The 72,089-nt window shown below is 42.8% G+C and overlaps 1 protein-coding gene across 2 annotated transcripts; it reads left to right on the top strand.

Moving 5' to 3' along the window:
* Positions 1-2,981: 2,981 nt before the first annotated feature.
* On the top strand, positions 2,982-32,852 carry isoc1 (isochorismatase domain containing 1). 2 transcript variants are annotated; one of them, XM_078215386.1, is made up of 5 exons: positions 2,983-3,287; positions 8,989-9,108; positions 21,105-21,308; positions 24,715-24,831; positions 32,310-32,852. In XM_078215386.1, the coding sequence occupies exons 1-5, from the start codon at positions 3,039-3,041 to the stop codon at positions 32,454-32,456; spliced, it is 837 nt and encodes a 278-aa protein (XP_078071512.1). In that variant the 5' UTR covers positions 2,983-3,038; the 3' UTR covers positions 32,457-32,852. The 2 variants fall into 2 exon arrangements, with proteins under 2 accessions (XP_078071513.1, XP_078071512.1); XM_078215387.1 differs by lacking the exon at positions 8,989-9,108 and having other exon boundaries at positions 2,982-3,287.
* Positions 32,853-72,089: the final 39,237 nt, after the last annotated feature.

Raw genomic sequence — 72,089 nt, forward strand, 5'->3', positions numbered from 1 at the left:
CGACCTTTGAGGAATTACTTCCCTGCTGTTTCCAGCTTCTCTATTCGGAGGCTGTCTTCTCACTCGACCAACGCAGGGAGAAACCAGCCTCTGATTAAACAAGCAGCTTCACAGCATTTTCCAAATTTTATACACCAGCCTGACCTACCACAGAACCCCTGAATGTATCCAACGAGAGGTCAGGAACCCAGTTTGGGAAATCCTGTCCTAATTGCATCCCCTTTAATCTTCTCTAATTGTTACCTGTATGGTATCTTGTCAGTTTTCTGAAGTCTATGCACGAAAATCATATGCAATGCATTCTCCCATTTAACCTATAGTATATCTCCTCAAATCACTCTATCAGGTTTGTCAAACATGATCTTCCCTTTTGAAATCTGCGTTGGCTGCTTCTAATTATTTTCTCTTCAACTAGATATTTAGTACTTTCACCTTTAATTAAATATTGCCCAGATTTTCCTCAGACAGATGTTAAGCTACCTGATTTGTAATTATCCATGTTAGCTCTGCTTCCTTATCCCTCTATAGTCTGTGTACCAAGTCATGTTTAATCTCATAGGAATCCTATGCAAGTCTGTGGAAGGTGACTTTTGCATTAAATATGACTAAATTTTTTTAGAGAGAATTCAAAGTAAGTTGAAGAGAATAATTGTAAAGCAGCTGTGCATGTGTGTTGGTGGCCTGTATAACGAGCTTGCTGCAGGTCACAGGGAACCTCATATGGAGGTCCGAAGAACACAGTTGATTACAGATTTTTTTTTAAACTCCATCACTTCACTTCATTAAAAAGACAGAAATCCCTGTGTGCATCAGTGGTATCCCTTCTTTATTATGATAAAGTTTTGTTAAAATAGCTGGAATAGAATATTTTAATAAGGAAGATATATTAATCATAAAGTAAAATTCTGTTGTCTGAAATTCTGACTACTTTTGGCTGTGATTTTCCAGTGTAGGGTATAGCCTTTCTCATGCCTTTTACACTAGGGAATCCTGCCATATACTGACACATTGGAAAGGTACATTGTCAAAAATAGCAGACCAGAAATCTATTCTGTTCTAACCACCTGCCATGGTCATATTGGAAGAAGTAGCAGGGTGATTATCAATCTGCATGAATACATCGTCAATGCTCCTTCCGTGACCAATAAGCCATGGAGTGGAATTTGAACCCAGAGTTTCTGTTTCAGAGTCAGTGGTGTTATTCACTGAGCCACAAGACCTATAGTGATTATTACAGCATGGTGGCATAGTGGTTAGCACTGCTGCCTCACAGCGCCAGGGGCCTGGGTTCAGTTCCCGGCTTGGGTCACTGTCTGTGCAGAATCTGCATGTTCTCCCTGTGTCTGCGAGGATTTCCTCTGGGTGCTCCGGAATCCGCTCGCAGTCTAAAAGATGTGCTGGTTAGGTGCTTTGGCCATGCTAAATTCTCCCTCATGTACCCGAACAGGCACCAGGGTGTGGCGACTAGGAGATTTTCACAGTAATTTCATCACAATGTTAATGTAAGCCTACTTGTGACAATAATAAATAAACATGAAAAAAATATCAAATTTTGAATTCCTAAGAGCATCTGTGATACTGGAGACACCACCATTTAATTGTGCACATTAGCCATATTGCCTCAAGGATCAGATATTCCATCACTACATGCAAGACTTGAGAATTGACTATCGAGACTATAACGAACCATTGCAATCACTATCCTTTTTTTTATTCATTCATGGGACATGGGGCATCACAGGCTGGCCAGAATTCAATTTCCACCATCTGCCGTGGCAGAATTTGAACCCAGATCCCCAGAACATTAGCTGAGTTTGCCTCTTCCTACTGGAATGATATTATTGCCAAGCTCTGAGTCTGTTTAACATTGCTGTGAAGTGCGAAGGTTAATACAATGAGATGTGGGCAAATAAAACGAAGAAATGCAATTCAAATTTGCTGAAAAGTTCAAGCAGCATACATTAAGTGTACTGAACTGTAAGGGTTGGTATTGGTGCTGGGATCACTAGTATTCATGGTTTACGTGGTTTGATCAGTCACCTGCAGATTGCCAAATAATTTTCAATATCTTTATTTTAAAAATTCAGTCTACTTCCAATTGCAAACTTGATATTCCAGCTGTCCTAACCAAGGGCTCAGAGTAATCAGTGTATTGCTAAAGGACCTGCATATTGATCATTCTACTCGGGTTGCCAACTGTGATTGTGTATTCCTGGAGGTTTATTCACAGGACTTGCTCCCACACTTAAGCCACGAGTCCAGTGAACACATCATCCTTGTGACCTACTGCCTTCCTGCGCCAATTGGAAGCAAAATGATCCAATACCCAACTGGATGAAGCCTGACTGCCAATCTAAATGACTTTTCCCCCCATTTTCAATATTGCTATAGCTGCTATAGAGAATTGTTTAAAATATTATTATCCCTAAGATTTATCTCCAGTTTTGCCCACACCAGTGTCCTGGACAGTGATTGCCAATTCCTGTAGACTCCAGGCCAGACCGGGAGCAGCCGCAACCTGTAGCAAAGGTAATGTAAAAAACCCAAGTTCACCGAGGAGGGGCGTGGCCAACAGAGGGCGGGACCAGCAAGGGGCATGGCCGAATAAGGGGCGGGGATTTGCGTGGGGACGGGGTCGTTGAGTGGAGGGAAGGGGCGGGGCGCTGAGTGTCGGGGACGAGGCTCCTGGAGGGCGCAGGGGACGTGGTGGGAGGGGCTGGGGCGGGGCGCTGAGTGAAGGGGCGGGGCGCTGAGTGAAGGGGCGGGGCGCTGAGTGAAGGGGCGGGGCGCTGGGGGAAGGCGGTGAGGGGCGGGGTCGCGGGCGGGCGTCGCCTGGTTCCTCCTCCCCCGCCACCAGGCGCCGCCCCCCGATAGGCTCCGCCCCCTCCAGGCTCCTCCCCTTCCCTTGGCTCCTCCCCTTCCCATGGCTCCTCCCCCCCACCAGGCTCCTCCCATCTCCCTGCGCTCGCTCTCAGTGTGGGGCTCCTCTCCCAGACCGGGGTTAAAGTTGAAGGGGCGGTTATTTACGGTCCAGTAACATGGCGGAGGCTCAAGTGCCGGTGCTGTTCTGTTTCTCCACCTTTTCTAGAGCCTCCACCGTGCCGCTGGGCTCGGGCCATGAGGTGCTGATCCAGAAATTCCTGGCTCTTTACGGCGGCCTGATCGGCGTCCACCGCAAGTTCCTGATCCAGCTGCACTCAGCCGAGTGGGGCGAATACATCGACCTGCCCAAGGGATTTGTGGTCAATGAGCGGTGCAAACTGCGGCTGGTGTCCCTGCAAGTGCCGGTGAGTCCCGGCTCGGGACCAGTCCCTGTGTGTGTGTCAGTGAAAGGTGTTTGCAATGTTCCAGTCAGATATCCATTGTGTAAATGAGGATTAATATTACCACATTCACAGGTTTATTACATGTTGCAACCATCAGTATTTCAGATACAGCAAAAAAACTGCCCAAAGCCGCATACTGTCTATTGATGTCCCTGTGAGAGACAGGCGTTGGGTCGCATATTTAATAATAAGACACGGAGCTTATGTCAGTGCGCCTTAACATATATAGCAATTTAGCACTGTCACGTAACCTGTTCATTTGTATATTTTTAAAAGTCTAAATGGATGTGCTGACTGTCCATTCGATTTTACTTTTTTTTTTAAAGTCAGTAGTTGTCAGCAGCGCTGATTCTAATTGTTCAAATTGAACACGATTGCATTAGTAATAGACTCTACCATATTCCTTCTTACACTGGCCCTTATGTGACTGGTTTCAAACTTGGATTTGATGCTACTTCTGCACAAAATAACACGTCAGAATTTGGTGTTATTCATCGCAAACAAATTGTTTAAAAGGAGGCAAGTCTCAATTTATTGACTATGAAAGAATTGCTGGAATTAAGATTTTTGATTACTATGAAAACAAATCAGAATTTGTCAAAAATGTATATTTTATGAATGCGCTTAAATAAGTTGTTTTCATTAGTCAATTTGGTTCGTTGTGGTTTTGCTAATATTGTAGCCCTATTGCCAACAATACACCAATTAAAATATAATACATTTTATTTCGGACAGCATCCATCCTGCTGAGGTTTCTGTTTATAGTATTAGGAACTGCAGCTGCCTGCCCCCAAATCCAGCTCAGTTTCACTGGCTATCCATGATGCTGTGAAAGATACACTGTCCCATCTCCCACTCCAGCCACAAAGTTAGCAGATGGACTACAGATGCCCAGGAGTGTTACCTAAATTGGATGCTTCTATTTAAAATTCATTTAGATGAAATAACTATTCTGTTTTCTAATATACCTTAGATATAAAATTAGCGGCCTTGATTAGCTATTTTCAGCTTTATACTGAATTTACTGATATATATGTTTACAAATGCTTTTGTTCCTTTTTATTGGTCTGGCCCTTGTACCCACTCTAAGACTTGCAAAATGGGGACAGGACTTCAGTGTTGAAAGTTGTTACAAGGTGACAACCTCGTAATACATCTTGATTGTAATTAGGTGTTTCATTTCAATTTTGGCTTGTATGGAAAATCAGAGAAAATAAATAATTTAATTTATTCTATGGGTGGTGTACAAGATTAAGAGGGACATGGACAGAGTGGATAAGGAGTAGCTGTTCTCCTTAGTTGAAGGGTCAGTCACGAAGGGACATGGGTTCAAGGTGAAGAGCAAGAGGTTTAGTGGCGATGTGAGGAAAAACTTTTTTACCCAGAAGATGGTGACAGTCTGGAGAGCGCTGCCTGGGAGGGTGGTAGAGGTGGGTTACCTCGCATCCTTTAAAAAGTACCTGCATGAGTACTTGGCACGTCATAGCATTCAGGCTCTGGGCCAAGGCAGATGGGATGAGGTGGGAGTTCAGGTGTTTCTAATGTGTTGGTGCAGATTCGATGGGCCGAAGGGTCTCTTCTACACACTATGACTCTATGATTTTTATTGGTAATGATTGTGCTAATGGGAAGATGCATTGCAGAATGTAAGAGGACCTTTACAATTGTGCTGTTAGCATGTTGTAGAATTCAAAATGAGGATAACCTGCGTTAGTCAACAGAAAACTTCAATAATTTAGCCAAATATTATGGACTAGATTGAAATGGTTCATACTGCCAATGTTATAAGATGCAGTTGGATTAGAATTCATTACCATTCCAAGCTTAAATCAACATGTTAATACTTTACAGAATATATATAAAATCAATATTTTTATCTTATTGTACTGTAATGTAATATGAAGCAATTTTTATGTGCAATTAAATCGTTTGCATTACATTGATTTCGGTAATCTGGATGTATACGTGGCAGAATTTTGCATTTGCTGTTTTGTGGTGAAAATAAGTTTTTATATCTTTCAATTAGAACACAGTAAATTATCTTCTATGTCAGTATGTTAAATGATGACAGGACTGAGGATATAGAAGGTTCTGGAAAGTGTAACAGCTGCATTGGAGACAGTAAAGAGGAAACCTGCTGCAGGCTTTCAAATGGTATGTGATACATGAACAGAGAAATAGATGAAGGAACAAGGAGGGCACTGGACAGCGGTGATTTTAAAAATATAGCTGTTTAGCCAAACAGCTGTATGAAATTTCATGGGTAAATATGCATCTTTCTTATATTTCAATACTAAATACCTTATTTTGTAAGATAAATTTTAAAAAAACAATGTGTGCATGCAAGAAATACATTATGTTTATTTAACATTTTAAGTTTTTTTTCTAAAACTGTGTTTTCTATTAACAGTTTGCAATTGTTTAGCTGCAAGGCTGTAGGAAGACCCATTACTCAAATGATCATCGAGAGGTGTTGAATATTATCCAACAATGATCCAATTACTGGCTTCAAAACCGTTGCAAACTGACTTCCGGATAGATCAAAGAAACACCACAGCAACATTTTGAAGCTGCAAGGAGTATTGCTGGTCTGTGACTTGTGAAATCGTGATGTGGAGATGCTGGTGTTGGACTGGGGTGGGCAAAGTAAGAAGTCTAATAACACGATGTTAAGGTCCCAATGGGTTATACTGCTCCTTCATCAGGTGAGTGCCTCACTTCATCACTCACCTAATGAAGGAGCAGCACTCAAAGCTCGTGATACCAAATAAACCTGTTGGACTTTAACCTGGTGTTCATAGAATCATGGAATCCCTACAGTACAGAAGGAGGCCGTTCAGCGCATCGAGTCTGCACTGACCACAATCCCACTCAGGCCCTATTCCCGTAACCCCACATATTTAACCTGCTATTCCCCTGACACTAGGATCAATTTAGCATGCCCAATCAACCTAACCTGCACATCTTTGGACTTTGGGAGGAAACCGGAGCACCCAGAGGAAACCCACGCAGACACAAGGAGAATGTGCAAACTCCACAGACAGTGACCCGAGGCTGAAATTGAACCTAGGTCCCTGGCGCTGTGAGGCAGCAGTGCTAACCGCTGTGCCACCGTGCCGCCGTGTTGTGAGATTTCTTACTAGTGAAATCAGCAGACAAGTAATGGACCCAAAAGCAGCAAGATCTGTACTACACTCAGACCTGGTCTAAGTGGCAAGTAACATTCACACCACACAAGTGCCAAACAATGGCTGTTTCCAACAAGAGAGTAACCATTTCCCCTGACATTCAAAGGCAATGCCAGCACCACCATCGCAATCCCTTATTACCAACATCCTGGTGGTTACCGTTGACCAGAAACCGAACCTAATGAGCCAAATGAATAACCCAGCTACAAGAGCATGTTAGAGGCTGGGAGCTCTGTGGCAGGTAACTCATCTTCTGACTCCCCAAAACCTGTTCACAAGGCACAAGTCAGGAATGTGATGGAATACTGTGCAGTTGCTTGGATGAGTGCGACTCACACTCGAAGCTCAACACCATTCGGCGCAAAGCAGCCTGCTTGATTGACATCCCTTCACCAACTGAAACATTCGCTGCCTTCACCACTGATGCACAATGGCAGCAGTGTGTACAATCTACAAGATACACTATAGCAACTGGCCAAGCCTCCATCGGCAACACATTCCAGACCCTTGACCTCTACTTCCTAGAAGAACAAGGGCAGCAGATGCATGGGAACACCACTACCTGCAAGTTCCCCTCCAAGCCGCACATCATCCTGACTTGGAGCTATGTCACTGTTCCTTTATTGCCGCTTGGTTGAAAACCTGGAACCGTCTCTACAACAGCACTGTGGGTGTATCTACACCAGATAGATTGCTGTGGTTCAAGAAAGTGGCTCATCACCACCTTCTCAATGGCAATTAGAAATGGGCAACAAAGGCTGACCTTGTTAGCAATGCTCACATCCTGGGAAAGGATATAACTTTTAAAATTCTCCAGTTGTGCCTAGGCAAATTGTATAGATACAAATGTGCCGCACTGTTCTGTATGATATCAAGTAGCACCATGCCACTGCCATGACTTGATGTATCTCCCCAGTGTCCTCCTCTTGTGCTGTAATGATGATGCAGTGGCTGAACAGCAGGTCCATTGTTCTTGATGTTCCCTTATGTCTTTTTTTGCACAGCACAATTTGGCCTGGCTTTCATGGAAAATCCTATCCTCCCACTGATGTCAAGACCTGTCGTTTAAGATTGCAGCATGAGATCTGCAATCATGCATAATTGTCTTTGAAGCTGGTGATTGGCTGTCCTTAACAGGTTTCTATTTCATTATCATAATCAGAGAATAGGATATGGAAACTTGAAATAATGACTGTATTAATTAACTTTGGACTCTTCAAAGACTGCAGCGTTTACCTAGAAGAAAGACCCTGCTTCCTAGAAGAAAGATAACCCATACATAATTAATTTACTTCAAGCGGATCAATTGATTATGGACATGGGCACTAGATAATGAGGATTTTGTTTATAACTAAATATGTTGGTAAGCTAATATTGTTCTCTTGTAAACTTAAAAATAGTACATAGCAATCAGCAGATTCTAAGAATATGCTGGTTTTTCTCACCCAGAAAATTGGCAGTAATTTTCTATGTTTTTTTATTTTGATTGAAGGAAATTATGTAATTATCTTTCTACATTGATAACAGTCTAAAATGTTTATGTTGCCTTAAATTATATGATTTAAATTATTATTGAGGCTTCTCATTCTTAGGAACTACAGCTGGAGAAAAAATGAAATGACAATGTCCAGCTTTTGCAGACACATTGCACAATAGTTGATGTGAATAATTATAACTTTCCAAATGGATTGCTTAATGTTCGCACAGTTGTTAAGTGAAGAAACAATGAATCAGAATATCTGATTTCTTGGTATTAGATGTGTGTTGTGTGTCATCCAAATGTGATCCAAATACAATTTCTTTTTCAAATTCCAATCATTTTTATTCCCTAAATAGTATTCATATGAAATCTATCTTTTGTAATTTTATAAAATCAACACAGTAAGTATAAAAAGGGAGTATTTAATTTTCATGCAAAGGACATACAATACTCGTGATTATTATGCTACTTCAGTAATAATCTAAGGAATATTTCAGATGTTATCTCTGCATTGAGCTAAATCTCACAAAACAAGTTTGTTAGCTTTTATTGAACACAGAAGATTTCAAATCTAGTATTGTGTCGGGGAAAGCTCTTATTAAACTCATCAATGATGTATTGATGCTGCAGCCAGGAAGGTTTTTGGTAATTAGCAATTGTTATTACAATTTATTTGCATATCCATGAAGCATAAAGCTGTTGAGTGCTGATCCAGAAAAGTATTGTCTGCTGATCCAGTGAATTGCAAGTTTCTGATTATTAACAATGAACCCTTTAAAAAAACTTTGGGCCTGAGCAATCTACCACATTGTCCTAGTCTTCAATGCCCTGAGCTGACAGTGTTAGAAATTCTATACATTATTGATCGATTATGATTATTATAACTACCATTTCCATCACCTGCCCTATTGCATATCAAGTGTATGTTATCTTGAATAGACCAAAAAAATGGAATAGCTAATTCTGACATACTTTTTAAAATTTGTTTTACCAGATAACTTCACTTGGAAACCTGGTGGCTTCCAGCACTGTGTTTTTCTGTTGTGATATGCAGGAAAGGTTCAGGCCTGCAATCAAGTATTTTGGAGATATCATAAGTGTAGGACAAAGGCTGGTGAGTTTTCAGAAGTTTATTATTGTTCATTCCAAATTTGTTTGAGCACAACGTTGCCACAAAGTGAGAAAAATGATTTGCCCCTTGTCATGGTGATTGTGAATAAAATTCTGAACAAAGTAATATCCTTACCTTTTAGAATTTTAAAAGTTGTTCCATAGGTTGAAATGAAACGCAATTTCTATTTTCTTGAAATTGGTTATTGGGAACAGATTTTCATTCAATGTTCTCTGATTACATATCTAATTGTTTGTGAGATCTTGTGAGCAAATTGGCTGGTGCGTATCCTAAACTATAATAGTGATTACAATTCAAAATGTACCTTATCTGTGAAGAGCTTTGAGAGCATAGAACAAGAGTGTGTCATTTAGCCCTTTGTTCTAAATGAGATCATAGCCAATCTGCAATCTAATTCCATGTAGACCTTTGCCCCAGGAATACAGGACTACAGCCTTGACTACAGGAATAGTGCCAGAAGACTGGAGGATAGCAAATGTTGTCCCCTTGTTCAAGAAGGGGAGTAGAGACAACCCTGGTAATTATAGACCAGTGAGCCTTACTTCTGTTGTGGGCAAAGTTTTGGAAAGGATTATAAGAGATAGGATTTATAAGCATCTAGAAAGGAATAATTTGATTAGGGATAGTCGACCCGTTTTTGTGAAGGGTAGGTCGTGCCTCACAAACCTTATTGACTTCTTTGAGAAGGTGACCAAAGAGGTGGATGAGGGTAAAGCAGTTCTTGTGGTGTATATGGATTTCAGTAAAGCGTTTGATAAGGTTCCCCGCGGTAAGCTATTGCAGAATATACGGAGGCATGGGATTGAGGGTGATTTAGCGGTTTGGATCAGAAATTGGCTAGCTGTAAGAAGACAGGGTGGTGGTTGATGGGAAATGTTCATCCTGGAGTTCAGTTACTAGTGGTGTACCACAAGGATCTGTTTTGGGGCCACTGCTGTTTGTCATTTTTATAAATGACCTGGATGAGGGCATAGAAGGATGGGTTAGTACATTTGCAGATGACACTAAAGTCGGTGGAGTTGTGGACAGTGCAGAAGGAAGTTGCAGGTTACAGAGGGACATAGATAAGCTGCAGAGCTGGTCTGAGAGGTGGCAAATGGAGTTTAATGCGGGAAAGTGTGAGGTGATTCACTTTGGAAGGAGTAACAGGAATACAGAGTACTGGGCTAATGGTATGATACTTGATCGTGTGGATGAGCAGAGAGATCTCGGTGTCCATGTGCAGAGATTCCTGAAAGTTGGCACCCAGGTTGATAGGGTTGTTAAGAAGGCGTACGGTGTGTTAGCTTTTATTGGTAGAGGGATTGCGTTTCGGAGCCATGAGGCCATGTTGCAACTGTACAAAACTCTGGTGTGGCCGCACTTGGAGTATTGCGTACAGTTCTGGTCGCCGCATTATAGGAAGGATGTGGAAGCATTGGAAAGGGTGCAGAGGAGATTTACCAGGATGTTGCCTGGTATGGTGGGAAGGTCTTATGAGGAAAAGCTGAGGGACTTGAGGCTGTGTTCGTTAGAGAGAAGAAGGTTAAGAGGTGACTTAATAGAGGCATACAAGATGATCAGAGGATTAGACAGGATGGACAGTGAGAGCCTTTTTCCTTGGATGGTGATGGCTAACACTAGGGGACATAGCTTTAAATTGAGGGGTGATAGATATAGGGCAGATGTCAGAGGTAGGTTCTTTACGCAGAGAGTAGTAAGGGCGTGGAATGCCCTGCCTGCAACAGTAGTGGACTCACCAACATTAAGGGCATTTAAATGGTCATTGGATAAACATATGGATGATATTGGAATAGTGTAGGTTAGATGGGCTTTAGATTGGTTTCACAGGTCGGTGCAACATCGAGGGCCGAAGGGCCTGTACTGCGCTGTAATGTTCTATGTTCATATCCCTTAAGCTTTTTATTAACTGAAGGCACTATCAATCTGAGATTTCAAAGTTTATTGAATGGTTACAGGAAAAAGATGGCATTCAGCCTGTTATCTCTGTGCTGGCTCCCTGCAAATACAGCTCAACTAGACCCACTCCTCTGACCCTTTTCCCTATTTTCTACAATTTTATTTGTCTTCAGACATTTATCCAATTCACTTTCTGAAAGTCATAATTAAATCTTTCTAAACCACACTCTCGGGCATTGCAAACCAGATCCTAATGATTTGCTGCATAAAAGTATTTTGCCAATCACCTTAAATCAGTGCCCTCTTGTTCTCGAACAACTTCTCCCTATCTTCTCCCGAGACCCCTTATGATCTTGAACACCTCTATCATACCTCCTCTTAACCTTCTCCATAAGGAAAACAGCCCAATCTATCCAGGTAACTGAAGTCCCTCATCCCTGAAACACTTCTTGTAAATCAGCATTAAGTCAAACATGGGCAAGGAAACCTCCTGCCAATTACAATCTCCCACTCACCCAGCTTCAGCGGGTGATTCAGTATTCTTCCATGTTTAACACTACTTGGAAAAAGCAAGGAGGGTGGCAAGGGCCTAGAATAATCTGGGTAGGGGATTTCAATATCCATCACACTTACTGAAGGCTGACTGAAACCTAAAGGACGCAACTGTTAGATTGCGTCTCCAGCAGCTGGTGAGGGAACCAATAATAGGGAAAATCCTACTTTACCTTTGCTCACCGATTCACTGACAATGTTGTTAGGAATGACTACAGCACAGTCCTTGTGGAGATGAAGTCCGGTCTTCACATTGAGCAATACTCTCTGTAGCGTGTAGTATTACGACCATGATAAATAGATTCAAACAAATCTAGCTGTGGGCCATCAGCAGCAGAATTGTATTCAACCACAATATGCAAATTCATGGCCCGCCATATCCACCACTCTACCATCACCATCAAATTGGGGATCAACCCTGTTTCAATGAAGAGTGCAGGTGGGCGTGCCAGGAGCAGCACCAGGCACACCTAAAAATGAGGTGTCAAACTGATTAAGCTACATGCGTACCAAACAATGGAAGCAGCATGCAATAGATAGAACTAACTGATGCCACAACCAAAGGATCAGACCTAAGCTCTGCAGTCCTGCCACATTCAGTCACGAAAGATGGTAGACAGTTAACTGGAGGAGGAGGCTTCTCAAATATTCCCAGCCTCAAAGATGGGAGAGGCCAGGCCATTCGTGCAAAAGACAAAGCTGAAGCATTCGCAACCGTCTTCAGCCAGAAATGCCAAGTGGATGATCTATCAATGCCTCCACCAGAGGTCTCTAGCATCACTGATGCCAATCTTCAGTCAATTTGTTTCTCTCTCTACATGATATAAAGAGATTGCTGAATGTATTGGATACTGCTAGGTCCCTGGGCCCTGACAACGTTCTGGCAATGGTAGTGAAGACGTGTACTCCAGAACTAGCCGCACCCTTCGCCAAGCTGTATTAATACAGACGCAACACTGGCATCTACCTGATAATTTGGAAAATTGCAGAGGTATGTCCTGTCCACAAAAAACAGGGCAAATCTAACCCGATCAATTAGCACCCCATCAGTGTACTATTGACCATCAGCAAAGTGATGGAAGGTGTCATCAACAGTGCTATCAAATGGCACTTTTTCAGCAATAAGGTGGTCACTGATGCTCAGTTTGGGTTCCGCCAGTGCCATTCGGCTCTTACAACCTTGACCCAGACATGGAAGAAAGAGCTGAATTCAAGGTTGTGAGACGAGGGTAACTACTCTTCACATCAAGGCCGCTTTTGACTGAGTGTGGCATTAAGGTGCCCCAGCAAAACTGGAATCCATGGGAAACGGGAAAAATTCTAGACTGGTTGGAATCCTACCTAGCACAGAGGAAGATGACTATGGTTGTTGGTCAATCATCTCAGCCCCTGGACATCACTGAAGGGAGTTTCTCAGAGTAATGCCCCAAACACACCATCTTCAGCTGCTTCACCAATCAGTTATGGCTATGCAATCATGAGCAAACCATATTCAACACCATTGGCGACTTTTCAGATACTGGTTTGGATCAGGAATTGGCTAGCTGTAAGAAGACAGAGGGTGGTGGTTGATGGGAAATGTTCATCCTGGAGTTCAGTTACTAGTGGTGTACCGCAAGGATCTGTTTTGGGGCCACTGCTGTTTGTCATTTTTATAGATGACCTGGATGAGGGCGTAGAAGGATGGGTTAGTAAATTTGCGGATGACACTAAAGTCGGTGGAGTTGTGGACAGTGTGGAAGGTTGTTGCAGGTTACATACGGACATAGATAAGCTGCAGAGCTGGGCTGAGAGGTGGCAAATGGAGTTCAATGCGCAAAAGTGTGAGGTGATTCACTTTGGAAGGAGTAACAGGATTACAGAGTACTGAGCTAATAGTAAGATACTTGGTAGTGTGGATGAACAGAGAGCTCTCGGTGTGGATGTGCATAGATCCCTGAAAGTTGACACCCAGGTTGATAGGGTTGTTAAGAAGGCGTATGGAGTGTTAGCTTTTATTGGTAGAGGGATTGAGTTTCGGAGCCAGGAGGTCATGTTGCAGCTGTACAAAACTCTGGTGCGGCCGCACTTGGAGTATTGCGTACAGTTCTGGTCGCTGCATTATAGGAAGGATGTGGAAGCATTGAAATCATAGAAACCCTACAGTGCAGAAGGAGGCCATTCGGCCCATCGAGTCTGCACCGACCACAATCCCACCCAGGCCCTACCCCCACATATTTACCCGCTAATCCCTCTAACCTACGCATCTCAGGGGCAATTTTAACCTGGCCAATCAACCTAACCCGCACATCTTTGGACTGTGGGAGGAAACCGGAGCACCCGGAGGAAACCCATGCAAACACGAAGAGAATGTGCAAACTCCACACAGACAGTGACCCGAGCCGGGAATCGAACCCGGGACCCTGGAGCTGTGAAGCAGCAGTGCTAACCACTGTGCTACCGTGCCGGCCTTGAAGCCCATCTCTATCCTCTTCACATTTCACAATGCTTCCGAATTTTTATATCATCTGAAAATTTTAAAGTTGTGCCTGGCACACCTGAAGTCTCAGTCATTAATATAGACTCAAGAAATGCAGTGGTCTTCATCCTGACGCATGGGAGTCTCATTATGTATGTTCCTTGATTCTGAAAAACGACCATTCACCACTACTCTCTGATTCCTGTCACTTTATTGGAAAGGGTGCAGAGGAGATTTACCAGGATGTTGCCTGGTATGGTGGGAAGGTCTTATGAGGAAAGGCTGAGGGACTTGAGGTTGTTTTCGCTAGAGAGAAGAAGGTTAAGAGGTGACTTAGTAGAGGCATACAAGATGATCAGAGGATTAGACAGGATGGACAGTGAGAGCCTTTTTCCTTGGATGGTGATAGCTAGTACGAGGGGACGTAGCTTTAAATTGAGGGGTGATAGATATAGGACAGATGTCAGAGGTAGGTTCTTCACTCAGAGAGTAGTAAAGGCGTGGAATGCCCTGCCTGCAGCAGTAGTGGACTCACCAACTAGATTGGTTTCACAGGTCGGCGCAACATCGAGGGCCGAAGGGCCTGTACTGCGCTGTTATGTTCTATGAAGTAGTTCGTGTCCAACTGCAGCAAGACCTGGACAACATTCCGGCTTGAAAAGTGGCAGGTAACGTTCATGCCATACAAGTGCCAGGCAATGTCCAAGAGAGGATCTAACCACCACCTCTTGACATTCAAAGGCACTATCATTGTTGAATTCCCCACTGTCACCATCCTGCGGGTCACCATTGACCAGAAGTTGACCTGAATGAGACATCTAAATACTGTGGCTACAACAACAGAAGCTGGGAATTCTGTGTTGCGTAACTCACTTCCTGACTCCCCAGAGCCTGTTCACCATCCATAAGTCAGGAATGTGGTGTAATGCTCTGCACTTGGCTGCATGAGTGCAGTTCCAACAACACTCCAAAAGCTCAACACTAGCTTTGGTTGGCACTCTGTACACCATCTTAAACATTCAGTCCCTCCACCATTGATGCACACTGGCAGCAATGTGTAACATCTACAAGTTGCACTGCAGCAACTCACCCACGCACCTTCCAAACGGGATCGTGACCATCACCTAGAAGGACAAGAGTTGCGGATGCGCCACCACCTGTAATTCCCCACCAAGCCATGCACCATCCTGACTTGGGAATATATCACTGTTCCTTCACTGTCACTGGATCAAAAACCTCAAATTCCTATCTTAACAGCACTGTGCAACACCTACACCAGATGGTCTGCTGTGATTCAAGAAGGTGGCTTACCACCACCTTCAGGGCAGTGAGGAATGAGTAATTCATGCTGGCCTAGTTTAGCAATGCCCACATTTTGTGAAGGAATATATATTTTTTTAAATCTCTCGTACAATCTCGTAATACCATCACATCCTTCCTGAAGTGCAATGTTCAGAATTGGACACACTACTCCAGTTGAGGCTGAACCAGTGTTTCACATAGGTAAATCATAACTCCCTTTCCTTTGTACTCTTATACCTTTTTTATAAAGCTCAGAATCCCATATGGCTTATTAACTACTGCTTTCTTGCCACCTTCAATGTGTGTTTGTTCTTCCTAAAAAATTACACTACTTGTCTTTGTTAAGTTTCATCTGCCATGTCACTGCCTGTCTGTCCTCTTGAAGCCCATCTCTATCCTCCTCACGTTTCACAATGCTTCCGAATTTTTATATCATCTGAAAATTTTAAAGTTGTGCCTGGCACACCTGAAGTCTCAGTCATTAATATAGACTCAAGAAATGCAGTGGTCTTCATCCTGACGCATGGGAGTCTCATTATGTATGTTCCTTGATTCTGAAAAACGACCACTCACCACTACTCTCTGATTCCTGTCGCTAAATTAACTTTGTGTTCATTCTGTCTGCCACTGTCCTTTCTCATTCCCTGGGCTTCAATCTTGTTGTTATGTGGCACTTTATCAAATGCCTTTCAGAAGCTCATTAAAGCCATCTCAACTGCACTACCCTCATCAACTGCCTCTGTTAACTCAAACATTAATTGCTATTTACAAAAGAGAGTTCCAAACTTCTACCACTATGTGCCTAGAATTGTTTCTTCTTTCCACTCCTGAAAGGTCCAGGCTCTAATTTTTAGATTAATTCTCCAACGAGCAGAAAAAGATTTTTCCTATCTACACTGTTATCTCTAGTTGTTCCCCTTTGATATGTTGAAAACTTCAATCAAATTGCCCATTAACCATCTAAATTCCCTAAATCCAACTCTAGTTTGTGTAATCTCTCTTTGTAATTTAACCTATCATTCTGTTAAATCCATACTGCAACCTCTCCATGGGCAATACATCTTTGCTAAGGTGTAGCACCCAGAACTATTCATTGTACTACAGCTGTGGTCTGACAAGGGCTTTGTACAGCTGAACTTCTAAACCCTTGTAATCTAGAGCTCTAGATATAAAGACTAGTTTTTCATTAACCTTTCTGATTTATTTCCTGTACCTTCTCATGACATTTTAATGATCTTTGTACCTAGACTCTCAAGTCCTGATGTTGGTGCGGGTTTCCTTTTTTTAACTGTTACTCAAACATATAAAGAATGTTTTCTTTCTGGATCCTTCTAGCAATATATCAATATTTTACCTGAATTATAACTTCTGCATTCAATTTTTTTCAGCCTTTGTTGTGCAGTGAATGTATGTTATTGAAGTATCCTGACATACTCATTTTTGGACAACTTACAACCATATAATTGTTTGCATGAATACACCAGAAATATAATCTTGTGATGCAATTACCTTGAGAAAATATATTTAATGTATTAGCAGACACTGCTGTCTCCAAGTCTATAGTGACAGCGGGAATGGAAAAAACCTTTTTTTGTTGAGTCAAACTGGATGTTAGTTTAGGGATTATAGTTTAAAACTGGTGCAATTCTGCTGAACTAACTAGATTTTCTGAGCAGTTGGGTTTAACCAGCAGGATCAAGCGATGGCAATAGAACCCCTCTAGTGTAGAAAGAGCCATCCGGCCCATTGAGTCTGCACTGATTCTCTGAAAGAGCATCCCACCCAGGCCCTCCCCTCCAGCCTATCCCCATAACCCCGTGCATTTACTATGCTCAATCCATCTAACCTGCACATCTTTCGAGTGTGGGAGGAAACTGGAGTACCCGGAGGAAACCCATGCAGACACGGGGAGAAGGTGCAGATTCCACACAGGCAGTCACCAAGGCCAGAATGGAATCCGGGTCCCTGGTGCTGTGAGACAGCAGTGCTAACTACTGTGCTGCCCCTATTAATGTTGCATCACTGCTGGTTTGGTACAATGCGCAAAATTTTGATGGATTTTTTGTGTCTCAGATTTCTCATTTATACATATATGGGGATAATGTCCCAATTATGTCAGTCTGTGATTTTTCACCAGCATACTGCTGATTTGTCTAACTGTTCACCAGCATGGAAATCCAAAGATGTTGGCGAATCGATTTATCAGCCCAATATGACAATTTGTAGGAAGCTAGTTCTATCGATTTGGAAAACTTCCCGCAGATAGAGATGCATGAGGAAGACCAACACACGCTAACCTCTGGTTTCCGTAGCTCACTTTTCCTGGAGCAGGTTACTCGCCTGAAGCCAGATTCCATCGTTTGAAGGGTGCCTGCATCAAGCATGGTTAACCAGGGATCCCTCCCCCTCTTGCTGCCTGCCATAGGCACATTGGAAGGATTCGCAAGTTGGCAATCAACTTGTTCAGCTGGGTTATGAATCTATCTTTGTGACCATCATGTCCTGGAGTGGGACTCAAACCTGAAGCATCTAGCTCAGACAGCGTGCAACCTATTGTGCCATAAGACTTCCCTATTTCTATACATTTTCCTTGTCTCCACTTGGGTGTTCACACTGAACTCCCACATCTCCTATTTTTGCCACCTGTTCAAACATTCAGCTTCAGTGTAAGAAACGTTTTAATAACTGCTTGTGTTGTATGAGAGTGTCTGCTGTTTGCTTCTGCATTTTTTTCCCCCTTGGTGACAGAAGGTGATGTTTGTCAGTGAAAATTTGATCCTTTGCTTTATCTAGGCGTTACCTTAATAAGAGCGGTATTTGTCATGGTTGGCTTGAATTTGAGGTGATTATTCCTTCCCACTATCCCTCAGCCCCAGTCAGCTGTTATGTCTTAACTTGTATCAGCTGCAGGATCTTCCACAGCTGCAGCCATGGTCTGTTGTATGTCTTTTTGGCATTGCCAAAGCCTGGAGAAAAAGTTAGCACAAGGGCTTGGATGTATCCCATCTGAAGTAACATCATTCCTGTCCTTGCTACTAAGTCTTACTATGACCAAAGTAACATGACAACAGACCCAATTGCTTATTGAAATCATTGAATACCTGCTTCATGGCTCTGTGTTTTGTCAGTTTCAATGAGAGAAGTTTGTTTTGATTGGTGTCCTTGTTTCTTAGTGCTTGTAGAAAGATTCCTGTGAACCACCAAAGAATCTTGCTGAATTTAGAATGCTTTTTTCAGTTGTTACTGGCCTTCATATCCTGTCATGATGTGGAGATGCCGGCGTTGGACTGGGGTAAACAAGTAAGAAGTCTCACAACACCAGGTTAAAGTCCAACAGGTTTATTTGGTAGCAAAAGCCACTAGCTTTCGGAGCGCTGTTCCTTCGTCAGGTAAGTGGGAGTTCTGTTCACAAACAGGGCATATAAAGACACAAACTCAATTTACAAAATAATGGTTGAAATGTGAGTCTTTACAGGTAATCAAGTCTTAAAGGTACAGACAATGTGAGTGGAGAGAGGGTTAAGCACCGGTTAAAGAGATGTGTATTGTCTCCAACCGGGACAGTTAGTGGGATTTTGCAAGCCCAGGCAAGTTACAGATAGTGTGACATGAACCCAAGATCCCGGTTGAGGCCATCCTCGTGTGTGGAACTTGGCTACCAGTCTCTGCTCAGCGACTCTGCGTTGTCGTGAAGGCCACCCTGGAGAACGCTTACCCGAAGATCAGACACCGAATAACATCTCGCCAAGGCCATTCCCACACCCCCACGTCTTGCCTTCAAACAACCGCACAATCTCAAACAAACCATTGTCCGCAGCAAACTACCCAGCCTTCAGGAGAACAGTGACCACAACACCACACAACCCTGCCACAGCAACTTCTGCAAGACGTGCTGGATCATCGACATGGATGCCATTATCTCACATGAGACCACCATCCACCAGGTACATGGTACATACTCTTGCAACTCGGCCAACGTTGTCTACTTGATATGCTGCAGGAAAGGATGTCCCGAGGCATGGTATATTGGGGAGACCATGCAGACACTACAACGGATGAATGAACACTGCTCGACAATCACCAGGCAAGAGTGTTCTCTTCCTGTTGGGGAACACTTCAGCGGTCACGGGCATTCGGCCCTGATCTTCAGGTAAGCGTTCTCCAAGGCGGCCTTCACGACACACGACAACACAGTCACTGAGCAGAGACTGATAGCCAAGTTCCGCACACATGAGGACGGCCTCAACCGGGATTTTGGGTTCATGTCACACTATCTGTACTTGCCTGGGCTTGCAAAATCTCACTAACTGTCCCGGCTGGAGACAATACACATCTTTTTAACCTGTGCTTAACCCTCTCTCCTCTCACATTGTCTGTACCTTTAAGACTTGATTACCTGTAAAGACTCACATTCCAACCATTATTTTGTAAATTGAGTTTGTGTCTTTATATGCCCTGTTTGTGAACCGAACTCCCGCTCACCTGATGAAGGAACAACGCTCCGAAAGCTAATGGCTTTTGCTACCAAATAAACCTGTTGGACTTTAACCTGGTGTTGTGAGACTTCTTACTGTCTTCATATCCTGTAGCAGCACTCGACAAAAGCTCATGCACTGGATATTTCCTTGGGAATTTCCCCTTATAACCTTGGCAGAGGATTGGCAGAAACCAAGTTTTATGCATTTGTTATGGCGGTGGAGTGGGAAACGTTCAGAGCAAATTCCCACTGGTAATAATGCAGCTGGAATACCAGTTATTCCTGTCGGTAGTGATACAAATCTTTTCAGAGACTGTGTGCTCCATAGTGGCATTATTTCCATAATGGATTCTTTATAAGAATCACATTTGGAGTTGCTAGATTCTTCTTTGAAATTTCATTTGCACCGTATTTATTCAAAGTGCAAGAATTCTTAAATCATTATGCAGTAGACTTTAGTAGCCACAATATGGTGAGAACACAATGCAGTGAGAACCACATAATCCAAGAATATTATGTGCCGTGCCCTATGATAGACGGGACTAAGTAGCTAAAGATATTTAGAGGACAAGAAGACCCACAAGATATACAGAAACCTTTGGAGGTGGCTGGGATTTAATGGAGTACAAAAGCAAGAAAGTTATGTGAAGCCTTTATAAATTACTGCATAGGTCTCATAAGCAATGTTCCAAAAAGGTTTATCAGCAGTCATTATAAAATTAGTACACCTTTAAAAACGCAGTTTCTCCTTGTACAACAAATTATAATTTTTAAAGGTTTTTCCAGCAAGATTTAATACTGTTAAAGGGCAAGTTCTCGTCAATTCAGTGAATTTTAGTTGATTGCTGCTTAGGATTACTTCAACAGTGCATCCTATGGAGAAGCATGGAATCATTGACAGCAATTTCTGAATTGTTCTGTTGGTATCAAATGATGGTGAGCAACGCCAGTTTCACTGACGTTACTACCCCAAAATCCAGGTTAATGTTAGAACTCAAATGACCAAGAATCAAAACTAATGTGATTAATGACACATTCCTCATGCTGTGGACTTGGGCATTAATAGATCTTTAACATTGATGCTTAATTGTTCTGTTTCGCATATAGAAGTCTGCATAGAGTTTCTATATTTTTGATGATGCCAACAGTGCTCCTTCACATTTTTAAGATCTGTTTAGGTGTCTCCAGCAATGTGTCATGTATGGCATTGTTATTAAATTGTATTGAAAGATTTTTGTGCTATCTACTTGTGTGTATGTATATTTAATATTATTTTGAACACCCTTTCAGCTTCAGGGTGCCCACATTTTGGGAATTCCTGTTATTGTCACCGAACAATATCCAAAAGGACTCGGGAGTACTGTAGCAGAAATAGACGTGACAACAGCAAAAATGGTTGTACCGAAAACTAAATTTTCAATGGTTGTGCCAGAGGTGGAAAATGCTCTTAATGAGATGCCGGGGGTGCAAAGTGTTGTGTTGTTTGGAGTGGAGGTATGTAGCCATCTGGTTTTATGTGTATTTATTTTACCCTTTTATTTGCCACATATTTTCTTTGTGCCAAGATCCTTTTCTAATTTCTTTTTTGAAATAAGCATCTTAGCCTCTGTTATGTTTAGTTTGGTCTAGATGAGATTAAAACCATGGGGTCTATTGAATTACAAAAAAACAGCCCGTGGTTCAGAGTATGTTTGTGTTTTCATCCTTTTTTAAATTTAAAACCATCCCTTGCCTTTTAATGTTTCTTTGTGTCATATATAACATTTTCTTATCAAGAGCAGCAAATAACCTGTTTCCCAGACTCCAGTCAATATTATGTTTCTGGGGTTGGGGGGGGGGCGTTCAAGTCAAAAATTAATCCATCTGCTTCCCTCAACATACAGAATAAGATTGTTTGCTCTCCCTCACCAACAGTCAAAAAAAAAAACAAATTGTAGCGCTGCCCCAGCTGAATTCAGCTTGCCAAAGGAGGATTAAAAATCAAATCTGGGGCTCCCCTGCATTCAGTCCTACACTACATAGCCACCCGGGCCATTCGACCATGGAGAAATTGATCATGTTGAAACCTAAACAGTTGAGGGACATGCATCAGATGGTCTTTATTTGCTGATGTGCTTATTAGCAAAATTATCTGATCATTAAGTTGGGTGAGCCAACTTTCCAGAGGTTGGCCATATTTCCTGTGTTTGTTCCGTTTTGTTTTCTTTGCCCACTCCTGGTATTAAGCCTAATTCTGACATCCTGTGATATGATTTCAGTTTACCTTTTGTTTGTTGGGTTTCCGCGTTCATTGGCCAAAGGCCAAATTTGTCTTTATATCATGAAACTCCTGGATTTTACTTGTATTTTGAGAATGGGATTCCATGATTTTTATCCATTTTTCTGAAAAAACTGGTTTGGTGCAGCATCAGTTCATTTTGTTGTATAATTTAGTGTCAGTTATGTATCACTGCAGACGAAAAGAAAGCTAGGCCCAGCTCACAAACATTTACATTTCCTTTCTCATCTCTCGAACCTTCTCCATGCTGCAACTCCCCAATAGCACTGTTGATGTATCTACATTACATGGACTGCAGCAAATCAAGAAGACAGTTCATTTCCACCTTCTCATGGGCAATAAATGCTGGTCTGGCAGAGATGCCCACATACTGTGATTGAATATATTTTTTAAAAAGACTCAGCTTGTCCATGAGATTCAGCTGTAGCCTCCTTGACATACATTTTAGCTAGACTGCTGACCAGTCAACTTCATTGCTGACCCCCATGCTAGCTGACATTGTAACTGGGTCCCTATTATTATTACTGTCCCTGTGGCTTTCAAATAATTGTCATCACTCCTCCTGCTTTTACAAAAAAAACTTAAAACCTCTGTTTTGGCAAACTACTGCCACAATTTGAACTTTCCACTCCTCTCACATTCACGTTCAAATGAATAAATCCATGTTGCTCTCCTTTGCAATTCAATTTTTCCATGTCACAGCAATCCCAGTTAAAGTTACAAATGACATTTTCTGGGACTCCATCCATCCTTCCTTGACACCTACCTGACCTTTGATAAAGTTTGCCGTCCTATCCTCTTCCAACAACTTATTTCCATTATCTAGCTCAGTAACCCTTTTTACTCATGAAAAATTGAATCCAGCCATTGCCGTTGCTTGCGTCCACTCGAATCTATCTTTCCAGTCATATCCAGAGCATCTTCATTAATGGTGTCACTTTCTGCCCCCGGACCATTACTTCTGGAATTCACAACAGATCTGCTCTTGGCCTTCAGCTCCTCTTCACCTACATGCAGCAGCTCCTTGATGATATCCATCAGCAGACATGGGGTCAACTTGCATAGGTACACTAATTTCACCCAACTCCCTCACTCCCATCAGGAAAATAGTGATGACATGAAAATATCAGGGAAATTCAAGAAATTTGAATATTTTCTCTTAGTTTTATATTTTAAAAACTGTGGGAAAATGTAAGTGGCTTAAGGCAGGAATAGCTTGGCTATGTTAATAGAACTAGTGCCTTTGAGATGTAGACGAATTTATCAACACTGCAAACAGATGCTTACCTCGGGCAAGTTGATAATACTGGGGAACAGAAAATGAAGGAATTTGAATAAGGGGTTAAAGATTCAAAGGAAGGGACAAGGTGTGAAGAAAGGGTCATAAAGTGAATGCACTATGCATTACAGTCAAAACTAGACTCAATAAATGAAGGTAATTAAATATGACTTTGAAGAAGTTAGCTCATATAGGGGAAGTTCAAAGGGAAGACTGTATATATGGAGATGAATAAACCTATGCAGGGAAGCTGGTTATTCGATTTCAGCGAACAGCAGGAATAACTGTTTAAGACCCAGGAAGCAGTGCCTGTGAAGAAAGCCTGTCTTGAAAAGCCAATTGTTTGTTCTACCTCAGAAGCAAGTCCAGAGAGAGGTGACTGCCTGGTGTGGTAACTGTTACTGGATTTTTATAGATTTTAAAATCTATAAATTGTTGTGAAACATTTGGGGGAGTATTAGTTCTGAAGGTAGTGAAGTAAAAATTGTTTGGAACTGTGTAAACTTAGTGATGCTGTGTATAGCCATTGTATTAGTTAAGTGTATTTGTGGTATACTTTATTGTTTATTTTAATGTGTAATAAACATTTATTTAAAATCATCACAAAATGTCTGGGACTTAATCCTCTGGATTTCAAAGTCATATTATGCCAAATTTCAAAAGTAAGTTGAGAGCAATTGTTTCAAGTTTCCCTTCTGGGATTTGGGCGAATTTGACGTTTGCTATCAACTGTGTCCTTAATGTTCCACCCAGTCTCTCAGGTGCTCCATTGCCTCAGTGTTATCAAATGACTTGTGATATCCAACATTGGATCGTTAACCATTGAGAAGAAGAAAGGCTGTGTTTGGAGCCCATGCTATAGATTCAGCACACTCCCCACTAATTGCACCCCCTCCCTGGTTAAACACCTTGGGTTGTACTAGGCTGTTTACAGACTTAGTGCCTTATGGACTTCAAGCTGAATCTTTGAATTCACTTGCCCATCCCTAATGTCTGCCTTGGTAACATCTATCTCCACCCTGTCTCAGCTCACTTGTCACTGAAACCTCATCCATGCCTTTGTTTGCTCCTGACTCGACCATTTCAGTGCTTTTCTGGCCAGCTTCCCATCTTTCATCCTCTGTTAACTTTATCCCTTTATTCTGCCCTATATCCATCATCCCAAACTTTGCTGATTTACATTGGCTTCTGGAACCCCACAACCTCAAATTTAACATTCTCATTCTTTTGTTTAAATCCTTCCATTGGTCCTCCATCCCTTTTTTATAATCTGCAATTTCTCTATAAAATTTTAGATTTACTGATGCGTAAATTGTTACTAATTCCCTTTTTTTCCATCATAGACTCACGTCTGCATACAACAGACTGCCCTGGATCTGATTGGAAGAGGCCTTGAAGTCCATATTATAGCTGATGCAACTTCTTCAAGAAGTATGATGGACCGAATGTTTGCTTTGGAGGTAAGATTTTTTTTTTTAAATGTTTAAAACATCGAGTTTAGAGGGATCTTTATTCTCAGAACCACTTTCAGACTTGAGCAATAGTAGCTGCCAGTTGCGAGACGATGCATTCCCTACTCCTCCTCGCTAGAACCTCCATGTCACTGTGCACCTGCAGATCATAGGTCATGAAGAGATGGCAACAATCCAATCTTGAAAGTTAGTTCTTACCTTGTGTCTCATTTAGGCAAATTCATCAGAAATTCTGCCCACTGATGTTCCATGCATACAGCCAATCCTAAAAGGCAGAAGTTGCAGTTTTTCTTACTGGACTCTGCTGTAGATCGTAGATGAAAATGGCTGTTAGTTGCTGTGTGTAGATTCTGCATGCCAGCCCTTGGTACATCGCTCCTGCATTTGCTGCGTCCCTCCTTACTTGCCGCTCGTTGAAAGTTTCAAGATGGATCACCTAATGTGTCCATCAGCGTCTTGTGCTCAGATAATATTCTACTCTTGAAAGCTAAACCACAGAGATCTGGGGCTAAAATTCAATAAGGTTCGTTAGCAAGCGTGGAGATTATATACCCTATGTCTGGTTGAGGTGATGCAGGTAGTATTGAAACTTTATGGTATGTTGGGCTGTGCAGCCCAGAGCTGTATGTGCTCCTGAATGGCTGTGTGATCAACAGGTGGCTCAGATACATGTATGGCTACCATCAGTCAAAGCTAGCCTGTACTTCATAAAGGTTTGACAGAAACTGTCTCCAAAAGTGTTTCAAAGAAGAAATAAAACCAGAGTGCTTCTACATTCTCTATTTTTAAAAATTATTTTATGCGATCTGGACATCACTGGCAAGGCCAGCATTTGTTGCCCATTTTTGTAATTGTTCCTGAAATGAGTGACTCACTTTCAGAGAGCATTTTAAGATTCAACCACATTGCTGTGGGGCTAGATCCACATGTAGGCCTAGATCCACATGTAGGCCAGACCAGGTAAGAATGGCAGATTTTCTTCCCTAAAGGACATGAGTGAACCAGATGGGTTTGCAAAACAATCGACAGTGATTTCACAGTTTCTAGCAGTAGAGGCCAGGAGGTGGCAAGGAGGAGAGAGGTCATGTTTCTGCAAGGGGCTTTGAGGTCCCAAGGCGCTCACTCTGAAGGGAATGGGAGAAGAGTCATGGAGGTCAGTGGACCGCACTGCAACTGGCCTGAAGTCAGCCTCCGTTTTCATCATTCAAGTCTTGGGTGGCACTGACATCCGTGGTGTAGAGAGCTGCGTTTTGTGATACTGGTTTTCCTGACCTTGTTAGATGGAAAGGGTTGCAACTTTAACCTTCTCACAATGGGTTTCCTGCTTCTTTTCCATCATGTGATTCTACCTCTATCCACCCATACTCTTCAGCTCACTATTCATGCTACCCCTCTGTTCAGTGCCTAAACCTTCTAGGGTGGATGAGTTTGAGCTGATGAGTGTAAAAGGGTTTCTGGTGTACTCTTACTACTCGTGAGATTTGCTTCCAGTTGAGTACCAGAAAATGTCAGTTTTGGAAGCCTGAGAAGATCCTGCAAAGAAATAAAAAGGAGAGTGCTAAAACAAGGAACTGAAAATGACTTCTTTGACTGCAATAGACATTTGATATGGCATAGCTTCTCCTGATAATGTTAGATTACAGTGTCCCAAAATAAGTAATGGCATGCAAACTCTGCACTGGGATTCATCTACCTGGTTCACCATCTCCATTCAGGTTTTGGCCACAGTAATGGCCTATTTCTCAAAATGTGGAGATGCCGGCGTTGGACTGGGGTAAACACAGTAAGAAGTTTAACAACACCAGGTTAAAGTCCAACAGGTTTATTTGGTAGCAAAAGCCACACAAGCTTTCGGAGCTCTAAGCCCCTTCTTCAGGTGAGTGAAGCACTTCTCAAAAACAGTGAGGGCCTTGATCAAAATTTCTCACCTCTTATTTCCAAGACCTCTCTGTGATTTCACAATGCTTTCTCTACAAGGTGAAACAGGAATGATGCTTATTGCAGAATGTACACTGTTAGTTAAGTGTTGCCAGAGGCCTGCTCTTTCCAATATGCATCACCTAGATTGCCCTGGACCACCTTGTATATGCCATCTTTGCATTGTTGTGCATCTCTATCCACTTTGGATCAATGTGAAAATGACATAAGTTTGAGCACTGTTTAAAACTGATCTGTCTTCAATTATATTGTATTTCTAATTTATAGTTTGATTTTGATTTGATTTATTATTGTCACATGTATTAGTATACAGCAAAAATTGTTTCTTGTGCACTATACAGACAAAGCATACCATTCATAGAGAAGGAAACAAGAGAGTGCAGAATGTAGTGTTACAGTCATAGCTAGGGTATAGAGAAAGATCAACTTAATGCAAGGTAGGTCCATTCAAACGTCTGATGGTAGCAGGGAAGAAGCTGTTCTTGAGTCGGTTGGTATGTGACCTCAGACTTTTGTATCCCTTTCCCGACGGAAGAAGGTGGAAGCTTTTATAGTTTCTTGCGGTCTTGGGCAGATCAGGAGCCATACCAAGCTGTGATACAACCAGAAACAGTGCTTTCTATGGTGCATCTGTAATCATTCTTTCTGGTTGTATTACGCATTAACATTACAACTCCATTTTCATACATATATTGATGATGTATTTCATAACGAAGCCAGGATTGGATAGTAAGATTGGATTGTGGTTCTTGCATATTGCATACACGAGGATTTATGGGTTTGGATTTTCTTTAACGATTCCATCCCAAATCAGGGGAGACCAACTGCCAGATTCTGCCTTTTTCTCCCCCACCGGTGACAACAAAAAAGCCACTGGTGGTCATTTACCTATGCGCTGCCTTTAAATGAACATGGGGAGGGAGAATCCTGCAAGTTGTCTAGTTTGCCGTCTTGCCACCTCTGATGCAGTCAACACCCAGTGATCAGTGAGGTAGTGGTAGTCTTTGGCTAGTGGTGGCAAGCCCATATTTTACACACAAACAGTTAAGTTAGGTGCAGGAGTAGGCCACTTGGTCCCTCGAATCTGCTCCGCCATTCAAGTAGATCATAGCTCATCTTATTGTAACCTAAACCCCACATTGCAGCCTACCCCGATAACCTTTCACCCCTTGTTAATCAAGAATTTAGCTTTGCTTTAAAAATATCAAAAGACTCCGTTTCCACTGCGTTTTCAGGAAGAGAGTTCCAAAGGATCACGACCCTCTGAAAGAAAAAAAAATCTCATCTGTCTTAAATGAGAAATCTCATATTTTTAAACAGTGACCCCTAGTTCTAGATTCTCTGACAAAAATAAAACATCCGCTTTACGTCCAGCTTGTCAAGACTCCTCAGAATCTTAAAGGTTTTGATCAAGTTGCCGCTTACTCTTCTAAACTCTAGTAGATACAAACCCAGCCTATCCAACCTTTCCTCCTAAGACAACCCGCCCACATTAGTCTAAACCTTCTCTGGACTGCTAATGCATCTGCATCTTTTCTTAAATTAGGAGACTAATACTGTACACAATACTCCAGATGTGGTCTCAACAGTGCCCTGTACGAGTGAAGTATAATGTCCCTACTTTTGTAATCACAATAAACAATAACATTCTAATGTCTTTCCTAATTACTTACTGTGCCTGTATACTAATCTGTTGTAATTCATTCATTAGGACACTGCGATCCCGCTGAACCTCAACTCTGCAATACCACATCATTTAGAGAGCTTTTTCATTTTTCCTGCCAAAATGGAGACTTTCACATGTTCCCACATTACACTCCATTTGCCAGATCTTTGCCCATTCACTTAATCTATGTCCCTTTGTTGCCACCTTATGTTCTCTTCACAACATACTTTCCTACCTATCTTTGTGTCATCAAAAAATTAGCAAATATAGCTCCAGTCCTTTCACCCAAGTAATATATATAAATTGTAAAAGTTGAGGTCCTACTACTGATCCCTGTGGCATCACCAATCCTATCCTGTCAACCAGAAAAAGACCCATTTATGCCAACACTCTGTTTCCAATCTTCAATCTATGCCAATGCTAACCCCCCCACACCATAAGGTTTTATTTTCCAGAATTTTGATGTGGCACCTTATTGAATGCTTTTTGGAAAACTAAGTACAGTACATTCACTGGTTCTTCTTTATCCACAGCCCATGTGCCTCCCCCAAAGAGCTCCAGTTAGTTGGTTTAACATGATTTTGTTTGAAGGGAGAGGGCCTGGTAGAGATTTTCCTTCCCTCCCTCCATACTGGCCTCTTTCCAGTCCAGGCTTCTGTTAAATACAATCATTCACCATCTTTGGAATACATTTAGAACCCCATCACCACATTTACTTTTTCACAAGTAAAGGGATTCATCCTGATGGTTGAGATCTTGCCAAGCACCCAGTCTGTATATTGTGAATGATCCACAAAGATAAAACTGGTCTATAGTCACAAAGTTCAGGCAGTGGGTGAAAGTACAAAGCTCCTTGTTTGCATTCATAAAATTTCAGCCCATAATTTATCCTGTCCTTTATTCTTTTTGTTCATATTCAGGCATAGTAAAAAAAATATGTCCAGCGTTGAAGTATTTTCCTGAACTCGAGCTCCCAGTGAATAGCCTCATCCACAATGTATGTGTCAGAAATTCAGGCAGACGGCTATCTGGCCATTAATTTTAAATGGTTGGAACGGTGTGCAGTAGACCGTGCCGAGTTGATTAAGTCTGAAAATTTACCTTCTCATCTCAGTATTGTATTTACTGGAGGGAATCAGAAATGGATAAAAAGAGGAGGCCCCTTTCCTTCTGTTATAACTCTATCACACTCGTTCCGAAGTTAAATACTCAATGGTTTGAATGCTAACTTGTTTATCATACCATTTCTTGCTGGAGCATTTAAAACTATAGTTGTATCAATAAAGTCAAATATAAATTTCCTTTGGAGAAAATCGTTGTTAGATTATACCTGCACCGACAGGATTGTGCTGAAAGTTTGAAAACCTCTTTGCCAAAAGATATTAACTGATGCAATAAATGCTGAATCCTTCTCAGTAGCTCTTCCCAGCTGAAGAACAAAAATAATGTAGGGTTAAAAAAATGTTTGATATCTAAATAAAGCAATCTTGCTAAGATTTGTTCAAACCTCTCGGGCAACAGTGATTTCCAGACACACACTTATGATTCAGCAATTGATTTCTGTGTGTTGATTTACCCCTTGCATACCTGCTGCTGATATATCTGACTTAATGCTTTATAATATTTTAATAATTTATCATTATGCTCATCTAAATTTCTTTGATTCCCTGACTCATTAATCTCAAGATATTTAATAATTAATACTTCAGGAAGAAACTGAATTCCTGTTATAAAGGCAAAAGTGAAGGGCTACATGCCAGAGATGACAGCACTTGTTTGTATTAATATTTATAGCGTCAGTGAGGCTGGTTATTTTAGCTAGCTGTATAATTAGTTGTTTAATGAATACTGCTCTTACTGCTGTAACCGCTCTCATCTTTCTTTTAAATTCCTCCTAATGTAATTTTGAAGATGGCAATGAATTTGCAGCACAAACAGGTCATTTGGCTGTTCAGATGCTCGTATGTCACACACGTCTCTTCTCATTCCATCTACATCACCTTGGCCTTTCAGCATATCTTACTGTTCTCTTTTTCTCATGTACTCATGCAGTTTACTTTTGAATACATCTAAATTGTTTGCCTCAACTACTACTTGTGGTACTAAGTTCACATTTTAACCCGTGCTTGAGTGAAGTATCTCTTTATTTCCCCAGTAGTTTCATTGGTAACTATCTTATATTCATGGACACTGATTTTGTATTTTTCCACAGTTGGTGACATTCCCTCTACTTCCATTCTGTTGGACTCATTCATCACTTTAAAAGTTTGTGTCAGATCAACACTGAAGTGTTACTGGAGAAATGCCCCAAACTGTTCAATCTTTCCCAATAGCTAGAATCTCCCCATTCTGATACTATCCTTTAAATGTTTTTATATCTTTTCATTGTTCTATGGGACAGATGTAGGCGCAAAGACCAGAATTGTGTGCAGTACTCGAAGTGTGGCCTGACCAGGGTCTTGTACAAGATGTTTGACATACCTCATTGCTTTTGAATTCTATACAACTAGAAATAAATCCCAATGTTTTATTAGCATTTTTAATTGTTTTACTGCCTTGCGATGCTATGTCTAATGATTTGTTCACCTGTAACTCAAGATGTTTTTACTCCTCTGCATCAGTAAAGTTCTTATTTTCAAATGTGTAGATGATATTTCTATTTTCCCTCTCAAATTGAATAACCTCACATCTTTCTGTTAAATTAATTTGTCATTTTTGGGCAGCACAATGGCAGTGAATAGCACTGCAGCCTTAGAGCCAGGGACCCGGATTCGTTTCCTGGCTTGGGTCACTGTGTGGAGTTTGCACGTTCTCCCCGTGTCTGCATGGATTTCCTCCGGCTGCTCCGGTTTCCTCCCACACTCCAAAGATGGCAGGTTAGGTGGATTGGCCATGCTAAATTGCCCTTTAATGTCCCAAGATGTGTAGGTTACGGGAATTAGCGGGGTAAATACTTAGTTACAGGAACAGGTCTGGATAGGATTTCCCTGTAGTGTCAGGGAGATTATGTGGGGTTACGAGGATAGGGCCTGGGTGTAGGATTGTTATCAGTGCAGACTCGATGGGCTGATTGGCCTCCTTCTGCACTGTAGGGATTCTATGATTTAACTGCCAAATCTGAAAGTTCTCTAATGTTGTCTTCATATACAAAATCTTTCAAACAAAACTATTTTACGTAGCATGAGAATTAACAACTGGACAGGGTCAATGAAAATTGATTTACCAACAGTGTCTTCTGGTACTTTAATTTTTTCATGCTTGAATCTGTTAAATAATCAGTTGTAAATCTACTGTCACCAGAAACAAAGGTAGGCCTCATCTACCCAGTTTCTTGATTTGTGTCCTTTCCTTGTCAACATTAGGTGTACAGACGTTAGGTAACAGTAATCTGTTATTGACAGAAAGCTGGAAATTTGGTGACTGAAAACTGATGCCTGATTGAATAAATGTCATGAGTGGTACATTGAGCCACCCAGGACTGGAAAATTCTAAATCCAGTCCTTGAATTGTGCAGGGCATGTAATTCAAGCCTTGGCACTGACTTGGCTGCCAAAGTTGAAATCAGAATTTCTTGTTGAGGAAGGAGGAGATTCATGTTTCAGCACTATCAATGACCGAGGGTGAATAGGATCAGGCATGGCTTTGAGTCTCAGGCTTGCATAGTCTAGGTTCACACATGAAGCAAAACTGTGCTTTGGTGGGGCCTTGGTGGCTGGAATCTGTTGAAACTGTACCTTAGCAAAATTTACTATATTCGGTAAACGAGAGGAGAAAATTGACGAGAGGGAGAGGAATCAAAACTATTTTCCTTTTGCAAATTGACACCACTGAGTTGTGTTTGAATATTTTATTTTTTTCACAGCGTCTAGCCCGTGCCGGGATTATAATTACTACCAGTGAAGCTGTGCTCCTGCAACTAGTTGCTGATAAGGATCATCCTCATTTCAAGGAAGTTCAAAACCTCATTAAAGCAAGTGCACCAGAATCTGGGCTGCTTTCCAAAGTCTAAACAAATAAAGGGAACAAAAAGCATCCAGTCGTGTTGACTGACAAAGTAGTCATCTGAAAGAACTGGAGCCGCATTAAGTTCTGGCATCACAGAAGAACATCAAGCATAAGTGCTTAAAATGGTTCAGGTACTAGTATGGTCTTTTTGTAGTCATCTTTGCTGTCTGTCTGTCTGTCTGTTGTTGCAGGTTTTAAATACTACAGATACTATGTGTAACTATGTGTAATGGAGCGGTATTTCTGGAAGCGTTAACAGATGCCTATTTATTAAAGTGAAAGATAATTGTATTGCAACCCCTGGAGTAGGATGGTTTGATTACTTGTGCACTTTGTAAATGCAACTACGTTATTCTGTGGAATCACTTTTGTAAATCATTGCATTCAATTAAACTGCTTTAAAATATAGTGTGTGTGCATCTTTATATAAAAATTAAATTTTTTGATATGATTTGGAGGAAGCCAAACTAGTAGCAATTATTAGCCTAAAGTCCAAGGGCCTAGTATAAATTGCAATTGAATCCAGTCATCAGACTTTTGAATGGACCTACCTTATATTAAGCTGATCTTTCTCTTCACCCTATCTGTAACTGCAACACTATATCCTGCAATCTCACCTTTCCTTCTCCCTTATGTACTCTATGAATGGTATGTTTTGTTTGTCTAGTACACGAAACAATACTTACTGTATCCCGATACATGTGACAATAATCCAAATCAAGTAAAGTATGTAGGGGCTGGACAAAACTAAATTAAGATTATAATTATGGGAAGCAGATCCAATTCCGAACTTCTGTTCTGCAATACCAACCATTTTCTCTTTGATTCCTAGTCTTCTGTTCCCTTCCTCTTCTCCTCACAGTAAACAATTTATGGACTTAATTGGAACCAAAATTAAGAGTATCCCTAATTACACCCCTTCAAAAGTGACCTGAGTATATCCTTTGTTTCATCCCAACCTTCCATCAAACGTATATTGTGAGGGCAAGTCAAAGAAGTGCTAAGAAACAAAGGAAGTGAGGCAAAATATTGCTGTTCAACTATTTCTGCACGAGAACATAAGAACTAGGAGCAGGCGTAGGCCATCTGGTCCCTCGAGCCTGCTCCGTCATTCAATAAGATCATGGCTGATCTTTTCATGGACTCAGCTCCACTTACCCACCCGCTCACCATAACCCTTGATTCCTTTACTGTTCAAATATTTATCCTTGCCCTAAAAATATTCAATGAAGTAGCTTCAACTGCTTCGCTGGGCAGGGAATTCCACACATTCACAACCCTTTGGATGAACAAGTTGCTCCTCAACTCAGTCCTAAATCTGCTCCCCCTTATTTTGAGGCCATGCTTCTAGTTCTAGTTTCACCTGCCAGTGGAAACAACCTCCCTACTTCTATCTTATCTATTCCCTTCATAATCTTATATGTTTCTATAAGATCTCCCATCATTCTTCTGAATTCCAACACATATGGTCCCAGTCTATACTCCGTCTCTCCTCATAAGCCAACCCCCTCAACTCCGGAATCAACTCCTCTGCACCCCCTCCAGTGCCAGTATATTCTTTTTCAAGTAAGGAGACCAAAACTGTACACAGTGCTCCAAATGTAGCCTCACCAGCATCTTATAAAGCCGCAACATAACCTTCCTGTTTTAAACTCCATCCCTCTAGCAACTAAGGACAAAATTCCATTTGCCTTCTTAATTACCTGCAAACCAACTTTTTGTGATTCATGCACAAGGACACCCAGGTCCCTCTGCACAGCAGCATGTTGCAATTTTTTACCATTTAAATAATCGTCCATTTTGCTGTTATTCCTACCAAAATGGATGACCTCACATTTACCAACATTGTACTCCATCTACCAGACCCTCACCCACTCACTTAGACTATCGATATCTCGTTGCAGACTTTCAGTGTCCTCTGCACATTTTGCTCTTCCACTCATCTTAATGTCATCTGCGAATTTTGACAAACTACACTTGGTCCCCAACTCCAAATCATCAATGTAAGTTGTAAAAAATTGCAGTCCCTGATCCCTGAGGCAAACCACTAGTCACTGATCGCCAACCAGAAAAACACCCATTTACTCCCACTCTTTGCTTTCTGTTAGTTAACCAATCCTCCATCCATTACCCGTAACACCGTGCACCTTTATCTTATGCAGCAGCTTTTGATGCGGCACCTTGTCAAATGCCTTCTGGAAAGCCAGATACACCACATCCAGCTGCTATTGATTTGTGGTATGTATTATGTATTATTTCACAAATTGCTCCTTTATTCTTACTCATCCCCACCACGAACTCCCCCTTCCATCTGGCATTATCAACCTTTCCTTCAATTATTTAACTGGCCACTGTACCATCTCCATCTGCCCTCAGTTTGCACTCTCCAGGCATCCCTAGACTGAAACATTGAGATTTATTTGGTGCACTATTTGCTGTTGCCCTTTGCTCCTCTGTGATATTCAGCCAATCAGGCGAGACATCATCCTGAAATGCCCTTAGCCTCTGGAGTGGCCTCAGGTGTGGGAAGCCCTGGATTTCATATAACTTGGGGACTTATGTAGTTGCCTCCCTCAGCCAAGAAGGCCCACCTAATGCTGCAATCTCCCCTCTCCTGAATTGGTTATCCTGAACTCCCTTGGTACCTGGGTCATTGTGACATGGACGAAAAAGCTCCCACTTTCATTGCAGTTGCGCAATCAAAGTAATCCAGCCAAATACTGGGCAATGGCTATCTGTGTAATCTTAATACCAGATGCCTCGCAATGTCCCACAATATGAGCACCCCTATCTTTTGTGTAGTGGTTTTCAACTGTCATTTACTATTGTGAAAGAGCAGCTAGTATCTTGTAGCAGCCATATGTACTCCATTCACCATTTGAAGGTAAGAGGTCATTCTATATCTAAATGTTATATTGTAACTGCCCTAATCATCCCTTGTGTTTTAACTCATCTCCGGATTCCCTCCAGATTGTCTTGTAGGATTCCTAGCAGTAGTTACCTTATGGCTGACTTTGCCAAGTTTATAAGAAAATTTAATCTTGCGTCTACAGGTCTCCAACTGCTGTTTTTATTGCTCCTCCAGCTTATTTGGGTTGATTTGCACAGCTGGCCCATTGGGCAATTTATGGGACAATGTGAAGCCTCTGATTTTTCCACCCATGTGACATCTTACTTATGCTGTAAATCATAAGACATGGGAGCAGAATTAGGCCAATCAGCCCATTGAGTCTGCTCCGCCATTCAATCATGGTTGATATTTTTCTCACCCACATTCTCCTGCCTTTTCCCCATAACCCCTGATCACCTTAGATTCAAATTTAAATTCCTTTAAATGACCAACACAGAAGCCTAGCTTCCCAAGAGCTTTGTTTCCCTGCTTAAGAAACTAGACTCTCTTTCTGGCCATATCTGCCACTTGCCTGCAAGCTGGGTAACTTCTTAAATTTCTACCTGCATACTTGAGGCATTAAGTCGTAAGTTCTGAGAATAGCACGCATAATTGTGTTACCGACAAGGTTGACATGAGAAAAATGCTATAATACGTTGAGACTTTTTCCTATATAAATGTAAATTGTTGGCCCTGCCAGTACTGGGACACTAAGTTAAATCGCAAGTGTATGTAGTTATTTTCGAAGTAAACCTAATGAAAGCCTCTTTACACAGGGGTCTGAGATGTGGGCAAGCTGCCTTCAAAAGACAATAAAGGAAAGTCAATTGAGCTGCTTAAAGAGACTTGGTGATTTAAGTGTTCAGGGAAATGCAGAACAGGTATGAATCAAGATAAAAGAAATACAGCAGCCATGACCAACCAAAATAGGACCGCTTTGCTGAATAGAATGATATATACTTGTTGCTGCATGGATTTGACTGAGAAAGATATTGTACTATTGCAATAACTGATTTTTGGCTCTAGAGGACAGTGCAGTGTACATAACAGCTTCTAACCAGTAATGATAGAAAATGAAGACTGGAATTTTAAAACACCAACATTTGACTTTATATTAACTTGTATCATTAGGAGACCTGAAAATTTCTATTGATTCATCAAATAACATTTTTGTGATGTTTGGAGCTGCAGAACTTGGTATGAGGGCACCAAGTGCGAGGCCAGCTAGGAAAGCATTGGAATAATCTGGCCTCTCGATCACAAAGGTAAAGTGAAGGTTTCAGATGCAGGTGAGCAGAGACTGGCGTGTTGTAAAGGTGATAATAGACTATATCGGTGATGAAGAAGAAAGTGGTTCAGAAAATTAGCTCAAGGTCAAAATACCATAGTTGCAAATAGTTTGGTTTACCCTGAGATGGAGAGGGATGGAATCGGTGGCATGAGTTTGTGGTGAGGATCAAGAAGGACAGCTTCCGTTTTCTCAATATTTAATTGGAGGAAATTTCTGCTGGATGTTGAACAAGCTACGTGACAATTTGGAGGTGATGAGATCAAGAGATGGTGAAATTGGTGACGCCGGGGGGGGGGGTATAAAACTTATGTTTCTGGATCATGGCACTGAATGGTAGCATGTTGAGAAATTGGAAGCAGCCAAGGATAGATCATTGGGAGACTCCAGTGGTAACAGTGTGAAAATTAACTACTACAAGTGTGGCTCTCAAGTCTTCAGCTATTCATTGTTGTTGGAGATTTTAAAAGTTTTAAAAATTTAATAAAAGATACTTTTCTGTCATTTTTCTCTCATAATCCAATCTTTCATTCCCGATCCTTACCCCAATATTTACAAGGACAACAATTCCTATCGGAGGAAGGTTGTGGAAGGTGTAAGTACAGCAAGTAGTTAAGGCTATTGGAATGCTATCGTTTATTGTGAAGGGAATTGAACATAAAAGTATGGATAGAACATTGAACAGTACAGGCTCTTCAGCCCTCGATGTTGTGCCGAGCTTTGTCCGAAACCAAGATCAAGCTATCCCACCCCCTATCATTCTGGTGTGCAAATGATAAGCTTCAGTTATTGAAGGCATTGGTGAGACCATATCTCAAATACTGTATGCAGTTTTGCTCTCTATTTAAAGAAGGATGTAAATGCATTGGAGATAGTTCAGAGGTTTACCAGATTGATACCTGGAATGAGCGAGTTGTCTTATGAAGATAGTTTGGACAGGCTAGGCAAGTTTCCACTGGAGTTTAGAAGAGTGAGGGTTGATTTGATCGAAGGGGATAAAAACCTGAACAGTCTCAACAAGTGGACGTGGAAAGGATATTTCCTCTTGTGGGTGAGTCCAGATGGCACTGTTTTAAAATTAGGTGTTACTTTTTAGGGCAGCGATGGGAATTCTTTTCTCGGAGGGTTGTATGACTTTATGACTCTGCCTCAGAAGGCGGTGGAGACGGTCACTGAATATTTTTAAGGCGGAGTTGGATAGATTCTTGCTGGCAATGGAATCAAAACTTATAAAGGGTAGATTTGAATGTGAAATTAGAAAAACAAACCGATCAGCCATGATCTTATTGAATAGCGGAGCAGGCTTGAGAGGCTGAATACATACAGAGTGCTTCTGCTCCTTTTTCTTATATTCATATGTGAAACTCCACAGTGACGGTGCATAGGGTCCCTGCCTTGAAGACAGCCTGTTGATAGATTTAGTTACCGATTAGATGGGGAATGCTGTGGAAGAGGCTGAATCCAAGAGCTTTAGTGCTGTTGGGGGCAGTGCATGGTTTAAGGAGTCTATGATCATAGATTGTAATGAGAAGCAATTGAAATGGGGGCTAGAGAAGGATCAGGGAGACAGTGGAGGGAACCATGAGCAGATTAGCTGGAGAGTCAGAGATGATAAGAATCAGCGGTCACATGAGGGGATCCAAAGGGAGGTGAGAGTGAATGCCCCCTTGACATCATGCTGCATTTGACTGAATTTGGCATCAAAGAGTCCTAGCAAAACTGTGAAGACAATGGAAGCTCAGAGGAACAGGTGGATCTTGGGGTACTTATTCTCAGATCCCTGAAGGTGACAGAGCAGGTGAATAGGATAGTTAAGGCATATGAGACACTTGCTTTTATCAGTTGTGGCATAGAGTACAAGAGCAAGGAGGTAATGTTGGAGCTGTTGGTTAGGTTGTTGGACTGTTGGTTAGGCCACAGCTGGAGCACTTCTGTGTGCAGTTCTGGTCACCTCACTATAGGAAGGATGTGATTGCACTCGAAGGGGTACAGAGGAGGTTCACCAGGATGTTTTCTGGGATGGAGCATTTGAGTTAGAAGGAGAGACTGGATAGGCGTGGATTGTTTTCTTTAGAGCAGAGAAGCTGAGGGGGACACAATTCAGGTGTGTAAGATTATGAGGAGTATGGATAGGGTGAATAGGAAGCAGCTGTTCCCCTTGGGTGACGGGTCAATCATGAGAGGGCATAGTTTTAGTGTGAGGGACAGGCGATTCAGAGGGCATTTGTGAGAATCTGGAATGCACTGCCTGAGAAGGTAATGGGGACTGGAAACCTTACAACCTTTTAAAGGTATTGAGTGAGCACTTTAAACATCATAACATTTAAGGATATGGGACAAGTACTGAAAAATGGGATTAGCGTGATTTTATTGTAGTTATTGTCAGTGCAGGCTCAATGGGCCGAAGGGCCTTTTCTGTGGAGGGGACTGTCAGGTGTCAAGGCCTGATAATTTAAATGTATTCAAATGGGGATTCCCTTTGCATCACTGGCGGCGGGGGAGGGGATAATCAGAACTGGAAATCCTGCCAACATAAATCGCACAGGGCAGCATGGTGTCACAGTGATTAGTACTGCTGCCTCACAGTGCCGGGGCCCGGGTTCAGTTCTGGCCTTGGGTAACTGTCTGTGCAGAGTCTGCAGGTTCTTCCCATGTTTGTGTGGGTTTTCTCCGGGTGCTCCAGTTCCTCCCACAGTCCAAAGATTTGCGGGTTAGGTTGATTGGCCATGCTATATTAACCTTTAGTGTCAGTTGGATTAGAAGGATAAATACATGGGATTATGGGGATAGCGCCTGGGTGGGATTGGTGTCGGTGAAGACTCGATGGGTCTAATGGCCTCATTTTGCACTGTAGGGATTCTATGATTCTACAATAAACAGCATTTTGGGACTTCTACGGGATTTCCTGCTGCTGTTTCCCCCACCCCCGTCCCCGAAAATGGGAGTGCAAAATGTCCCCTACAACGTTCAGCACCATTCACAAGTCCTTACATACTGAAGCAATCCATGCCCAAATGCAGCAAAGACCTAGGGCAGGATTTTTGGCTCCTGGCCAAGGCAGGGGATAGGAGCATAAAACTGAATGAACAGTATTCTGCCCAAACCCAGATACATTTTCACATTTGGATGGGCAGGGTCTCCTCCTTTCACCTCAACTGAAGGCCTCTTCAAAGTTGGGGCACTCTGCCGTTGGGGACCTTGGAGATCAGGCCTCTCTCCTCCTCTGGCCTAAACCCCAGTGCCATCATTCCCCCTGCTCCCCACATTTCTTGAATGAATTTAGAAATAGATCCTGGGGTGTGGGGGCGGTGGCAGAAAGTTTAGTAATCACAGTAGTGTGTGGCGATCGGGGAGCTGGTGGAGTGGTTATAAATTGGTTCTTTTTCTTCTTCTGGCTCAAAAACAGGCCTGTAATGATACTCGCTTGATACATCCAACCCTTCTTGCCTCCTTTTAGCTGCTACGGGCTTCCTGAGTCCCAGCAACAGTGGTTGCAAATGGAAACCCTCTTAAAATGAAGGTTTACAGCCTCCTCAAAAAATGTTAATATCTGAAACCAAAAGAGGAAACGCTGGAAAATCCCAGCAGGTCTGGCAGCATCTGTAAGGAGAGAAAAGAGCTGATGTTTCGAGTCCAGATGACCCGTCACAGATGCTACCAGACCTGCTGAGATTTTCCAGCATTTTCTCTTTTGGTTTCAGATACCAGCATCTGCAGTAATGTGCTTTTATCTAATGTTAATAGCTGACCCACCTTCTGAGAGTCGTTAGGTCAAAACTGAAGTTAAAATCCTAAGTGAGTCGGTTCAAGGCAGGTTCTGTTTCAGATTTCTTTTAACAATTTAACTTGCCATCCAACTCAATCCCACCCACTTTGGGGTATAAAATTACCTACTTTATTTCTCATTCCGTACCTGATTAAACAGTGAATTCACCCACACTGGTTTACATTTCTTAGTTCTCATGTTAATTTCACAGACCTTCAATCTAGTTGGTTAAGGAGATATGCAGTTGTTTGCCCTGTTCGTTCAGATCCAAGATGCCGAGTTTTGATTGCTGCAATCTAACTTAAACAAGAGCAAGCAAGTTTAGCTAATTGCAGATGCTATTAGATGCCCTGATGCATCAAATTATAGCCCGTGCACATCTGAGATTGAAATAAGCTTCAGAGCTTATCGCATCAAATGTTCTATGGTATTCTCAATTTTAATGCACATTCACAGCGCACACATTCTGTGATATGTGGCAGCCAATCCAAAGTTCTAAGCAGTTGGAATCTTACTGTGCCAGGAGAGTAGGAGCATCTGGATATGGAGTCTCCCAGACATTCCAGGAAATTTTAATCATTACTATAATAATTATAGCCTTTGCAATGTGCTTGCGTGCCAAGTTATAAAAATGTGTGGCACACAATGAGACTGTGAATTGGTAGACTTAAGTTCATTTCAAGCTATCTATAAATTTGTCTGCCTTGGAGTAAAGCTTTGAGACAAAGATGTTAAGTTTGGTAATTGAATTATAATTTATTGATACCTGCAGTTGTAGTATTTCCAATTTCTAATTACTGATTAATCATTCATAAATGCAGTTGAATTGAATGAAATTAATAGGTATTTCAGACCAGGAATGTTGCTGTCTTTACAGTAAGCCAAGTATGAAAGCCTATTAATGCCATCTTCCTTTACTGAGCTTTATTTAATGTTTGCTTTATTTTTTGATTTGATTTATTATTGTCACATGTATTAACATACAGTGAAAAGTATTGTTTCTTGCACGCCAAACGGACAAAACATACTGTTCATAGAGAAGGAAATGAGAGAGTGCAGAATGTAAGCATAGAACGAGAGTAAAAGATAGAATTAGAAGGTATGCTGGGCACGGCTTGCAAGAAGTCACCTCGCTCTGGCGCCATGTTGGATATCTCGTCCTCTAGTCCTTTATCTCATCCTCCAATTGTACAATACATTTCAGGGAGATGCCAGAGAAGCAACCCACATGGTCTAGTATTAAAGTACTTAAATTTCTGTCATCTGAACTGCAAAATTTAAGTTGTTAATATTTTAAATGGGAAATGAATTTCTTTCCATTTCCACAGGCCATTCTCAATGGCATGCCAGAAACGACAATTTATTATGCAGTTTTAGTTTTGATAATCTACCTTTGTGATGTGCAACAAGAGTTCGTTGGAAAAGTCCTTTGCCCTGGAAAACCGGACATTACGACCTGCTGTATGCAGCAGTGTGCAACAAACCTGGTTTTCCTCAGTCTGGATGAATACATTATTCATCAGATCACTGGTAGCAGGTGGCCTGACCTAGACTGGGCTATTTCTTAGGTTTAAATGCCTCATTTAATGTGAGCTGTTCTCCACTAGTCAACGTGTCCATCAATGGATGGCCAACTGAGCAGACATTAGGTAAGAATCTATCTGTGTATACTCAGGTCTTTAGCAGCTCACATCATTTATCTATGGAATTAAATAGCTGTTTTCTTTCATCAGTAACTTTGGAACAATTAATTCTGGTTTCTACCTGGTCCTGAAATGGGATGAACTCCCAAGATGAGGACGTTGCCCCTATTCTTCGTGCCATTGCACTTTTTCCAATAAAATAGGACATCTCTAGACACCTCTCAATGTAGGAATGGACTGAACAAGATTGATAAATTTCATGGCCATCATCAGTTAAAGAACAAATGCCTGTATCATATTGTATTGTTCAATTGAACTGCAAATAAATTCTCAACATGTTGAAGGTTGGTGATTTTCTTCTAAGAAATCATGCCCCAGTGAATATACAATGATGTGTTGTTATTTGTGTGTGTGTGTGTCTAAGTGGAAGGCTACAAGGAGAATTGCTGAGGGAGGGAAAGGTGAAGGGTGAATTAATGTTGAAAAGCTTGGCAGTGTCCAAGCATATGTCACATGTGAATGTGTTACCTAGGTCAGACAGTGGTACAAGTGGGATCTGGGACTTTTTTATATACAACTTTGAATACCTGAAAACCTAAGGTAAGTGGTTAGATTCATTCATAACGTGGTTAATATTATTGAGGAGAATTGTACTAAGAGTAATTATTACTAGAAACAAACCCTTTTGACCTGTGTATGCATCATCTTGTACTGTACTGGATATCTGGAGATTAAGACTTAGATAATAGGCCTGAAATTACTCCATGTGATATTAACTCATTTAAAATGTAGCTGTCTGCAAAAATAGTGGAGATGGAAATTTCATACTGCTTATTAAACATTTACATGTTTGTGTCCCACAGCAAAATTTTAGAACCAGGTTTTGTTTTGGAGTTTGACTGGAATTTAATAAAATGTCAGAATAAATCACATAAGATTACGGCTTGTAAAAGGTTAACCTCACAGTTAGGCTTCACTTTGTTTGTTTTAAGCTCACATTTTGCTCCTTGGCCTTTAGTAGATTTATCTCATATTTTAAAAAGAAGGCATTTATTGGTAGATACTAAACAATAGCAAGTTCTTCCTCGTATATCACTTCCATGTGTTCCTTTAAAACCTGTTTTCACATTGGGAGCTCTGTTTCCGAGAGCACAGTTTGCTGCCATTTCATGCTGTTAACAGTTTGGAGATTCATGTGTTGATATAAGTCAAAATGATCGCTTTGATCCCTTTACTGAGTTGTGACTTTTATTTTCACTCTCTGCTAAGCATTAACTAAATGACGGAGGAGCTTTGTAGAAGCAATTATTTTGAAAAGAACTAGGTAAACTCACTGAGGTACATATGAGACAATATTCTACTTAGAAATGAAAACACTGATGGAATTCCCTGTCATTAAGTTGTATAGTGCAGAAGGAGGACATTAGGCCCTTCATACCCTTGGTTGCCCTTTGAAAGAGCTATCCAATTAGTCCCATATCCCCATTTTATTTTCCCTACTCGAATCTATCAATTCACTTTTGAAAGTAATTATTGAATGAATTGGGGAATAGAGTACAAATCTGTCAGAAAGAATGTGAAAACTTTGCTGTGACCTCAGCTAGAATTTTGTATCCAGCTCAGGGCACCACATTTTAGGAAGGATGTGAAGCATTAGAGAAGGTGCAGAAAAGATACGTGAGAACGGTTCCCGAGATGAGCAACTTCAATTACATGGATAGATTTGAGATACTGGGGCTCTCCTCCTTGCGGAAAAGAAGATTGAGAGGAGATTTAATTAAGGCATTGGAAATTAATAGTCTTAGGCTGAGGGATCTGGACAGCATATATTGCGAGAAACGTTTCTCATTGGCTGATGATTTGAGGAGCAGAGGACATAAAACAATGAGGACAAGAGGAAAACCTTTTTGATGCAGCAAGTGGTTAGGATGTGCAATGCATTGCCTGAGAGTGTGCTGGAGGCAGATTCAATCATGGCTTTCGAAAGGATATTAGATAATTATTTAGAGAGAAAACATTGTAGGGCTACAGGAAAAAGATGGGGGAGTGGAACAATGTGTGTTCATCTCTTGTAGAGAACCAGCGTGGGTGTGATGAACCAAATGGCCTCCTGCGCTGTAACCATTCAATAATTTTATGAAAGTTGACAATGAACAGCAGCAGACAAGCTCCAAAAACAAGTGGCTCCACAGGTAATGATCATTCCTTTGAGTATAACAAGCATTTCAGAAATAAGCACAACTTCAAAAACGTTAAGCACTGATAACATAAACAAAGGCTTCCCTGAACATTAGAATATTGGATTCCCACTAGTTAATGCTGAATACCTTTTGTTCATTGGGGTTATAGCAGCAAATTCAGGTGAGAGAGGAGGAAAGGCCAATAAATAGAAGGTAGAGAATGCGCAATTATATAAATAGAACAGTAGAAGAGAAATAAAGCATGGAAAATTATACACTAGAATATACTGCTACTCGCACAGAGTCATTACAGCCTAAGACTATTAATTTACTAATTAGCAAAAACAGAATACCAAATATAATGGGCGTGATTTTACGGCCTCACTCATCCTGAAACCATAAAATCCCACCCGAGGTCAACGGAACTTTCTATGGTCCATCCCTCACCCACTCCAATTCCCGTGGCAGGCAGAATGGTAAAATTCCGGCCAATGTTTCCATGTTTTATACGTGGTTTAGTTACTGATTTTAGAAGGGAAAATGAAAAATAGCTGTACCCAAACACATTAAAATGTTGCAGCAAAAGCATGATCAGGCCAGGAGCCATGTTCAGGTTTTTAAATGTGCTGAGCTGTTTTATGTGGCAATTGGCAACCTTCTCCTTTATAAATGGTAAGCCATTGACAATTGTTACTGCTCCCTAAGGCAAGCTATTTCTTCCTCCTTCAGTCTTCTTTTATTTGACCCTGTTATTATTAGTTACATTGTCACGATGATTGGAAGAAAGGTGTGCTATCGCCAAATTATAATTTGGCCCGCTGCATAGTCTAATATAAATATAGTATCATAAATATTATTTAATTACTCATGATGAGGGATTCCATATCAGTTTAATCATGAATTAACCATGTTGGAAAGAAATGGACAATTTGACCTTGTTTGTACAATTTGACATTGCTCTGAGTCTGTCGTGTATGATACACTGGAAGTGTCAACATCATGGGGACAAGATTTCTAAACGACTTTTGGCTGCCTTTATATCTGGAATTGTCACCAAAAGTTAAAGCCCATCAACGTCTCTACTTTCTCAGAAGACTAAGAAAATTTGGCATGTCAGCTATGACCCTCAGTAACTTTTACAGATGCACCATAGAAAGCATTCTTTCTGGTTGTATCACAGCTTGGTATGGCTCCTGCTCTAGCCAAGACCACAAGAAACTACAAAAGGTCGTGAATGTAGCCGAATCCATCACACAAACCAGCCTCCCATTCATTGACTCTGTCTACACTTCGCGCTGCCTCGGCAATGCAGCCAGCATAATTAAGGACCCCACGCACCCCGAACATTCTCTCTTCCACCTTCTTCCTTCAGGAAAAAGATACAAAAGTCTGTGGTCATATACCAACCGAGTCAAGAACAGCTTCTTCCCTGCTGCTGTCAGACTTTTGAATGGACTTACCTTGCATTAAATTGATCTTTCTCGACACCCTAGCTATGACTGTAACACTACATTCTGCACTTTCTCCTTTCCTTCTCTATGAACGGTATGTTTTGTCCTTATAGTGTGCAAGAAACAATACTTTTCACTGTATGTTAATACATGTGGCAATAATAAATCAAATCAAATCAAACAGCAGAAAATGTCTGAATACAGAATGGTGTGGTTGAGCAGTCAGACAGTGGAGGCCGTGCTGCTGAAGGCCCTAAAGGCAGCATCAGGGAGGCCTACATGGAGAGGAGGACCACCCAGCAATAACAAGTATAGCCCTAGCAGCAGAAATCGAGGTGGTGGACCTGTGTCGAAGCTATCTGACCCTTAACCTTAACCTAGATAGTAGTGAGGAAGAAATTCTTTGGTTAATCCAGGGTTGTCAAGATAAATGAGCAAACATGTGATGACATCTTAATAGATCGTTTTGCCAACCTTGTTTATTGCTCCTCACTCTAAACTTGGAACAGCTTCAGAGAGGTAGAAATCAGAGCACTTTGCTAACTGCTGATCCAATAAAAGTACAGGCTTGCTCATTGTTTTCTATTTCTCCAGGCCATGTTGACATATCAGTGTGCTGTCCATGTTGGTCATTAATGGGTCAAGATTCAAACAGCAAGTATTATGACAACGCGGGATTACTCACAGCTGGATGTTCAGAAACTTAAATAAAGTGCCAGTTTTCCTCTGCACTTTGGCAACAACTCATCTCACAGTCCTCTTTCCTAATATGTTGCTTTCACATCTGCTTGCAAAAGATTGCACAGAAGAGTAAGTAGTACTTGGAGACCAAAGTGGAGGGGTCCAGCTGTGCTCAGAAAAAGCATGTCTATATGTAACCTTACAGCCGGCCCTTAAAGGAACCGCTACAGGCTGCAATTGACAAGCGGAGGGTTTGGAACTTATTTACCGGAATATGAAGCCTAGAGGAGCTTATGGGGTCATTTTGATTTTGTGCGAAAATATGAAATCAGTGCTAGAGACTCAGCAGCCTGGTTTACACTTCCCCCAAATAAAAATATCTGGACTGATGTAGGATTCTGATTTGCCCTCACCTGTATTATTCTGTAGCCCAAAGTCAAATTTACCCCCATGCTCCTTCATTGGTCCACATTAAAACCATCTGGGCCATCACTATTACTGATTGTTACCACTCCTTCCACCCCAATCACTGTCACATTGTACTATTGTTACCCTTCGCAACCACAGCTGATAGCTATTCGCCCTTCCAGATCCCTTCCCTCAGTTACTGCTTCTCTCCTTCTCATTACTCCTCTTTAAGGTATCATGTTGGCCTGAACTTTGAGTCTTATTCTCTGTCGAAATGCTTGAGCACCTAGTAGGTTCCCACAAATTGGTGATAATGAGATCCATCACCCAGTATTAACTGTGCCTTGGACTTTGATGATCAAAACCCACATCCCCCACAACAAGCTTTGAGCCATGCACTCAGCTCTCTGATCTTAGTTACCCCTTGCCAATTTGCTCATGGCTCCGGTGCCTGCTTATATGCCCTAAGCAGAACCGCTTAGTTCTACCTATGTCATTGGTACCCATGTGACCACGCCAACTGCATCCTTCTTCTCCCCATTCCAAGTTCCTCTGTGCTTAACTCTGGCATTGGGCAGTTAACGCAGCCTTTGGGTCTTCTGCTCTGAGCTGTAGAGAACAATACCTATTTCATTAACTACACTGACTCCTCCTACAACTGTATTCATTTTTATGTTTTGCACAATGGCCTCCTGCACAATGGTACGATGGTCAATTGGTTCATCTTCCCTACAACCCCTGTTCTTGTCCAAACAAGCTGCAAGAACATCAAATCTGTTGGACAAGTGCAAGGACTGAGACTCCTTCATTGGATCCTATCTCTGTCTCAATTGTAGTCAAACCCTCTTGTCCCTGACAATATTTGGAGTCCTTGGCCGAAGGGGTGTGACTGCCTCCTAGAACAGTGTGTCCAGGTAACTCCCCACAGATGCATTGCAGCACCTGAAGTTCAGACTCCAGCTCATCAACTCTGAGCCGCAGTTCCTGGAGCTGCTGACACTTACTGCAAATGTGGTTACTATGGATCTCATAGGTGCTCACCAGTACCCACATATTACAGCCGCAATACATCACATATCCTGTCATGTGTTGCAGCTGTAATATGTTTATTGTGTTTTATTTAGATTTCAAGCTTAGAAATATCACTGAATAATTATTTATAGTTTTTTTTAAAAGTAGCTTAACTAGTTAAGCTATAAATTAAATGCAGTTCCCAAAACAAATATATCTCCCCAATACCAGTTTAAATGACTGCCCTAGTAAAGTAAATCCCTCTGCACCTTCTCTGTGCTTCTACTCTTATTAATTCACTTCCTGTTATAGTCACTCGATTGACATTTTTAATTTCTCAGCTTCAGAGAGAGCAGAGGAAAAATACCTACCAACTAATCACTTACCTCCTCTCGGGTGACATACTAAGATTTTTTTGAACATGGTATCCTGAGCCTGCGTTCACTGTCAGTGAGGTTGCTGGCAGGGGTTGAAGTTGCTGTTCTCAAAGAACAAGGAAAATTACAGTGCAGGAACAGGCCCTTCGGCCCTCCAAGCCTGCATCGACCATGCTATCCAACTTAACTAAAACCCCCTACCCTTCGCTGGCGAGAACGTGACTTTGGATCTTCCTCACCCCTCGCCAGCAAAATCATCAGTGGGTATGAACCTGATTTACATACATTTCCATGGATTTTAATATAATTGACACAGCTCCTCACCCTAGTTTGACCTCTAGCCTTATCTTCAAACTGCATTGACGTGACGTCATGTTGGCATGGTTTACAACAGGTTCACACAGATGTGAACCTGTCATCCCCGGGGGCATAAAGATAGATATAGCCCCTGGGGATGGGGGACATGGCCAGGTAGAGCCCTTTCAATGCCGCTGGCACTGCCACTTGGCACAGGGTGCAACTGAATGCAACTTGGCAGTACCAACCTGGGAATGCCAACCTGTACCAAGGGCCCCAGTGGGGGGAGGAGTGGTTGGGGGGTGTTCATGTAGATATGGTTGTGGGCTGGGAGCAGACAGACAGTAGGGGATGCTGGCGATGGCCATTGCAGGTGGAAGAGGAGGTGGGGAGAGAAGGGGCCAATGATAGCAGAGAGGAAGGTGGGTCTGACTGAATGATGGCTCTGATCAGGGCTGGGGAGGATAAGCCCAATCTGGCCTTTGATTCCTCCTTTGGAATGACACCTTCCAAGATTATGTATGCTCCTTAATGTGGGCTTCCCTGTTTTATGGTTCAGTGGGCTTCCCTGTTTTATAGTTCTATTGGATACCTTGTCTGTTATTTGAATGACCCTGTCCTGATGTTGGGGATGGAGCCTTGGTGAATTCAACAGGTGGTCAACAGAGGTTCTACCTAACATATCTCCAATAATGCAGTTGCACTATAAAATATTATGGTACACTTTTTAAAAAAGTACTATTGGCTGTCTGTCTCCTAGTGAGCATTATTTTATTGTGTATCAGCCTTGGTTCAATGGTAGCACTTTTACCCATCACACATAAAGGTTGAGGCTTGAGTGTTGCTTTAGTGCATAATCCAGGTTAATAAGGGGAGGTTTAATCGGCTGCGATACCAACCTGACTATCTTTCGCTCTCTATCCACCCAACTAACAAGCTTGGAACCTGTCTTACTAATTTGACTATGTTTCCATTTCCACAGCAACAGCTCCAGAAGGCCAGAAAACCCAGCTACAGTTTTACCACTAAAAGCGAGACCAGTGGATTCTGCCCACTTTCGATCTACAATATTTTCGATCTATACTATAAACGCTAACATGACCAATCTCCCCTACTCTAATGTGTGCATGCACACACGTTAATATGTACAGAAATCGGAGTGTATCCTATTATTTTACGTACATCAGAACCTAGCCTCTTTGTTAAACTCAAGAAAACCTGTCCAATTGTTTATTTTATGATTACATTGTGTCAACAGTTAATTGCCAATTCAGTATGTACTTAAGTGTAACTTTTGTTAAACAGAAAAACTTGTTGCAGTCAAAAGAGAAGAAGTATAAAAGGGGATCCATTCAACCCTTCCTTACCTGGTCATAAAAACCTGCAGTAATGTGCTGCTCAGGATACAGTGGCAGTGCCCAGGAGAGAGTGAGCGTATGGAGTGGACCTCATGAGATTTCCCAAGGTCTGCTCATTTTGAGAGAGAGATTGCTCAACAGCTGGAATGTAAATTCACAAATATGCATCAGAACAAAGTGACAGCAACATTGTCGATCAGGACAGTGACATGCTACTGCCTATTTAGCCTTCTGCTGAAGTGAGATTAAAGCCTTTGGTGCTTCAGACCGTTGGATTTTACAACGTGAAGCAGCGATTCTGGAGCAAACCATGGAAAGCATGAAGGGAAGGAGTAGGTCTGCCCTTGTTTCCATAATTTTGTACTCTGAATGAAGTCCACGCATGCCACCAACATAATTGACACAATTTCAGCCAATCCAGAAAATACTGCTTCAGATAACTGGTTAAGTTGAGGTCCTGTTCTGTTGTTCAGATGACCATTAAATTACTTTTTAAAAAGCAGGATGTTCTGCAAGTGCCTTAGTCAATATTTATCTCTATATTTATATAACTAATGCTACCAACTCGGGTGCTGAGCATTGATCTCATTGAGAGCTTATGCAAAGTTGCGGGAGCAGAATGACTGCCGAGTTTGATCAGTGGACTGCAAAACAAATGTAATTAAATCTGTGAAGTGTTGAGATGTTTCAACATGATAAGGCACTTTGTAACAGGGAGCATTATTAACAGAGTTAACTGTCAAAAACTCTCATACATAAAATGCCTTCAGACTAAGTCAGCATCAGGCTGATCAATCAAAACATGAGAGACAAACAAATCTGAACACTCACGAACATAGAACATTACAGCGCAGTACAGGTCCTTCAGCCCTCGATGTTGCACCGACCTGTGAAACCAATCTAAAGCCCATCTAACCTACACTATTCCAATATCATCCATATGTTTATCCAATGACCATTTAAATGCCCTTAATGTTGGCGAGTCCACTACTGTTGCAGGCAGGGCATTCCACGCCCTTACTACTCTCTGAGTAAAGAACCTACCTCTGATATCTGTCCTATATCTATCACCCCTCAATTAAAAGCTATGTCCCCTCGTGCTAGCCATCACCATCCGAGGAAAAAGGCTCTCACTGTCCACCCTACCTAATCCTCAGATCATCTTATATGCCTCTATTAAGTCACCTCTTAACCTTCTTCTCTCTAACGAAAACAGCCTCAACTCCCTCAGCCTTTCCTCATAAGACCTTCCCACCATACCAGGCAACATCCTGGTAAATCTCCTCTGTACCCTCTCCAATGCTTCCACATCCTTCCTATAATGCGGCGACCAGAACTGTACGCAATACTCGAAGTGCGGCCGCACCAGAGTTTTGTACAGCTACAACATGACCTCATGGCTCCGAAACTTAATCCCTCAACCAATGAAAGCTAACACGCCTTCTTAACAACCCTATCAACCTGGGTGCCAACTTTCAGGGATCTCTGCACATGGACACCCAGATCTCTCTGCTCATCCACACTACCAAGTATCTTACCATTAGCCCAGTACTCTGTATTCCTGTTACTCCTTCCAAAGTGAATCACCTCACACTTTTCTGCATTAAACTCCATTTGCCACCTCTCAGCCCAGCTCTGCAGCTTATCTATGTCCCTCTGTAACCTGCAACATCCTTCCGCACTGTCCACAACTCCACCGACTTTAGTGTCATCCGCAAATTTACTAACCCATCCTTCTATGCCCTCATCCAGGTCATTTATAAAAATAACAAACAGCAGTGGTCCCAAAACAGATCTTTGTGGTACACCACTAGTAACTGAACTCCAGGATGAACATTTCCCATCAACCACCACGCTCTGTCTTCTTACAGCTAGCCAATTTCTGATCCAAACCGCTAAATCACCCTCAACCCCATGCCTCTGTATCTTCTGCAATAGCTTACCGTGGGGAACCTTATCAAACGCTTTACTGAAATCCACATACACCACATCAACTGCTTTACCCTTATCCACCTCTTTGGTCACCTTCTCAAAGAACTCAATAAGTTTTGTGAGGCACGACCTACCCTTCACAAAACCGTTTATCTCTAATCAAATTATTCCTTTCTAGGTGATTATAAATCCTATCTCTTATAATCCTTTCCAAAACTTTGCTCACAACAGAAGTAAGGCTCACTGGTCTATAATTACCAGGGTTGTCTCTACTCCCCTTCTTGAACAAGGGGACAACATTTGCTATCCTCCAGTCTTCTGGCAATATTCCTGTAGACAATGATGACATAAAGATCAAAGCCAAAGGCTCTGCAATCTCCTCCCTAGCCTCCCAGAGAATCCTAGGATAAATCCCATCCGGCTCAGGGGACTTATCTATTTTCACACTTTCCAGAATTGTTAACACCTCCTCCTTATGAACCTCCAGCCCGTCACGTCTAATAGCCTGTATCTCAGTATTCTCCTCGACAACATTGTCTTTGTCCTGAGTGAATACTGACGAAAAATATTCATTTAGCGCCTCTCCTATCTCTTCGGACTCCACGCACAACTTCCCACCACTGTCCTTGACTGGCCCTAATCTTACCCTAGTCATTCTTTTATTCCTGACATACCTATAGAAAGCTTTAGGGTTTTCCTTGATCCTACCAGCCAAAGACTTCTCATGTCCCCTCCTGGCTCATCTTAGCTCTCTCTTTAGGTCCTTCCTAGATAACTTGTAACTCTCAAGCGCCCTAACTGAGCCTTCACGTCTCATCTTTATATAAGTCTCCTTCTTCCTCTTCACAAGAGATTCAACTTCTTTAGTAAACCACGGTTCCCTCGCTCGACCACTTCCTCCCTGCCTGACAGGTACATACTTATCAAAGACAACTCAGTAGCTGTTCCTTGAACAAGCTCCACATTTCAATTGTGCCCATCCCCTGCAGTTTCCTTCCACATCCTATGCATCCTAAATCACGCCTAATCGCATCATAATTTCCTTTCCCCCAGCTATAACTCTTACCCTGCGGTATATACCTATCCCTTTCCAACGCTAAAGTAAACGTAACCAAATTGTGGTCACTATCACCAAAGTGTTCGCCTACCTCCAAATCTAACACCTGGCCTGATTCATTACCCAGTACCAAATCCATTGTGGCCTCGCCTCTGGTTGGCCTATCTACATACTTTGTCAGGAAACCCTCCTGCACACATTGGACAAAAACTGACCCATCTAAAGTACTCGAGGCTTTTCCAGTCAATATTTGTAAAGTTAAAGTCCCCCATAACAACCACCCTGTTACTTTCGCTCCTATCCAGAATCATCTTTGCAATCCTTTCCTCTACATCTCTGGAACTTTTCGGAGGCCTATAGAAAACTCCCAACAGGGTGACCTCTCCTTTCCTGTTTCTAATTTCAGCCCATACTACCTCAGTAGACGAGTCCTCATCAAACGTCCTTTCTGCCACCGTAATACTGTCCTTAACTAACAATGCCACACCTCCCCCTCTTTTACTACCTTCCCTGATCTTACTGAAACATCTAAACTCCGGAACCTGCAACAACCATTCCTGTCCCTGCTCTATCCATGTCTCCGAAATGGCCACAACATCGAAGTCCCAGGTACCAACCCATGCTGCAAGTTCACCCACGTTATTCCGGATGCTCCTGGCGTTGAAGTAGACACACTTCAAACCACCTTCCTGCCTGCCGGTACACTCCTGCGACCTTGAAACCTTATTCATGACCTCACTACTCTCAACCTCCTGTACACTGGAGCTACAATTCAGGTTCCCATCCCCCTGCTGAATTAGTTTAAACTCTCCCGAAGAGCATTAGCAAATTTCCTCCCAGGATATTGGGACCCCTCTGGTTCAGGTGCAGACCATCCCGTTTGTCGAGGTCCCACCTACCCTGGAATGACCCCCAATTATCCAGGTATCTGAATCCCTCCCTCCTGTACCATTCCTGTAGCCACGTGTTCAACTGCTCTCTCTCCCTAATCCTCTCCTCGCTAGCACGTGGCACGGGTAACAAACCAGAGATAACAACTCTGTTTGTTCTAGCTCTAAGCTTCCACCCTAACTCCCTGAATTTCTGCCTTACATCCCCATCCCTTTTCCTACCTATGTCTTGGGTGCCTATGTGAACCACAACTTGGGGCTTGTCCCCCTCCCCCTTAAGGATCCCGAAAATACGATCCGAGACATCTCGGACCCCGGCACCAGGGAGGCAACACACCAGCTGCGAGTCCCTCTCGTTCCCACAGAATCTCCTATCTGTCCCCCTAACTATGCAGCAAGTACAGACCTCAGTTCATATGAACTAGAGACTTACTTAAATCAAAGCTGAAATGATTAAAGAGTGATGTGCGCTAATCCTACAAATTAAATTACACATTCAATAAAAAGTAAACTTCATGATACATGATAATTGGGATATTACAATCTACTAACCAGTTAAATTTGCTCATATGAGTAACAATTTAAATTCGTCAAAATTGGATTAAACTATTCACATGCACAAGCAAATTAGGAACCAGAACAAAGGTTGGCACAAATTCAAAGATATATATATACAACAGAAACCCCAGACAAAGGCATTTAGGCCCAAAAAACTCATGGCCCATAGTCTCAGCAGTTAACCTGGGATTACACCCATAAGGCATGGTGCTCGCAGGTTCTCCCTTCACCGGCAGTGCCCACCTGCACAATGTAACTGGAAACTCTGAGGACCACCTCCAGACCACCCCTCAATCCCCTGTTGAAGGGGACCAATCTCAATAAGAAGATTTTCTTTAAAACTGACAGTTTTTGAGGATCTCGGTCAGCTTTTGCACCCACAACCTAACCCTTTGCCCAGTCATAGGCCATTAGGCATCATTGGCCTCCAGTCCAGCACTGAAGAAGCTGGAATTCTCAGAATCGCAGGTTCTTATCCCTCAGACAGCATTTGCCTTAAATGGAAAGCTAGACAATTCCAGCACAATTTTCCATTGGATTCAGTTGCTTTCCCACTAGAACTACAGCGAAGGACTGGTGAAACATACTGCAGACCACATTTAGGAACTTCCTGCTTTCAAAAATTAAAACACACTGGGTTCATAATCACGGCTGACAATAAAAGCAACAAGTGCTGGAAATGTTGGCACGACATTACACTGCCCACTAATAGGCATTCTATTTGGAATTGAACATAATTGGGAGAATAAAGAGAGGCTACGCAGAGCAGGATAAACTGCTGGAACAGGGAGGGTGGCGGGGGGGACAATGTTTCCCTTTTGGAGCCCATATCTACCCAGGGAGCAATTTTCCGACTTTAACCTCAGTGAGGAACAATGTGTGAGACACCTGCGCCTCAGTAAGGATAGCCTCATTGAAATCTCTCACCTGCTGTCGCTAAGACTACAGCCTCTAAAGAAGGCAAGGACCATATTGTCCATGGCTGTGAAGGGGTAACATGGCAATGAACATTTCTGCATCTGGCTCTTTACAAGATGGTGCTGCAGTTATGAGCAACATTTGCTATTTGCAGTGGATTGTTGCACAATCAAGATAACTGAGGCTCTTGACTCAAAGAGGTGTTAATTTAATTCCTTCTTCCCAGAGAGAAATGAGCATGAAAGTTTGTATGAAATGCAAACTTCTCCATGGTTCAGATTTTTTTTTTACTTTTCCAATTCAATCAAATCAAGTCCAATTCAGAGTCTCAACAAGTTGAGACATTCCCGATCCAAGCTGACAAGACAGGGCCTTCACACCTGTCTTGGGCCTGATCTACATGAGCCAAGCTGATTGGAGGAGGGCGAGGTTTCCTCCTCCAAGGCTTGATCTCATTTACATCTTAGCCAAAAGGCCGAGATGCCGTTTTTAAAAATTCCTTCATATGAAAATGAAGCTTAAATGTAACCGAATGACTTCAACCAAGTGCAGCATCCGATCCATACTACACTTGATCTTAGCCAAAAGGCCGAGAACCTCAGGCAGGTTGCTCTGTCTGTAGCCCATGTTAATTCTTCCATGTGTCTGAGCCAAAGCGATTTGCATACCTTCAATGTGTGCTGGCATGTGTCCATAGGCTGTGTACCATGCAGGTTAATGCCTGATACCCTGGCAGCAGTCATGATACCTTCATTCTACAGCAGTCCAGTATGCCAGCTAATTTCAGCCACAAATCAGAAAAATGGTTATGATGCATCGTTAATCACCCTCCCCTTGGCCACAATGCAAAATTAAAAGGCAGCTCAAAATGGACATTTCAAAACAAATTCATAGATTAAATCATATTATGTTGCTAATTTAAACTAATAACCCTTGTGCATCCCCTTATAGTGCCGACCTTGTGTGTGCCTTTGCATGTCTAATAAAGAACTACTCCAGTGTGATGCGCGATATAACTCACGAGGCTAGAGATGCTCGAGGAAATAAAGGCTTTTATTTACTATTACAATGAAGCTACCATATATAGTACATGATCCCAGACTGAGGGGTCCCAGACAGAGCAGTGACCTTTATACCTCTCCCAGGAGGCGGAGCCCGACTGAGATGTACCATAATAACTATAATACAGATAGAACAGCCCAACCCTAACCCCAACAGTAACAAGTAGAACAACCCAACCCTAACCCCAACAGCAACATATATACAGACTCATAGTACTGGCCAGACCCTGGCCCAGTACTACCTGGTGGGAACCAACGATGGTTCACCACATTCACCCCTCCTTTGAAGACAAAGGCCGGCGGGGTACAAAAAAAAAGACAGAATAATTTGTCATCAGTCTATAAGTTCAGACGGTCAGGGGGACCACACCGTCGTTGTGACCTCCTCAACACCGGCGATGACACCGGAGTAGGCACTTGCGTTGGCGGTCTCCCCAAGGCGGTGTCCAACGGCTCCTCCACTGTCTCACGGGCCGGTTGACCCCGAGGTGATGACAATCCGTTGAGTTCAGACACGCCTCGAAGTGGCGACCATCTCCTGGACTCAGGCAAGCTGTACACGGGAGTAAAAGGGTTAAGTGATGGTCCCGATGCTGCCCGCGCCGTGTCAGGAGGGGAACAATAGTTGGGGGATCTCTAACAGGAGGTATGGGAGCGACAGGGGTTTCCAAGTCCCCTGCTGGCGCCAGATCTCGAATCGAGACCGTGTCCTCTCGCCCGTCAGGGTATGCCACATAGGCATACTGAGGGTTGGCGTGGAGGAGATGGACCTGTTCAACGAAAGGGTCGGACTTGCGGGCCCTAACATGTCGCCGCAGGAGGACAGGTCCTGAGTACGTCAACCAAGACGGTAATGAGGTCCCAGAGGAAGACTTCCGAGGGAATGAAAACAGCCTCTCATGGGGAGTAGCGTTGGTTGCCGTACACAGGAGTGAGCGTATGGAGTGGAGCGCATCAGGGAGCACCTCTTGCCAACGGGAGACTGGAAGGCTTTTTGACTTCAACGCCAGTAAGACAGCCTTCCAGACTGTAGCATTCTCACGTTCCACCTGTCCGTTACCCCTAGGGTTGTAGCTCGTGGTTCTGCTGGAGGCAATCCCGTATGAGAGCAGGTATTGCCTCAAGTCATCGCTCATGAACGACGAGCCCCTATCGCTGTGAATGTAGCAGGGGTACCCGAACAGGGTGAAAAGATCACAAAATGCCTTGATAACCGTGGCAGCGGTTGTATCAGAGCAGGGAATGACAAAAGGGAATCTCGAGTACTCATCAATGATGTTGAGGAAGTACACATTCCGATCTGTCGAGGGAAGGGGGCCCTTAAAGTCCACACTCAGTCTTTCGAAGGGACGAGTGGCCTTAACGAGTTGTGCCCGGTCAGGTCGGTAAAAGTGCGGTTTGCATTCTGCGCATACCCGACAGCTTCTAGTTATGGACCTGACATCCTCCACCGAGTAGGGTAGATTCCGGGCTTTTACGAAGTGGTAGAGCCGAGTGACCCCTGGATGGCAGAGGTCATTGTGGAGAGCCTGCAAACGGTCCTCCTGCATACTGGCGCATGTTCCACGCGACAGGGCATCCGAGGGCTCGTTGAGTTTCCCTGGACGATACATGATGTCGTAATTATAGGTGGAGAGTTCGATTCTCCACCTCAAGATCTTGTCGTTCTTGATCTTGCCCCGTAACGTGTTATTGAACATGAACGCCACGGACCGCTGGTCCGTAATCAGGGTGAACCGTTTTCCCGCCAAGTAATGGCGCCAATGCTGGACGGCCTCCACAATGGCCTGGGCCTCCTTTTCCACCGCTGAATGTCGAATTTCGGGGCCTTGGAGGGTGCGAGAAAAAAAGGCGACGGGCCTGCCCGCCTGGGTAAGTGTGGCGGCCAGGGCGAAATCAGATGCATCGCTCTCCACCTGAAAGGGGATGGACTCATCAACAGCGTGCATCGTGGCTTTCGCAATGTCGGCTTTTAGTTTATCAAAGGCCAAACAAGCCTCTGGTGCTAGGGGAAAAGAGGTAGACTTGATGAGCGGACAGGCTTTGTCCGCGTAATTGGGAACCCACTGTGCGTAGTAAGAGAAGAAGCCTAAGCATCTTCTCAGTGCTTTTGCGCTAGTGGGCAGGGGAAGTTCGAGGAGGGGACGCATACGGTCTGGATCAGGGCCAATGACCCCGTTTTCCACCACATATCCGAGGATGGCTAGGCGGCGCGTACGAAATACACACTTCTCCCTGTTGTAGGTCAGATTCAGGCGAGATGCAGTGTGTAGGAATTTAAGGAGATTGGTATCGTGGTCCTGCTGGTCATGGCCGCAGATGGTGACGTTATCCAGGTACGGGAAGGTAGCCCGCAGTCCGTTATGATCCACCATTCGGTCCATAGCACGCTGGAAGACCGAGACCCCATTGGTGACACCAAAAGGAACCCTTAGAAAATGGTACAAGCGACCATCCGCCTCAAAAGCAGTGTATTGTCGGTCCTCTGGGCGAATGGGGAGTTGGTGGTAGGCAGACTTTAAGTCGATGGTGGAGAACACCCGGTACTGCGCAATCTGATTGACCATGTCAGATATGCACGGGAGGGGATACGCATCCAGCTGCGTGTATCTATTAATGGTCTGACTATAGTCAATGACCATCCGGGGTTTGTTCCCACTCTTGACCACCACGACCTGCGCTCTCCAAGGATTAGCGCTAGATTGTATGATCCCTTCCTTGAGGAGCCGCTGAACCTCAGATCGAATGAAGATCCGATCCTCAGCGCTGTAACGCCTACTCTTAGTCGCGATGGGCTTGCAGCCTGGCACAAGATTCTGGAATAGGGAGGGTGTGGTAATCTTAAGCGTCGAGAGGCTACAGGTGGAGCGCGTTGGGCAATTTGGAGGCTGCTGTTCTCCCACTGAAAGCGGAGGGAGTGGCCCACCGTACTGTAGGGTTACACTCTTCAAGTGGACCATGATATTTAGTCCGAGGAGTATTGGCGCGCAAAGGTGTGGTAACACCAGGAGCTTGAAGCTCTCGTAAACCGTGCCCTGCACCGTTAAATTCACCACGCAACTCCCTAGCACGGTGACAGACCGGGACCTTGATGCCATCGAAATCGTCTGCTTGACAGGTTGGATCTGGAGGCCACACTGCTTCACAGCGTCTGGGTGAATAAAACTCTCCGTGCTCCCGCTGTCAAACAGACAATAAATCAAGCGTTTGTTTACCTGTATGTCCATCATAGACTTGTCGAGTCTGTGAGGCTTGGCCTGGTCCAGGATGATCGACACCACCGTTGGTTCGTGAGCGCCACTGCAGGCAGCTGAGATGGATGATGATGATTCCTGCTGGTCATTCGCGGTCGGTGCCGACCAAAATGGCTGCTCCCATAGGTCGCACGTGGGCGATGGTGCCAAAATCAGTGACCCCTGGTGGTCGCACGTCTCTTGCGACTCCGTCGTCTGTAATGGCGACGTCCTGGCCTCGCACGTGGAAGAAACCCTTGACGATGCCGATGACGAGGAACCCGGCTCCGGGGAGTCGCAGGCCGCACTGCTGTTCCTGGAAGTAAGTTTGGATCGACATACCTTCGAATAATGCCCCTTCTTACCGCAGGTGGAGCACAACACCGCTTTAGCGGGACATCGCTGCCGAGTGTGCTTCACTCCCCCACAGAAGTAACACCGCGGGCCGCCTGGAGCTGCTGCCGTCATCAGGCCCGAGTGTGGGCACGCCATCACGCAGCTTTTCAGACCCGAGGGACGAGGTGGGATCTGCGACTGCTCCTGCCACGCTGTCTCCACGTGGTCTTCGGGATACAACGCTAGGCTTTTGGAGGCCGTCTCCAGCGTATCCGCTAGTTCTATCGACTTAGTGAGATCGAGATTACCTTGCTCCAACAGTCGGAGTCGGATATAAGACGATCCGATTCCCGCCACAAATGCATCTCGAGCGAGGTCATTCATGTCCTGATCTGCCGACACTGCTTTGCAGTTACAGCCCCTGGCTAGCTGTAGGAGCTTGCACGCGTACTGTTCCGTCGTTTCGCCGGGCTGCCGTCGTCGAGTGGCTAAAAGATATCGAGCATGCATCTTGTTTGGCGGTTTAATGTAGCACTTCTTAAGAAGCTCGAGGGCCCCTTTGTAGTCGGTGGCTGCACGGATCGCTAAATATACAGCGTTGCTTACCCTCGCGTGGAGGACCCGGAGTCTGTCGTCGTCTGTGGTGACCGCTGCGGAGGCTGCGAGGTAGTCCTGAAAACATTTCAACCAGTGGTCGAAGGTGTTAGAGGCGCCCGCCGCACGTGGGTCCAGCGTAAGACGTTCGGGTTTTAACATTTGCTCCATACTCTCTGTATCGATTTCCTTTTTTTTTTACGACGAGAGTTCAATTAATAGTAAATAAAATTGATGCGCGATATAACTCACGAGGCTAGAGATGCTCGAGAAAATAAAGGCTTTTATTTACTATTACAATGAAGCTACCATATATAGTACACGATCCCAGACTGAGGGGTCCCAGACAGAGCAGTGACCTTTATACCTCTCCCAGGAGGCGGAGCCTGACTGGGATGTACCATAATAACTATAATACAGGTAGAACAACCCAACCCTAACCCCAACAGCAACATATATACAGACTCATAGTACTGGCCAGACCCTGGCTCAGTACTACCTGGTGGGAACCAACGATGGTTCACCACACAGTGATTGCAGTTGGACCGGTGAAAAGCTGCTTACTTTCAGTAAAGGAGACCAAAAAGGCTCTTGGAGAGCAACTTTCAGCAGCTCTGAGCCTAGAAGGCCCAGCTTCAGCATGCAATATCACAGTATGGCCAGCAGCAATCTGGGCTAGCTGGCCGGCAGATAGGCAGCAGCAAGGGCACTGGTCAAGTAGTAACAGTGGTGTCAAAAATACTGTCATCCTGAGAGAGCACAACATGCTCCAAGCAGATCTCAGCAATCTTAGTAATCTGTTGCAGAATGTTGTGACACTCTAGAAGCCCCAAGGCTGAGGGGTGACCTAATAGAGCTGCTTAAAATGATGAAAAGTTTTGAAAGAGTGAGTTCAGAGAGAATATTTCCTCTTGTGGGGAAGAGCAAAACTCGAGGCGCCAACTTCTCTGTTCTCGCTGGCAGCATTGGTAGGGCACGTAACATCAGAGAATTCCAGCCAAGGTCTCAGGTCAATGATCTTTTATCAAAACACTGGATGAGTGTCGGTCTGACAACACTCAAGAAGCTTAATACCATGCAGGACAAAACTTGATCTGAACCCGATCCACGGATATTAAACATTCACTCCCTCCACCAATGACAGCACTGTACATGAGTACGATACACAAGATGCAGTACAGCAACTCATCAAGGCTCCTTCAACGGCATCTTCCAAACCCAAGACCATCGAGGAAAACAAGGGCAGCAGATGTTTGAAAACACCTGCAAGTTCCCTTCCAAGACACATACCGAACTGACTTGGAACTATATCGCCATTCCTCTGTTGTCCCTGGGTTAAAATCCTGGAACTCCCCACTGTGGGAGTATCCTCACCAGATGGTCAGTAATGATCCAAGGAGCAGTGGTTCATTACTAGTGTGATTGGGAATGGACAACAAAATGCTGTCCTTGTTAGCAATGTCCACATCCCATGAAAGAAGAATGAAAAAGCTTTAAATTTTAATGGAGGGACAGCTGGCGACCACATTGATGGAAATTTGATGTATTTTTTCGATTAGCAGTGAGAAAGGCAGATTTCCTACTGGGACCTCTCGGCTGCAGCTAGCTTTATTGAGACTAAGAAATGTGCTACTGCAATGCTGTTTTTGGTGGTAACATCATCATGTTGAATCTTGACAATACCATGCACAAGCATCTCTATTATATTTTTAGTGACATTATGGTGGCAACGTTATGCTACTTCATGTGCTTATGCTGGCCAAAATGTTACAGGCAATATGTCAGTGCATGGAATGTAGGACACCCACAGTGCACTCATTTTACAGGAAGTTTGGTTGTATGTTTCAAAACTGAATGTTGGAGAGTAGCTCACTCAACTCAGACCCTTGAGACTGAGGCTGCAATGTTACAACATCTTAAGATTAAATGAAAACAGGAGAAATAACTCAAATGTCTTTTCACGCTGCAGTATTGAAATTCAAATATTTTGATGCAGAAATAAATGTTTGCGACAAATTAAATAATATCCCAGTTTGTTTCAATGTTGTTTAAACCCAACTCTCAGTAGAACAAGCCAGATTTGTTAGGTTGTGGGGTTTTGTGCTTGCGGTCAGCTTACTCATGTTATACCAACTCACGTAATGATAGAAATTAGCCAGGCTTGAGAAGGAACAGGAGTAATGCTCTGGATTCTCTGTTCACTGCTTCCTATCCAGGTAAAAGGCAGTCAACATTGTTTCATTATAGTACTAAACAGCTGTACAATGTATCTTGATAGGTGCTTGCCTGTGAAACAAACTGGAACAAACAAACCTTTGGCAATCAATTATTTTATTGAATGTTAATAAGTAAAAATGGCCAACACTGGTGAACAATTAAACCGACAGATCATTTCCACAGAATGTATGCAGGGGAAATTTCAAGCATGCCCGTTTTCAGGCAGGGGGGTCTCACTTCAACGGTTTCAGTGTGCAGCCCAGCACCATTCTGGCTGGCTGCATATTCAGCAAGGAGTGTGCATGGCGGGTACATATATCCTCTCGGCTACATGTATTAAAATTGGCCTGATCCCCTTCAAAAACTTCTACCGAAGCAGCTACTACTGACTGTCTCAGGAAGGAGCGGCTACAAGGAAAAGCTCACCAAATGGAGCATCAGGAAAGAGAGAGGGCTCCTGAGATTTCTGATGTGCAGCTGGAGGCATGGATTGGATTTTATGATCCCCTTCGCCAGGTGTATTTTTGGTAGGGGTCACGAAAAATACAACGGGTTCAAGCCCACCATGTCCCCACCCACATGCAAGCAGTCCGCCATGACATGGTAGGTGGGCAGGAACCAAATTCAGCAGCGAAATCACCATTTTTAAATAAATAGTTAATGGACAATTGAGTCTGCAGCAAACCAATTGACCAGAATAAAATACTGCCCACACCAAAAAAACAGTTGGTGTGCGCTCCCATCATGATGATAACCTCACTTTGTTTCCCTGCCTGGCCTCCAAACTATGGAAGCCAAAGCCATTGATGTGTCCAGTGCATTCAACCATTTATTGATATCATGTGGAGTGAATCAAATTGGCTGAAGACTGGCATCTCTGATGCTGGGGACCTCAGGAGAAAACCTAGATCAATCACCCACTGGGCACTTCTGGATGAAGATGGTTGCAAAAGTTTTGTCTTTTGTCCTTTGCACTGCTGTCTCCATCAGCATTCAGGCTAGAGATGTCCATAGAGACTCCTCCTTCTGTTGCTTGTTTAATTGTTCACCACCATTCGTGACGGTTTGTGAAGGACCCCAGAGCTTTGATGCGATCCTTGGGTTGTGGGATTGTTCTGTCTATTGCAGGCTGCTTCTGCTGTTTAGCAATGTTGTCGTCCTGTGCTGAACTTTCACCAGCTTGACACCTCATTGTTAGATATGCCTGGTGCTGATCCTGGCATGATTTCCTGCACTTTGTAACTTAAAGAAGGGCAAGATTGGCAGCTCAACATTCCCGGTGACAGGATTTTCAGATGATGTAGAGAAGGAAATAATGGCTAAAGAACCAATCTCAGCTATGAGGAGGGATTATGTTAGTAGGTGCATTAAATGAGGCCAAATGGATTAAAATGTGGAACAGTTAAGGGGCAATTACACTACTGGGAGTCTGCTACAGACCTGTAAATAGAGGAGATAGAGGAACAAATAGACAAATTGCTGAGAAATGCAAAAACAGTAAGGCAGTTCAACTGCTCGAATATTAAATGGGATAAACTCAGTGTGAACTGTATAGATTGTACAGAATTCTTAAGATTGTTTCGGGCTTTTTTCAGTGAATATGTAGAAGCCCAACAAGGGAAGGGGTGGTTCTGGACTTAGTTATAGGGAATTAAGCTGAGCAGGTGAAAGGGTATCAGCTGGAGAACATATTATGGTACTGATCATAAATTAGATTTAAAACAGTCCTGGGAAAAGATAGACGAAAAGTAAGTACACTAAATTGTAGAAAAGCTGACAGAGAAGGACAAGGCAAAGACGGGAAGTTAATGTCAGATATCAAGAGCTAAATGCAGCAGAAAGCCTAGTGCAGGGGTTGAAATTAAAAAGGAAGTTAAGAAAGCAGAGAGAGAGAGCATGAAAAATGTTGACCAGTAAAACAATGGAAGCAGCACACCATAATTATCTTGGAGACTATCACTGGTGAATATTGAAGTACATCTCCAGACACCTGAAGCTCACCTAATAATGTTCTCGATGATACACCATTTTAAAATTCAATCATGGGACATGCGCGTCGCTGACTGGCCAGCATTCATTGCCCTTTCCTACTTGCCTTTGTTTAAAGGCCAGTTGAGAATGAACCACACTGATGTGGATCTGGAGTCACATGTAGGCCAGACCAGGTAAGGACGGCAGATTTTCTCCCCTAAAGGGCATTAGTGAACCAGATGGATTTTTCCAACAAGCGTATTTCCTTCACCTGTAGATTCTTAATTCCAGATAATTTTTATGGAATTCAAATTCCACCATCTGCCGAGGCGGGACTTGAACCCGGATCACCAGAACATTAGCTGAGTTTCTAGATTAATAGGCAAGTGATAATACCACTAGGCCACCGTCTAGACCTGATGGTCTTGTGGGTTGAATTTAAGTGCGTCTGCCCCTCCTCACGTCTGGGACTTCTTGATGGTAATAATGAGCCAAGTTTCCAGTGAATGCCTCCTATCTCCTATGATTCCTTGTGAAAAGGCCTTCATTTGCATCCAATTATTATTGTGAATGAGTTTTTCATTACCTACCGTCTTGCACTAATAACCACAATGACTCTGGTGAGCAAGTGGATCTTTAGTAACCAAATGTGTTCTCAGAGAAACCCAGCAGGTTAGAGCCAGATTTTGGTCACTTGATCCCAACCATTCTTTTGCCTGTTAAAATCCCCTGCGTTATCCCAAAATGTTATTTTCTGAAAGAAATATTTATATTATGCACATGAGTGAATCAATAGTGACTCCTTTCAATATTTGCCGATGGAACTCTGTTCCATAGATTGACAATTCATTCACTGAAATTCTATTCCATAATATTTCAGTAAAATAGGAGGAATTTCTCGTATCTCATGCAGTTATGTAAACTTTTATAAAACTAAAAGTTAAAAGTTTTGTTTTTAGTCACTAGTAGGTCTACATTAACACTGCAATGAAGTTACTGTGAAAATCCCCTAGTCGTCACACTCCGCCGTCTGTTCGGATACACTGAGGGAGAATTTAGCATGACCAATGCACCTAACCAGCATGTCTTTCAGACTGTGGGACGAAACCGGAGCACCGGAGGAAACCCATGCAGACATGGGGAGAATGTGCAGACTCCGCACAGACAGTGACCCAAGCCAAGAATCGAACCCAGGTCCCTGGCGCTGCGAGACAGCAGTGCTAACCGCTGTGCCACCATGCCATCCTCCAGATGCTCCAGTTTTCTCCCATAGTCCAAAGTGCGCAGGGATGAACTAATTTCTTGCCTTAAGTTTAAGGGCGATTCAGTTGGAAATATCTGGCTGAGGCTAATGTGACCTCACTTTCTACAGATAAATAAGAGGAGCTGTAACAGCGCCAGGCAGCGAAGAACACATAAGTACAAAGTGTTCATGGAAAAAAATTAAGTGATTGATGGGGGAAATCTATAAATGAAATAAAAAAAAGATTGTAGTGCAAAACCAAAGCAAGAGCGTTTCAATCTGCTGTTTGTGGGAGATGGAGGAAACTGAAGAAGACTGGGATTTGCCTGGTACAATTGAAAATAAAATCAAATGCACAGTGAAATGCAAAAACTACCAAGAGATCAATGGTGCTTTGAAAAAAATTATAAAATTATATACCAGCGCTTAATCTATTGTTTCAGACAAAGTGAACTGAGAAAAATTCAAACCTGCAGCCATTGGATAAAACTGAGGTGTTATTGCAGAAGTATAAAGTCTTCACCATATTAATTTGGGGACAACTCAAGGTAATAAACAAATTATGGACATCAAATGGAAATATGCCATTAATAGAGCGGCACGATGGGACAGTGGTTAGCACTGCTGCTTCACAGCGCCAGGGACCTGGGTTCAGTTGCGGCCTCGGGTGACTGTCTGTGTGAAGTTCTCCTCCGGGTGCTCCCGCAGCCCATAGATGTGCAGGTTGGGTTGATTGGCCATGCTAAATTGCCACTTTGTGTCAGGGAGATTAGTGGGGAAAATACTTGGGGTTACGGGGATAGGGCCTGGGTGGGATTGTTATTTTCAATGGGCCGAATGGTCTCCTCCTGCACTGTAGGGATTCTATGAATTGTAGTTTTAAATGTTGACGCAATGTATATTATTAGAAGCTGGCTACCAGAGCATTATGTGGGCATTGTTGATATAATCTTGATGTTACACTCCTGGCAGGAAACTCACCTGCCAACACTGTGCAGTTAAAATTTGGGCGTGCATGCCCCACAGATTCATTAGAATGAATGCTTTGGAAATCATGGTCTGTACTATTCCAGATATACAATCTTGGTGAATGAATATCCATTTCTTCACTCCCAGAAGCACAGACTTAACAAAATAGTTCTAGTAATACATAATCATGCAAAGAGCTTTCAGTAAAGTTTAAAACATCCTGAGACACTGAAGAAGATAGTTGGAGTGTCTAACCTCATATTAATTTGAGATTGATTCAAATTGAGGAAGACGAATTCTGAAAGTAAACTAAACTCTATGGGTAAACCAAATGGAGGATAGAGGAAGGGACAGGAGAGAATAAAAATAGTTTCATAGTGATGGTGAGGGGAATGAATGGAAGTGAAGGGGGTGTGGAAAGATATTCAAAGGTGAAATGAGTAATGGCAGAGTGAAGAATTACTGAGTGGCTAATTCAAAGGGTAAGAGGTAGGAACAATGATGGAAGCAAGGAGAGGGAGTAATTAAACATTGGGGAATGATAGGTGGTGCCAAAGTGATGACAGTAGGAGTAAATATGAATGATCTCTTTTGGAAAAGTGTATGACAATCTGAGTTTTGTTGCTTCAGGTGTGTAAAATAAATCTCACGGATGATGAAATAGAATTTCATAGTCTGAAGAACAGCATCTCAGAGGATCCCCTCGGAGGATCTGATGGGATCTGACTGACTATCCGTTACTAACCTTGTCCCACTTTACTTTCCAGCAGCTCCAGTACCCAATTATCCCTGCTAGAAACTGACTGGACTTGAACACAGGGTAAGGGCAGAATTTCACTGGGTTCTGATTGCCCCCTACCACCACCATTGTCAAATAACCTGCTGCCATTTAACTGTCTAACCTCAAATCTGAAGCATAGTCCCTTAAAGGAAGATGTATTTTGAGAGACAGGATCTACAGGCATTTAGAGATGCAAGGACTGATTAGGGACAGTCAGCATGGCTTTGTGAGTGAAAAATCATGTCTCACAAATTTAATTGAGTTTTTTGAAGGGGTAACCGAGAAGGTAGATGAGGGCAGTGCAGTTGATGTTGTCTACATGGACTTTAGCAAGGCCTTTGACAAGGTACCGCATGGTAGGTTGTTGCATAAAGTTAAATCTCACGGGATCCAGGGTGAGGTATCTAAATGGATACAAAATTGGCTTCTTGACAGAAGCCAGAGGGTGGTTGCAGAGAATTGTTTTTCAAACTGGAGGCCTGTGACCAGCGGTGTGCCTCAGGGATCAGTGCTGGGCCCACTGTTATTTGTCATTTATATTAATGATTTGGATGAGAATGTAGGGGGCATGGTTAGTAAGTTTGCAGATGACACCAAGATTGGTGGCATGGTGGACAGTGAGGAAGGTTATCTCCAATTGCAGCGGGATCTTGATCAATTGGGCCAGTGGGCTGACGAATGGCAGATGGAGTTTTATTTAGACAAATGCGAGGTGATGCATTTTGGTAGATTGAACCAGGGCAGGACTTACTCAGTTAATGGTAGGGCGTTGGGGAGAGTTACAGAACAAAGAGATCTAGGGGTACATGTTCATAGCTCCTTGAAAATGGAGTCACAGGTGGACAGAGTGGTGAAGAAGGCATTCGGCATGCTTGGTTTCATCGGTCAGAACATTGAATACAAACGTTGGGACGTCTTGTTGAAGTTGTACAAGACATTGGTAAGGCCACACTTGGAATACTGTGTGCAATTCTGGTCACCCTATTATAGAAAGGATATTACTAAACTAGAAAGAGTGCAGAAACGATTTACTAGGATGCTACCAGGACTTGATGGATTGAGTTATAAGGAGAGGCTGAATAGACTGGGACTTTTTTCTCTGGAGCGTAGGAGGCTGAGTGGTGACCATATAGAGGTCTATAAAATAATGAGGGTCATAGACAAGGTAGATAGTCAATATCTTTTCCCAAAGGTAGGGGAGTCTAAAACTAGAGGGCATAGGTTTAAGGTGAGAGGGGAGAGATACAAAAGTGTCCAGAGGGACAATTTTTTCACACAGAGGGTGGTGAGTGTCTGGAACAAACTGCCAGAGCAGGTACAATTTTATCTTTTAAAAAGCATTTAGATAGTTACATCGGTACAATGGGTATAGAGGGATATGGGCCAAATGTGGGCAATTGGGATTAGCTTAGGGGTTTTTTAAAAATCCAAATAAGGGCGGCATGGACAAGTTGGGCCGAAGGGCCTGTTTCCATGCTGTAAACCTCTATGACCTTATGACTCTATGTCTGTTGCTCATAAATTTTACTTGACCATGAGTCAGGAGAGGATGATGGAAAATTGAGATGAGATGAGGTAAAGACGTCTGAAGGACAGCAGTTCTAACATGAGGGGGTGGCACGGTGGCACAGTGGCTAGCATTGCTGCCTCACAGCACCAGCAACCTGGGTTCGATCCCGGCCTTGGGTGATAGTCTGTGTGGAATTTGCACGTTCTCCCCATGTCTGCATGGGTTTCCTCTGGATGCTCCAGTTTCCTCCCACAATCCCAAGATATGCAGGTTAGTGGATTGGCTGTGCTAAAATTGCCCCTGAGTGTCAGAGGGATTAGCAGGGTAAATACGTGGGGTTACAGGGATAGGGCCTAAGTGTGATTGTTGTCAGTGCAGGCTCAATGGGCAAAATGGTCTCGTTCTGCACTGTAGGGATTCTATGATTCTGTGAGATAATCTTTCCAAAGCTGGAGACAAATATGTGGTCAAGGTTCACTGCACAGAATTTACACCACAGAAATACATAATTTGCGTGATGCTTTTCGAGCTTTCTCCCAATGCACTTTACCCTGTCTCCTTTCCCCCCTCATATGCTTATCTGGCCTCTCATGAAATGCACTTTCGCTCTTCACCTCACTCGTCTCAACGTGACAGTGAGTTTCACCAGAAAGTACCATTTAATGTTTTAACATTTCGTCCCAGTCAGATAACAAAATGCTCTTTTTCAGTGTGTGTTTTTGCTAACACTTTTAATTGTTACTGAGTGACCTTTCTCTGTTTCAGAAACTAGATAGCAACTACTGAGAGAAACAGGAACGGAGGATCATACATTAAACATGGAGTCAGTTGCCCAATACAAAACAGCCTAGAGCAGCTGCAAAAACATAAATGCAGCAAAACATCTTTTCCTTTTTCCTCCTTGTATGGTTGCATGAAATGCAATGGGAATTAAATGGTTTACCGAACTCAGCAAGTTAATGCTGTGTCAAATTTAATGAGACGCACCAATTTTAGGCAGCTGTGCACTGATTGGAAGCAGGCATCCAGATATTTGGTCATATATTTGTATAAGTAGCAACAGGAGACAAAGCATCTGATGGTTCCAGTCATCCAGGAAGGGAGCAGGAAGGAAAGAGGGGAGAGACAGGAACAGTATGTACAGAATGGTTAACAATCCATAAACTAAAGAATGTAGTCAAAATAAAACAAAAACAATTTAAATCAGGTTTTTTTTTTCCCAGTCAGTGGCAGATGCATTAGATCATAAAGGCAGACAAAGCTGATGAAAAGGAAAATAAAACTTAAATGTAATCCTCAAGGAATTAGTTTCCCTGCTGGTCCAACGGTTAAAGTTTGCTGCTTTCACTGCCACACCCCAAGTTTGATTCCTTGTTAAGGAGTTATACTTCTAGTACTGAAGAAACATTTCTGCCTGAAACATTCATCTTCATTTTCTTGTCATAAATGATGAAGAAGCTGCTTCAATCTTGTATGTTTTTTATATGGATTCAATTCCGGTCTCGGGTCACTATCTGTGCGGAGTCTGCACGTTTTTTCCGTGTCTGCGTGAGTTTCCTCCAGGTACTCCGGTTTCCACCCACAGTCCAAAAATGTGCGGGTTAGGTTGATTGACCATGCTAAATTGACCCTAATGTTAAGGGATTAGCAGGGTAAATATGTGGGGTTATGGGATTAGGTCCTGGGTGGGATTGTGGTCGGTGCAGACTTGATGGACCGAATAGCCTCTTTCTGCACTGTAGATTCTAGGATTCTATGATTCTACATGGACAACAACATGTGCTTGTGAGTTTAATCAGTGCATTTCTCTTCAGTTTGGTAAGTAGCAGAGAACACATCAACTGGCGCTGTTACCTTTCAATGACACATTGGTGCAATAATTAGAGATATGGGGCAAGATTCTCTGGCCTTCCAGCCACATGTTTCCCGCCTGTGGGAGGTGGCGCGTTGTTTGTTAGCGAAGAGGTTCTCTGGTCCCGCTACTGTCAATGGGAATTCCGATTGACGTCACCCAACTCTGCGGGAAACCCGTGGGCGGGGGGAGTGCTGCCGGCAGAACCAGAGAATCCCACTGGCCTGAATGGCCGGAGAATTCTGGCCGACCTTGGTCAGGAGTTCAGGATGTAGAATTGGTTTGGGTAGAGATGAGAAATAGTAGGAGAACGAAGTCAATGTTGGGAGTGGTCTACAGCCTCTGAACAGTAACCACAATGTAGGACAAAATATATAAAAATAAATATTGGGTGCTTGTAATTAAGGGATGACAATAAACATGAGTGATTTTATTTTACATATAAACTAGAAAAAAAGGTTGCCAATAATAGCCTGGATGAAGAGTTCATAGAATGCTTTTGAGACAGTTTCTTAGAGCAGTGAATTCTGGAACCAACCAGAGAGCAGGTTACATTGGACTTGGTATTGTGTAATGTGACAGGATTAAATAATGACCTCAGAGTAAAGGCAACAGCAACAACAATATGACTAAATTTTACATCCAATATAAACAGGAGAAGAGTGGATCTAAGACTAGTATTTTAAGCTTAACTGAGGGCAATTATGTTGACATGAAAGCTGAGCTAGCTGAACTGAACTGGGATACTAGGTTAGAGGATTAATCAACAGAGAAGCAGTGGCAGACATTCAAGGAGATATTTCCGAATATTCAGAATAAGTATATTTTTACTATAAAGAAATCTTTTAAGCGGAGGACCCATCATCTGTGGCTAACTAAAGGAGTTAGGGAAAGCATCAGACTTAAGGAAAAAACATATGACTGTGTAAAGTTAAGTGGTAGATCAGATGATTGGTCAGAATATAAAGAATGATTGAAAGGTTAATCAGGAGAAAAAATTAGAGTATGAGAGGAGGATGGCTAGAAATGTAAAAAAGGGTTGTAAGAGGTTCTACGGGTTTTTTAAAAGAAGTGTAAGTAAAGTGAATGTTGGTCCTCTAAAGAGTTACAATGGGATATTAATAGTAGATAGTAAGGAAAGGCAGATGAATTTAACAAATATTTT

Source organism: Mustelus asterias, chromosome 6 (genome assembly GCF_964213995.1).
Source record: "Mustelus asterias chromosome 6, sMusAst1.hap1.1, whole genome shotgun sequence".
Lineage (NCBI taxonomy): Eukaryota > Metazoa > Chordata > Chondrichthyes > Carcharhiniformes > Triakidae > Mustelus > Mustelus asterias.

Excerpts from the sequence above, each read along its gene's own strand:
- isoc1 (XM_078215386.1), top strand. The coding sequence starts at position 3,039 with ATGGCGGAGGCTCAAGTGCCGGTGCTGTTCTGTTTCTCCACCTTTTCT. Across the intron at positions 3,288-8,988 it reads TGGTGTCCCTGCAAGTGCCG|ATAACTTCACTTGGAAACCT; the intron begins GTGAGTCCCGGC and ends TTGTTTTACCAG. Across the intron at positions 24,832-32,309 it reads ACCGAATGTTTGCTTTGGAG|CGTCTAGCCCGTGCCGGGAT; the intron begins GTAAGATTTTTT and ends TTTTTTTCACAG.